Source organism: Schistocerca cancellata, chromosome 4 (genome assembly GCF_023864275.1).
Source record: "Schistocerca cancellata isolate TAMUIC-IGC-003103 chromosome 4, iqSchCanc2.1, whole genome shotgun sequence".
NCBI lineage: Eukaryota > Metazoa > Arthropoda > Insecta > Orthoptera > Acrididae > Schistocerca > Schistocerca cancellata.
This window is the reverse complement of record NC_064629.1, coordinates 822,380,132-822,452,220: the sequence shown is the minus strand read 5'-3', so window position 1 is coordinate 822,452,220 and position 72,089 is coordinate 822,380,132.

Here is a 72,089-nt window from a genome sequence, read left to right as displayed (position 1 = left end):
TTCACGGGCAAGTGCTCTACCATCTGAGCTACTGAAGCACGACACACGCCCGGTCCGCACAGCTTTACTTCTGCCAGTATCTCGTCTCCTACCTTCCAAACTTTACAGAAGCTCTCCTGCAACGTGCAGCGCTATGAAGACGCTTTGCTTCAACTGCGACACGGCATAACGTCGAAACAAATAGGAATGGTGTCACATGGAGGTATCCAGCTGCATGATAACGTCCGTCTCCAGGCTGCCAATTGGACGAAGGGTATGCTTCAGTGAAATGGTTGGGGAACACTGCAACATCTTCCGCACAGCTCGGACCTTTCACCGTGTGATTTTCACATCTTTGGCGACCTGAAAAAAGACATGCGTCGACGTCGGTTTGAGCCGGACGAGAAAGTGCAAGAGTGGTTGCCGTTGTGGATTCGCCAGCGGCAGACCGTGTTCTACAGAACAGGAATTGATCGTCTCGTCTTTCAGTGGAATGAATGTCTTAAGGCGTGTGTGATTATTTTTGAATAGAACCACTCCATGGTCCTGTTGTGGCGGTGTCGGATTTTGATTTGACTGTCTCCATACAGGGTGTTCAAAAAAAAGTGTCGAATACTTTGAGAGATGGTAGTACTAATCGGAAGAATAAAAATAAGTCCAGTAAGCACTGGTCCGGAAATGCATACTTTCTGAGATACGCCAATAAACGGGTGTGTGGTAATGCATACTTTCTGCGATAAACGCGTATTTACAGAATGTGTTCAACGTGACGTCCATTCACGGCAATGCACTCCTCTGCCCTCCGGCGTAAGGAATAATGCACCCTTTGAAGTATACCCGATTGTTGTTTTACCTGCTAGCATGCATTGAAGACGTGACCCAGTAGTGTGCACATTTCGGTGATTGGCGTGGCGTAAACCAATTCCTTCAAGCATTCCCATAATCCAAATTCCAGGGGATTGAGATCTGGGGAACGAGAAGGCTAAGGTGTAAGGACAACCCGATTAATGCAGGGGTCCTAAAACATCTGCCTCAGGTGTTCGCGCACATCGTGACGAAAGTCTGCTGATGCAACATCATGCATGAACCATATTTGTATTCGTTGTTGTAATGCTGCTTCATCCACCAAGGTAGGCAATACATTAATGAGAAAGTCCAAATAATGCGCCCCAGTTAACATTTTTGGTAGCATTTATGGCCCTATTAATCTATAGTCAAGTACGTCTGTACGTTGATTGAGAATCGGTGTTGAGATTCATTGGGAGAGTCCTTAGGAAATGTAGTCCATCAACAAAGGAGGTGGCTTACAAAACACTCGTTCGACCTATACTTGAGTATTGCTCATCAGTGTGGGATCCGTACCAGGTCGGGTTGACGGAGGAGATAGAGAAGATCCAAAGAAGAGCGGCGCGTTTCGTCACAGGGTTATTTGGTAAGCGCGATAGAGTTACGGAGATGTTTAGCAAACTCAAGTGGCAGACTCTGCACGAGAGGCGCTCTGCATCGCGGTGTAGCTTGCTGCCCAGGTTTCGAGGGGGTGCGTTTCTGGATGAGGTATCGAATATATTGCTTCCCCCTACTTATACCTCCCGAGGAGATCACGAATGTAAAATTAGAGAGACTCGAGCGCGCACGGAGGCTTTCCGGCAGTTGTTCTTCCCGCGAACCATACGCGACTGGAACAGGAAATGGAGGTAATGACAGTGGCACGTAAAGTGCCCTCCGCCACACACCGGTGGGTGGCTTGCGGAGTATAAATGTAGATGTAGACGTAGATGCCCTCTTGCTTAAATTGCTTGGGGATTTACGTATGCCCTTAGAAGTTGCTTATAGAAATTCATAAAACCATGTATTGTGAACCCTGCTTCATCGGTAAATAATATCTTGAATGTGAACAGTAGATATGTGGCACACTTCTCCAACAGCCATTGACAGAACCGCCATCTGTCATGATGATCCTCAGACCTTAGTGCCTGAACGTGCTGTAGATGATATGGGTACAGCAATTGTTCATGAAGTATCCTCCCAGATAAGAGAGCGAAACACTCTTCCTGCTGCTGTTAAGGGTTTCTTCCACCGAAAGTAGCACACGCTCCTCCATGCCAGGAGTGCGGACTCTGCGCGGCCTTCCACTGTCAGTCTTCCGAGGTGCCAGAGTGCCTGTGTCCCTCAGGCGCTGGAAAAGTCTGCCGAACAGCTTTATCAGAAGGTACTTTGCGCTGTACACATTTTTCAGCGTAGAGGGCAAGGGCTCGCAGGCTACGTCCATTTGATAAACCATAGCAGAATATAAAATTCGCCATTTCACTTGTCGAGTAGTAGGCTTCCATTGCTAACAGGTAGTTCAAATGGTTCAAATGGCTCTGAACACTATGGGACTCAACTGCTGTGGTCATAAGTCCCCTAGAACTTAGAACTACTTAAACCTAACTAACCTAAGGACAGCACACAACACCCAGCCATCACGAGGCAGAGAAAATCCCTGACCCCGCCGGGAATCGAACCCGGGAACCCGGGCGTGGGAAGCGAGAACGCTACCGCACGACCACGAGATGCGGGCACTAACAGGTAGTGTAAGAGAGAAAATGAAAAGGTACTACACCGTCAACCGGAAAAGTCGGCAATTGCGGAACACTGTCTGAATACAGGACATCGGATGATTTATGAAAAGACGGAAGTTTTATCCCCGGCATCATCTTTCTGGGATTGCGTCATTAAGGAAGCAGTACGTATCCGAACAGCCGATAATCTCCTCAACAAGGATACAGGATTTCATCTGAGCACTGCCTGGAACCCTGCATTGGCTGCTATTAAATCACGACGCGAAAATCAAGATTCTTCGATAACAGGCCCGTCGTAACATTGGTCTAGTACGGCCGTTGGTCAGTAACGTCTGGCCGCACTTTCGGCAAACGCAGCGTACAGCGCACGCACAGGAGAGCATCTCTGCGATTATCTGTGTGTTCAAATGTGGGTGAAGTCTTATGGGACTTAACTGCTAAGGTCATCAGTCCTTAAGCTTACACACTAATTAACCTAAATTATCCTAAGGACAAACACACACACCCATACCCGAGGGAGGACTCGAACCTCCGCCGGGACCAGCCGCGCAGTCCATGACTGCAGCGCCTTAGTGAGATTATCGGCAGAGGGAGTTTAAATAAGGCACCATCTAACTACAAATCACTGAGCACGGGCGATTTCCGCGCCTGCGCATTCTTCGCGCGCGTGTTCTAGAAACGAGGCGTCGACGTGCGTATACCGTCAGTCGTACCCAGGCACGAGCAAGGTTGAACCACCTGAAGATGTCAGACAGTTGCTTCGAGGAAATATTGTCGAATGAGCACAACGTAATCCGGCGGCAAACCCGTGAAGACTATTTACAACACAACCGCCGGATAAACTTCAAGAGTTACATCAGGTACTACACCATTTGCACCTTCAAACAGCGCTATAACAGTAAACACATAAGTGAATCCGAGTTTGAATTCATATTCATGAGTACGCAGCGTTGACAGTACTGTACAATAAGGCACACATACAAGAGGAAAATTAACGTAACCTACAACAGGACTCGAACCACACAACTGTCTGCTGACCACCTAAAGGTAGGTAGAGTACTGTGAGTAAGACGTTCAAATGGCTCCAAGTACCATGGGTCTTAACATCTGAGGTCATCAGTCCCCTAGACTTAGAACTACTTAAACCTAACTAACCTAAGGACATCACAAACATCCATGCCCGAGGCAGGACTCGAACCTGCGGCCTTAGCAGCAGCGCGGATCCGGACTGTAGCGCCTAGAACCGCTCGGCCACAATGGTGGCCCTGAGTAAGAAATCATAATACCCTGCCTACACATTTGACGGAGTGCCAGTGCAACAAATGTGCTAATATCCGCAACCAAGCGTCGCGCAGCCCTTCCTACAATCGTGTATTTATCTTTTATCTCGGAAAGTATGCGTTTCCGGACCCATGTTTATTGAACTTACTATTCTTTTTTCGATGAGTACTACCACCTGTCAAAGTATTCGACACTTTTTTTGAGCACGCCGCACAATTTCATCATCAATGTAAATACGAAATTTTGATACGTTCCAAATCATTTCACAAAGTCTCAACAACGTGAAGAAAGCTGCTTTAATGTTTTATCGTATAGTATATATACATATTTGAAAGTGCGCCTTTGGTACATTGTATTACGGGTCACTTCATTATGAACGAAACTGATATTGAAAGTTAAAAAAATCTCTTAACTGTATTTGAAGAGGTAGTTTACACATACCTTAACGTAAGCCATCACTTATTGCAGTGACGTGTATGCACCGAGGATGACACATTGGCAGTCACACTTCAACGCAGAATGACAAGGAGTGGTGTGTGAATCGAAATTAAGATATACCATCGCCCACATAGACATAACGACGTCCAGGGCTGTCCATTTCTGGTTGTATAGTGAACCGTGAGGATTTTCGGCTTCTCGCCAAGTCAAAATAAGAGTGCTGCCACTTACCGCCATAAACCGTGGCATATAGAAGAAGATAATCGCCTTTCACTGATCTACAGTGCAGCGTACAGACCGTACCCGCTTCATACGTTTCACCCTAGGACCACGAGCGAAGTATTTAGGTGGCTTCTCGCCTCTCATATATACACTCCTAGGGAAAAAAGGCTCACAACTAAAGAATTATCCGAATGGGCCGAAAATCGATAGATGTGATGCACATTACTAACAAGTAATTACGATTTCAAAAAAAATTTGATGATCTTTTCAAGAGAAAGAGCTTCACAAACTTCAGCATGTCGATGACTCATTGGTCCTCCTCTAGCCCTTACGGAAGTAATTATTCGGTTCGGCGTTGATTAACAGAGTTTTTGGATGTCTCTTGTGGAATATCGCGTCAAATTATGTCCAATTTCATCAAAATCCCGAAATGGTTGGAAGGCCCTGTCCATAATGCTCCAAACGTTCTGTTTTTGGGAGAGATCCGGCGATATTGATGGCCAAGGTAGTGTTTGGCAAGCACGTAGACAAGGAATAGAAACTCTCAACGTATGCGGGCGGGTATTGTCTAACTGTACTGTGAGCCCAGGATGGCTCGCCATGAAGGGCAACAGAATGGCAAGTAGTTTATCGTCGAAGTAACCCTGTGCTGTAAGAGTGCGGCAAATGACAACGAAAGGAGTCCTGCTACGAAAACAAATGGCACCTCAAACAATAACTCCTGGTTGTCAAACGGTATGGCGGGCGACAGTTAGGTAGGAATCCTATCACTCTCTAGGGAGTCTCCAGACATGTCTTCGCTGGTCATGAGGGCTTAGTTAGAAGCGAGAGTGATCACTGAATACAATTTATCTTCAGTTAATGAGATTCCAAGCAGAAGACGTGTCTTGATATGCGCCAGACAACGATAGGATACTAAACTAACTGTTCGACCGCTATACGACCCGACTACTAGGAGTGATGGAAATGTCGTGTGGAAAGGGCCTCCCGTCGGGTAGACCGTTCGCCTGGTGCAGGTCTTTCGATTTGACGCCACTTCGGCGACCTGCGCGTCGATGGGGATGAAATGATGATGATCAGGATAACACAACACCCAGTCCCTGAGCGGAGAAAATCTCCGACCCAGTCGGGAATCGAACCCGGGCCCTTAGGATTGACAGTCTGTCACGCTTGACCATTCAGCTACCGGGGTGGACACTAGGAGTGATGATTTGGGGCGACTCTTATTTTATAGCAGGACCCCTTTCGTTGTCATTCTCAGCACATTTACAGCACAGCCCTACGTAGACGATATTCTACGCCCCGATTTGTTGTCCTTCAGGGGAAGCCATTTCAGCAAGATAATGCCCGCACACGTGCCACAGCGAGAGTTTTTGCTGCTTGTCTTCGTGCTTCCCAAACACTACCATGGCCACCAAGCTCGCCGGATCTCCCACCAATTGAGAACATGTGTAGCATAAAGGGCAGGGCCCTCCAAACATCTGAAGATTTTGACGATCTGACGCGGCAGTTGGATAGAATTTTTCATGATAACCTCAGGAGACATTCAACAAATCCGTCAGTTAATGCCAAGCCGAATAATTGCTTCCGTAAGAGCCAGAGGAGGACAAACACGTCATCGACTTGCTGAATTTGTGAAGCTCTTTCTCTTGAATAAATCATCCAATTTTATTTATTTTTTGTTTTGTTTTGAGATGGTAATTATTTATTTTTCTGTACATGTACATCACGTTTACCGATTTCCGTCCCATTCGGACAGTTCCTTCGTATTGGTGTTGCAGGCTAGACTACAGTGAGAAAAATTTATCAAGAAAAAAATTTGATACATTACACCGTTTCTCAGTTAATTAGCACTGAAGTCAGCCAAACAGGTGATCCCCCAGAGACTGTGTCACCAAACATGTACTTCCTTTGGTTTCATAAAATCGAACAAGAGAGCTATAAAAAAAATTCGCAATCACCGAATTCGAGCCAAAGGCTGAGGAGTCTCCTTCACTATCATCTACGCTATAAGAACAACTGACACTAATTGTATCTGATGGGCCACGTGCATTTGGGCGGAAACGATCTGATCTGCTAACTTAAATGCTAATTACCTTTGAAACGGCGAATGTATCGAATTTTCTATTTCTCAGCACAAACTACCCAGACAGACCCTCATAAGCTTCCAGACTGTTTCTCACAACCATGTATATATAACACAATTAAAGGATCACATTTGAAACCCCGTAATTGAGCCAAATTTAAAACTTCTGGGTCGCAGTGGGAGACAAAAGGTGCCAAAACCTTTATCTGTAATGGCGCAGAAGCGTGACACCCTGTGACATTCCCCCCGGGGCTCTGCTACGCGTCAAACACACATGTGAATGAAACGGCGTAGGTTCCCTGTAAGACACCGCGCGATCGGCAAAACTCTCGGTTTCACCCACACACCTCTTCTGAGCACTTTAAAATTACATCTGTACAGAGACAGTCTATCACTGATTATTAGGCGCCGGCGTACAGGCATCTCTTTCGACTCCATTTAGGATTCGTATGCGACCAGCAGGCGCTAGTTCGGGCACGCAGCACCTCTCAGCTCAGTGGTGGCCAAATGGCTGCCTGTCACACCAGTGGCTAGTTATCAGTGACTGGTTGTCTCTGTACTGCACAGAGGGTGCTGGCAAACTAAGGGGTTGGAGTGGGGGGTAGAGGATGTGGCGGGGGTGGGGGTCTTATTGGGACACTTTGCCGTATTACCGATGCATATGTCAATGTTGCTGCCCCTCCTCCCACCCTGGTCTTCACACTACTGAAGAGGTGAAAAAGCATAGAAATCCTCCGCTACTTTCCAAGCCCGATCAAATTTCGTTAAATGTTTTTGGACATTCCTAGTGGTTCCGCCCTGTAGAACAGAGCAAACATTGCGGTTGCGCTACACTCTAAGGGGGTGCGATCACGTTCAGTGATGTCCTCAGAGTAGGGTTGAATCGTTCACGGGTGTGTCAGATGTGTCAAATGTTGCTCATTGCACTGCGAAGTCTTATTCGAGCGCGGTATGTGGCGGAATCAATGACCCAAGGGAAGAGTTGGTTTCATTGGCACAATTTATTAGGTCCCCCCTTGCCCCCCGCTCCTTTTCAGCGCTGGGTGTCACAGTTTCGACCCCCATCGCAGAGGCATATAGAAAACGGGTGAAATGTGGGTAAGATGGGGTGTGACAACCTTACCATCTTGTGACACATTCACGGTGGTGTTGGGTAGAATGTTGGGAAATTTTGGTGCCACTGTGTCATCATCAACCCACATTACACCTCACATGAACTCCTGACCTGTGTCCTTTTTTCTGGCGTGTGTCGTCACCTCGTTGTTTGAAACGTCGCAGATCCTGCGGGTGAAAGCGCAGGGCGCCATTCCTTTGCACCAATGTAGAGGATGGTTGTAGGACCTTTGAGCCAAGTTTCGAACTTCAGGGCCGCAATGGGAGACAGTTAAGGGGTTTCGAAAAAATGACCCTTTAATTTTGTTGTGCGGCGTATATCTACAGGGTGTCAAAATGGTTCAAATGGCTCTGAGCACTATGGGACTTAACATCTGAGGTCATCAGTCCCCTAGAACTTAGAACTACTTAAACCTAACTAACCTAAGGACATCACACACATTCATGCCCGAAGCAGGATTCTAACCTGCGACCGTAGTGGTAGCGCGGTTCCAGACTGAAGCGCCTAGAACGGCTCGGCCACAGCGGGTGGTACAGGCTGTCAAACACAGTCTTAAAAGCTTGTAAGAGTGTTGCAGGATAGGATGTGCTGAGATACAATTGTCAAGAAAAAAAATTCGATACTTTGGGACGTTTCGGAGTCAGTTTGCGTTTAAGTAAGCAAATCACGCAGTTGCGCTCGTAAATGCAAGCAACCTGCCAGATAAAATTAGTGTCAGTTGTTCTTATAGCATAGGCGACCACGCACGAGACTCCCCTGTCTTTCGCTCGGATTCGATACTTACTACCGTCCCATGTCCAATTTTTGTCAAGCTCTACTGCTCGGTTTTATGAAACCAAACGAAGAACACGTGCCGGCTGGTGTGGTCGAGCGGTTCTAGGCGCTTCAGTGTAGAACCGCGCGACCGCCCGGGTTTCCGGGTTCGATTCCCGGCGGGGTAAGGGATTTTCTCTGTCTTGTGATGACTGGGTGTTGTGTGATGTCCTAAGGTTAGTTAGGTTTAAGCAGTTCTAAGTTCTAGGGGACTGATGACCTCTGATGTTAAGTCCCATAGTGCTCAGAGCAATTTGAACCATTTTTTTGAAGAACACGTTTAGAGACACAGTCTCTTAGGCAACATCCTAATTGACTGACTTCACTGCTAATTAAGTTGGAAAAGGGCAACGTATACAATTTTTTCTTAACAAATATTTCTCAGCGCAACCTACCCTTCAGCACCATTACAAGCTTATCCAACCGTGACCACTCTCAGTAAACCACACTGATCCATTCTACACGAAGCTGTATATCACTCTTCTGGTGTCTGCAGAAAGGACCGTCCGTAAACAAGATGAAATCGCAATGTTATTTCTCAGAGTGTATCATATTAAATATCGGTCGTCGGTGCATACTGTACAGGCTGAACCTTCAAGATGTCACACATGCGGTTGTTTCTGCAATCCTACAACCACAGGATAAACTTTTAACCACCTGGTCACCTCTGAGCTCTTACACTAATATCTTTCAATGACCTTCCACCCTGATCGTCTAGCAGCTGATGTCTCCATAACCAAATTGGTTACACCCTCGCTGACAGAATACCAACTGCGTCTACACTCAGATTTATTCTGTGCACGAATAACGCAAGAACATAGCGTCGTTGGTAGTAACACATTTTGTGACAGTTATTTTAGTTTCGAGCTGATTTTGTTTCTATGGAAAACATTTTACTTTCTCCTTTTATTCATATTCATATATGCAAAAGGGCACTCTGCAACTCTCTGCTCACGTTCGCGTTTCAGATATGACATTATCTGTTAACGTAATCACCTAGCCACACACAAAAAATTCTGCCGCCATTACTCTTTGTCTATCGCTGTAACTCGTGGCCGTTGTTTTAGCTAGTCTTTTACCCCATATTTAATCTTTTTCGCGGGAAAAATGAAAGAAATGCAATGGCGTACACAGAGCACAACTCACAGATCATACGGATGTTAATGAGAACTCTTATATGAGATATGCATATGAGAAACCTATGTTAAAAGTTGAGCCTCCAGACGTCGCAAATATAGCTGAAGAACGAGCTCTTCCTCTGCCGTGCGTATGCGGTATGAAGAGGCGCGTGGGCAGCAAACCGTTGTCCGGCCGTTTTACAGGTCTTCCAGAGCGTGTAAACGATGTTACTCAGTCATATAGCTGCTCAGATGGCATCACGAAGCTCAGTGCAACCCATACAATTCCTCCTACCAATGAAAAATCCTCGAAAACGAACCCGGTTCCTCCGTATGGCAGCCATCTATGCCGACCACTTACCAACGGAGGAAAGGCTACAGTACACTCATGAGCAGTGGAATAAGAAATACCAACCAGGTAGTGTGTCACACCTCCTTTGTTACTGGTGAAACCAGCGACGCATCGTGACACATACTCCACTACAAAGGCGATACTGTAATGCTTGTATTATTCTGAATGTCCAAATGAACTTTGCATCGTAATTCAGAATAACACAAATTCTGCAGCACTGTATTTATTCGCCGACAGCGGGCAAGCGAGTTTCAAGTAAAATGTCTTACCTGTGCGTGAATATTCAGGGTTATTACAAATGATTGAAGCGATTTCACAGCTCTACAATAACTTTATTATTTGAGATATTTTCACAATGGTTTGCACACACATACAAAAACTCAGAAAGTTTTTTTAGGCATTCACAAATGTTTGATATGTGCCCCTTTAGTCATTCGGCAGACATCAAGCCGATAATCAAGTTCCTCCCACACTCGGCGCAGCATGTCCCCATCAATGAGTTCGAAAGCATCGTTGATGCGAGCTCGCAGTTCTGGCACGTTTTTTGGCAGAGGAGGTTTAAACACTGAATCTTTCACATAACCCCACAGAAAGAAATCGCATGGGGTTAAGTCCGGAGAGCGTGGAGGCCATGACATGAATTGTTGATCATGATCTCCACCACGACCGATTCATCGGTTTTCCAATCTCCTGTTTAAGAAATGCTTCTGCCTTAGCCTTTTCCGTAAGATTTTCCAAACCATCGGCTGTGGTACGTTTAGCTCCCTGCTTGCTTTATTCGTCGACTTCCGCGGGCTCCGCGTGAAACTTCCCCGCACGCGTTCAACCGTTTCTTCGCTCACTGCAGGCCGACCCGTTGATTTCCCCTTACAGAGGCATCCAGAAGCTTTAAACTGCGCATACCATCGCCGAATGGAGTTAGCAGTTGGTGGATCTTTGTTGAACTTCGTCCTGAAGCGTCGTTGCACTGTTATGACTGACTGATGTGAGTGCATTTCAAGCACGACATACGCTTTCTCGGCTCCTGTCGCCATTTTGTCTCACTGCGCTCTCGAGCGCTTTGGCGGCAGAAACCTGAAGTGCGGCTTCAGCCGAACAAAACTTTATGAGTTTTTCTACGTATCTGTAGTGTGTCGTGACCATATGTCAATGAATGGAGCTACAGTGAATTTATGAAATCGCTTCAATCATTTGTAATAGCCCTGTACATAATGGATGTGTGAGTACAGGTTGTAGACGCATGGCTAACGACATACAATGTGATGATGATGATGTTTGGTTTGTGGGGCGCTCAACTGCGTGGTTATCAGCGCCCGTACGATTACCCAATCTTTGCTCAGTCCAATTTCGCCACTTTCCTGGATGATGATGAAATGATGAGGACAACACAAACACCCAGTCATCTCGAGGCAGGTGAAAATCCCTGACCCCGCCGGGAATCGAACCCGGGACCCCGTGCTCGGGAAGCGAGAACGCTACCGCGAGACCACGAGCGGCGGACAACATACAATGTGGATGTATGGGTCTGGCCGTGGGTGGTGCGCGGATAGCCAGAAGGTAAGGCGACCGACCGCCCGCAACAGGCGGGAAATCTGGGTTGGAGTACCAGTGCGGCACAAAGTTTCATTGTCGTTATTCGATCCTGCGGATTTACACTACTGGCCATTAAAATTGCTACACCACGAAGATGAAGTGCCACAGACGCGAAATTTAACCGACAGGAAGAAGATGCTGTGATATGCAAATGATTAGCTTTTCAGAGCATTCACACAAGGTTGGCGCCGGTGGCGACAACTACAACGTGCTGAGATAAGGAAAGTTTCCAACCGATTCCTCATACACAAACAGCAGTTGACCAGCGTTGCCTGGTGAAACGTTGTTGTGATGCCTTGTGTAAGGAGGAGAACTGCGTACGATCACGTTTCCGACTTTGAAAAAGGTCGGATTGTAGCCTATAGCAATTGCTGTTTATCGTATCGCGACATTGCTGCTCGCGTTGGTCGAGATCCAATGATTGTTAGCAGAAGGAATCGGTGGGTTCAGGAGGGTAATACGGAACGCCGTGCTGGATCCCAACGGCCTCGCATCACTAGAAGTTGAGATGGCAGGCATCTTATCCGTATGGCTGTAACCGATCGTGCAGCCCTTGTTCTCATTGACGGCACTTTGAACAGTGGACGTTACATTTCAGATGTGTTGCGACCCCTGGCTCTACCCTTCATTCGATCCCTGCGAAACCCTACATTTCAGCAGGATAATGCACGACTGCATGTTGCAGGTCCTATATGGGCCTTTCTGAATTCAGAAAATGTTCGACTACTGCCCTGGCCAGCACATTCTCCATATCTCTCACCTACTGAAAATGTCTGGTCAATGGTGGCCGAGCAACTGGCTCGTCACAATACGCCAGTCACTACTCTTGATGAAATCGTTTTGACACATTTCAGGATCGAGGGGGTGATGTAGACGGTCATGATCGGAGGTTCATACTTAATTCACTGATGAGAGACAGTGGCAGACCTAACTTGAACATCATTTCAACCTACGTAAATATCATGAGAGTACCTCAAAAATCGCCTGAAATGTGCTCAGTTTTCTTAAGTGAAATGCCTCGCCTTATGTAGTTTCAGAGATGCTCGCACCTTTCCCGTAAGTATGTACCAACGCTTCCCACAAGTCATCAGTCTAAACGAGTTTTTCCATGCTTAAAAAATGTTCAAATGTGTGTGAAATCTTATGGGACTTAACTGCTAAGGTCATCAGTCCCTAAGCTTACACACTATTTAACCTAAAATATCCTAAGGACAAAGACACACACCCATGCCCGAGGGAGGACTCTAACCTCCGCCGGGACTTTCTATGCTTAGAGCATCCCATGGTGGAAGGGAACCTCTGATATCCGGTAAGCAGAAATAGACGTGTGACGTTGTTGCTACTGCAACCAGTACTGAGTATGCGGTTCTAGATGACAGAGCTGCTAACCATTTATTGATATTCGCCAATCATTTAGTGTTTTACTTATTGCGCTGTCGGTCACTAACCACTTTTGAAATTCAAGATAGTTTACATCTACCTATCTCGTTTCTCTTAATTATCCTTATACAGTCACACAGGTGGTGAACTTTTTCCTCGGATCGACTTAGCCACGGTACAGCCCCGATACTGTGGCACGTGGGAAACCCTCTGCCTGAATGACTTCCTAATAATCCATGTGTTCTGACCCATGACTTAGCTGCAAAGAAATACACTTATATTGCGATAAGGCGTCTCAGCCTCAAGGGGAGGCGATACCGAGCGTTGATAAAGGAATACACATTGCAGAATTAAGTAAGTATAACTTAACTCAGCGCTCAGGCTGTGAGAAACGCGCATCTCTGGCCGGCAGCTATGCCATCCTCTGCATATGGCATGATTCGGATACGGTATGGAGTAGGGTTTCCACGTGTCAGGCTTTAGCTGTACATGTCCGGTGTTTCACACTCGTGTCAACCCATATTTATACAAGTCCAGTCTATAAGGCTTTTGTTAGGATTTTTAGCGACGAAGTAGAAAACGCACGACCACGGCCCTTTCCAGGCCAATGACCTAAGCGCGAGGAGTAAGTATCATATTACAATAAATAACGAGGTACACACTAGAGACATTTAGATATACTAACAAATGCTACTCTAGAAAAAAAAAACATAGATTTGGATGACGGTAAATTCTTCGATTACTGACCAAATTCGTGGTAATAAAAGACGACTCTCCGATTAAGAAACTTTTTAGTAATAAAAAATGGTCAGCTTATTTCACATCACGTCACAATGAAGAATCTTATCCGGAATTATTGAAATTGGCAGTATATTACTTTACAATTCCAGACCGTAACGCCAACGTTGAAATTTTCTGTTTCATAAACGCCTAGTTGACAAAGGAACGCAATAAATTGCAGATTGACACACTCACGAAGACGATGTAGTTGTTAGGTAATTTAAAATTATCGTGTCAAGAGCTCCACTAAATGATTTCTAAAAAAAATAACGTTCTTGATAGTTTGCGTTCAAATGAATTGTATTAACATTTAACTATAGATTACTGTTTCTTCTTCATAAATCCAACTGAAACGACCAAAGTTATATCAAATCGTTTCGATTTTCTTCCCAGAAGAAAATATAACAATTTATTTTGTTTAATGAGTACCCTTTAGTTTATTTTGACGCAAGATTATATTAGGAAAAAGACTGAGCAATTAAGAAAAGTCAACACTTACTTGGTATCGTTGCCAAATTATTAGGCTGATTACGTTTTTTTAGTTTAAGCACATTTAAGGTTGATCCCCAAAGAAACTGATGGTAATTGTTTATTAATAAATGACAGAAAATTCTGAACTGACTCTATTTCTATTTAAAATAGGCAGTCCGGGTTTTAGGGCAAAATGTTCGGTTAAATATAATTTTGAGTCGAGGTTTTCTATTTTTGCACCTGGCAGCCCTGTATGAAGCGGCGTGGAGTCACTCTGCCGCCCTTTGTCGCCTTTCGAGAGCCACTACTTCTCATTCGAGCAGCTCCTCTGTTCACATCACGAAGCTGACTGGACTCTGTTCCAGTCCTCGCACCAGGGAAAGATATCTGCTAGTACTGGAAACTAAACCCACAACCCTCGCACGCGCTGAGCACACAGCTTCGAAAACGGACTAGAAATGAAAATTGTAGAGCAACCACAAACCGCATATAAATTTCTTTATTTTTACATGTTTCACTCGAGCATCTTCAAAAATTACGTAACCGAGGGCATACAAACATTTCACGTATGACGGCGACACTATCCACATCCCGTTAGCTGCATCGTGTGGCCCACTGCTTCGTAAATTCTGAATATGCTCGCGGTGGGCGAGTGAAACATGTAAAAATAAAGAACGTTACATGTGACTTGTGGATGCTCTACAGTTTTAATATAGAACTAAATAGGAGAAGTATTTAAATCTGGGAGTCTTTCTTTTTTGTCTTCGTTTATTTTTTATACTAGTTCACACACACACACACACACACACACACACACACACACACACACACACTTAATTTCACAAAGTTACCTTCTGCATTTTAAGAATACGTTTTACCGTATTCTGTGTATCTATTACTACCTTTAAAAAGTACCACAGGCATCAAAAATTACAGCATTCAGGCGGACATAGTTTATGTTTAAAAAAACTGGAAATCTGATACTTACAGACTTTTGTTACCCTATAAAATACATGTACCTGTTTATTCATTAGTCATTCTGCATAAAATTGGTAAACAACGCAAATTATTTAATACGCCGTTTGTGAGCACTGTTGCTGTATTCACTCACGGAAAATTAACCACATTCACTAAACGAAATGGCGCAGTGGTTCGGATGGTATAATCTTCCTACAGAGAAGCGACGTTCGAATTCGTGTTCAAGCAATCTCAAGTCAAATTCTGATGTTTGCGTGAATCAGATAAAATGAATGCCAGGCTGGTTCTAACTGCAAGGCGATTCTCCTCCGTTCTCCAAGCTCCGTCCTGTTCAAACCAGAGATGGTGGTCTGTCTGTAATGACCTCGATGTCGACGGACATACGACGAATCTTATTTCGATCCTCTTTTGCAAACTCACGATGATTCATTTCGGTATTTTGGGAGAAATGTCATTTTCAGATGTCTTCTGTGTTAAGTAACTACGTTCACCAAACTGTTTACACTGTCCAGCAACCAATATTTTTCCTGAGAACTTTTGAGTACGGCATTATAGAAGACACATCCCTCATATTACTTTGGTACTTTTATTATTTTCCAACATCATACTTTTATTTCTTTGTGACGGAAAGTCTGTATAATGTCACAAACAGCCACACATGGCAGACCATGTAACAGCGGGTTGATATAAAACTCTGGGGTATCAAATGTGTTCTCTTTACTGTTTTAATATTGTGAATATTTGATTATCGATACCGGTGTCTTCATCTAACTCAAATTTTCGCTGAAGACTCGCGAGCTATGTAAGCCCATTGCCAGGTAAACATATTAACGCCATCTACGGAGAAGTAAACCAGCGGTTGGTACCAAACGGAAAGGCTGGCCATTGGTTCTGGACGTCCACGCTGCAGAGTCAAGGTGAACGAAAAGAGAGTTAGGAGTTTACCGAAAGTTGCAACCATTCCATTAGCTAGTTAGGTGTTCCCCAAGGCGACTAACCGGATTCGTTCTTCCATCTCGTAGCTTTTCGCTGTGCTTTTAGCCTTTGGTCGAATAAAAACTAGGCGAAAAGCCTTGTTACTAGAGTCTCGCAAATTATGTGAGCTCTACTACTTAAGACGTTTTACATTTATTACCAATGATATTTACCTCTGCAAGGAATGATGAAATCTTATTAGTAAGTACGATGAGCTGTATTAAGAGCTCCTTATCATCACGATAAACATGAGAAGATACGTTTGTACAATTCTTTCAATCAGACATTTACGAAAAAGATCCGCAATTACATAACACTACCAGTAAGTGGATACAGGATCGGATGCCGAGCGGATATTTGTTTAATATCACTATTAAAGTAGTCAGTTATACATTTCACGTTTTCTGCGTTTTCTGTGAGAGAAAAACCCTTAAAGTGTATATTCATGTAAATATTCACTTCCATTTGCGTATCATTGCTTCACGAGCAGATAAGCGTTGATTCATGTGTTCTGTGGTTATATCAACTAGGCAGATGAAAACTTAATCGTAGAAACCGAAAGAGGTGGAGCAATGGTAAGATACTGGACTGGTATGTGGGAGGAAGGCGGTTCAAATCCCAATCCGATCACTCAAACTATCCATTAGTCGCTTAAGGTGAATTTTGGGAGAATTCCTTGAAAGGAGATGGCCGATTTTCTTCCCTACCTGTCCACAACGCGAGATTTTCCTCTGTCTCTAATACTACGCAACAATGAATTTACTACTGAGTGAAAATAACGCGAGTGCTGTGTAATTCTGATTCAGAAATGTTGTAGGACGTCTGGATTTAAAGTTATAGCTGAAAGTCCGATGATATTAAAAGCCTTTGTATGTGTTAATATGTAGCTGCATCAACGAGTCGTGTATGTGTGTGTGTATTCTCAAAGTTACTCTGCTTTATGCGTCTGTGGAAAGATACAGGGTGACAATTATTGAACTATATGAAAAACTATCGTAAATTAGTTACAAACAACGGCGTGCACACAATTTATTCAACATATAAACGTCACTACAGATATTCGTATTTGGACTATGACTTGTTCGATATGCCTGGCGTCATTGGCAATGATGCGGCGCAGACGAATAGCGAAATTCTGCATGATAAGCTGAAGTGTCGAAACATCCATGCTGTCGATGACCTTCTGAATGGCTGTTTTCAGCTGAGCAATAGTTTTGGGGCTATTGCTTTACACCTTGTCTTTAATGTAGCCCACAAAGAGGAGTCGCATGTGTTCAGATTCGGAGAACATGGCGACCAATCGAGGACCATGCCAGTGGCCTCTGGGTACCACAGAGCCAGAATGTGGTCCCCAAAGTGCTCCTCCAGGACATCGAACACTCTCCTGTTTCGATGGGATCGAGATCCGTCTTGCATGAAACACATCTTGTCGAAACCAGTGTCACTTTGTATAATGGGGATTAAATCATCTTCCAAAATCTTAGCGTACCCTTCGGTAGCCACCGTGCAATCAAAGAATATCGCACCGATTATTCCGTGACTGGAGATTGCACACCAGTCACCGTTGAGGGCGAAGAGACTTCTCGATAGCCAAATGCGGATTCTCAGGCCTCCAAATGCGCCAATTTTGGGTATTGGCAAACGCGTCCAAATGAAAGTGGACTTCCGTCGCTAAACCAAACCATAATAATTCCCATCATGCCCCGCGGCCAACCGTGCAGTTCGAACGTCCTAACGCAAACTGTCCAAAAGTTATGACGATTTTATTTCACATAGCTCAATAATTCTCACACTGCGAGAGCGCACTAGTAAAAACAAACAGGCAGACATGGAGATGTTCTATTTCAACATGTTTTATAAAATTAGTTCCCATGAAGTTTTTCCTGTTTGTCCATCAGTCTCATTCGGAGGTGTCTAGAGAACAGTACGTGCCAGTGTTCTGTGTTTTATTAATCAACAGTTGCAGTAATATGCATATAAGTGATTTCGTATAAGACGCTTCAGTAATTCGGTATATGATGATTCGGTACATCTACATCTACATCTATGTGGTTACTCTGCTATTCACAATAAAGTTCAGTGAACCATCTTCATGCTATGTCTCTACCGTTACACTCTCGGACAGCGCGCGGGGAAAACGAAAGATGATGGTTCAAATGGCTCTGAACACTATGGGACTTAACTTCTAAGGTCATCAGTCCCCTATAACTTAGAACTACTTAAACCTAACTAACCTAAGGACATCACACACATCCATGCCCGAGGCAGGATTCGAACCTGCGACCGTAGCGGTCGTGCTGTTCCAGACTGTAGCGCCTGGAACCGCTCGGCCACCCCGGTCGGCGAAAGATGTATATGCGTAGCTATGTGAATTGTCCGGACTGCTTTTGCTGCATTTGTGGCAAGTATACGACGTCCGACCAGCGCAAGAACATGACCAGAAAGATACATATAGCTTACTTCAGATGTGAAGTCGGAGATCAAAATAAGCTCCTGGGCTCTTCATCTCTGTTGCACCGTCTGTTACTCCGGCCTAAACCCAGTGGTTAAACGGTAAGCGAAATCGAATGTCTTTTGCTGTTCCCATGATTTGGCGGGACCAGAAATATCACCACTCAGATAGCTATTTCTGCTTGACCAACATATCCGGGTACAGCAAGAAGAACAAGCCGAAAATCGTGTCTCCGGATTTTAGTCTGCTCTAAAGCCTGTGGCGCGTGGTACAGATTATCCAATACCAATTCCTCCTTCATCAGATGCAATGAACAACGAAGAAAGTTATACCGAAAGTGACGCTGGTGTTATGGAATACACAAATGACGCCGAAAATTACATTAAAAAGCCACATTTGATCAGACAAGCCGAAATCGACGACCTGGTTCGCAATTTGTCCCTGTCGAAAGAAAAGTCTGAACTGTTAGGTTCCAGACTGAAGGTGTGGAACTTATTCGAGGGAGGTGCTACAGTTACGCATTTTCGAGATCGCCACGTGAAATTCGCGGCATACTATGCTGGTGAACGCGGTTTTTGTTTCTGTCATGACTTGACAGGACTCATAAAGGAACCATATAACAAATACGTAGCAGAAGAGTGGAGACGTTTTATTGACTGTAGCTTAGGCAGTCTCAAAGCCGCATTATAACAAAATGGCAACCTGAAACCATCTACTCCTGTTGCTTATGCTGTGGGAATGAAGGAAATCTACGAAACAATAAACACTCTCTTGTTGCTGAGTAAGTACTCTGAGCATAACTGGAATATTTGCGGTGATTTGAAGACTGTAGCCCTTCTGTTAGGAATGTGGACTATGTATACAAAGCACATGTGCTTTCTTTGCCTGTGGTACAGTCGCGATGACAAGAATCACTACATAGTGAAAAATCGGCCACTCCGAAATTTACCCGTAGTCGGGCAGCAGAATGTTCAAAATGTACCCCTTGTGGATCGTAAGGAGATTTACATACCTCCACTCCATATCAAACTGGGTCTTATGAAACAGTTTGTTGCAGCGACCGATAAAACAAATCAGTGGGTTCAGTACCTAAAAAGCAAGTTTCTAAAGATGAAATCTGACCCAAAACTGAAAGCAGCAGTCCTCGTTGGACCAGATTCGAGATGAAAAATTCAGATTGTAACTCACGGAACGAGAACTGGCAGCTTGGGACGTATTTATGCATGTTGTGCGTAACTTTATTGGGAACCACAGAGAAGATAATTATGCAGAAACTGTGGACAACCTGCTAAGAGCCTTCCAGCACCTCCGCCGCCGAATGTCATTAAAGATGCATTTCTTGCATTCGCATCTCACCTTCTTTCTGTAAGATATGGAAGTTTTAACTGACGAGCACGGTGAAAGATTCCACCAGGAGATGTACACCATGGAAGCAAGGTACACTATCAAGGCCGCTTCAAACCGTACATGATGGGGGACTACCGTTACTTTTTGCAGAGAGCAGCAGAAGATATTCACAGGCGGCAAGCAAGAAGCTCTACACACTTTTAAACCAAGCAACTGTCAATTTTAGTGTAACTAAGGGTCCCTGATTCATTTCAGAGGTAAATAAATATTTACAATTCACTTCTTCATTATGATATTTAGTCATAACGTGTAGGCTTTCACGGCCGGCGTCTTCATTAATTAAAATATAGTATTTTGTATTTTCATCCCAAAGTACGCACACTAATTTCCGTAAAATTTCTCACATTCGCAATTCAACGTAGTTAATAGCGTTATCCTTGATAACCTTTACTAGTACTTAACTTTTTTCTTGACGTGCCAGATCAAATCCGACTGCAGATCCGTATTCAGCGCACATGAATTACTATAAGGAACGTATTTTCGACCAAGTAGCAGAGAGGAAGTTTTATTTTGTTGCGTAGTATAATGAGCTACTATATTGTTACCGGACGGTTTCATCAATACGCGAGAACTACAGAAATTCTCCATGAGCTCAAACAGGAACCCCAGAAGTGACGAAGACGTTTTTTTCGCAAAACAATATTGAGAAAATGTAAAGAACAGGCACTTAGACGATCCCACTACGACCAGCATACATCTCACCTAAAAACCACGAAGACACGTTTAGAGAAATCGGGGCTCGTTTGGAAAAGTACAGAGAGTATCTTTTTCGATCGCTCTACTTGCAAGTGGACCACCAAAGGAATAACCGACAGTGGTACAAAGTATCCACCACCATGCATCGCATAGTTGTTTGTGGAGTATGTATCTAGATGTAGTGTAGACCTGTCATCGATGAGATGTTAAACTGTAATATTCCTTTGTAGTCGTAGAAGACCTTACCGTTTAATTTCGTTAATGTTGTAAAGCACAATTTAGTAAGTTTGCTAGGTATCAGTGCGTAATTTTTGAGAGCTTGTGTTTTGCTTACTCACGGAACCAGTAGTAGTCTACAATAATTTGACTCCTGTCTGTAGTAATATGTAGTTTTTAAACCTCAGATATAATGCACCAGAAGACTGACGAGTCGGGATGACAAGCGATTATCGTCTGTTCAAAGGGCGTACAAGTTTCCACCAGTTATTTACAAGCACAGTAATAGTTATATTCGTATACTAAACACTTTAAGATGTGACGCATTCAGTGATAAAATACAGCGGCCTAAATGATTTCTACAAGTTATATGTGAACCAGTTGGCAGTTGTAAGAACCAGATGTCTTGAAACGGACGCCGTAATAGAATAAGGGGTGAAACGAGAATGCAGCCTATTTCGTAAGTTATTCTATCTGTACATTGACCAAATATTTAAGGAAATTTAGAGGAAATTCAGAAAAGGATTCGAGGTTCAGGGATTAGATTAGGAAATAAGACACTAAAAGTAGTAGACCAGAAAAGTAATTACAGTGACCAAAGGACAGATAACGTAAAACGCAGACTAATACTAGCAAGAAAATATTTCTTGAAAATGAATGTATTTTAATGTAGAATAAAAATTCGAGTGTTAGGAAGTTTCCCAAAGGTGAAACTGCCTGGCAGATCAAAACTGTGTGCCGGACCGAGACTCGAACTCGGGACCTTTGCCTTACACGAGGCATCACAAAAACGTTTCACCAGGCAACGCCGCTCAACTGTTATTTGTGTATGAGAAATCGGTTGGAAACTTTCCTCATGTCAGCACGTTGTAGGTGTCGCCACCGGCGCCAACCTTGTGTGAATGCTCTGAAAAGCTAATCATTTGCATATCCCAGCATCTTCTTCCTGTCGGTTAAATTTCACGTCTGTAGCACGTCATCTTCGTTGTGTAGCAATTTTAATGGCCAGTAGTGTAGATGTAGAAGTAAATTAGACAGTTTTGGTTCATCAATTCACAACATATCTGAAATTATATCATAAGCAGTCCAGCAGTGTTAGGGGTTAGTAACGGTGATACACAGGAAACGTTGGTTGATTTAAGGGAGGGACCAAACAGCGAGGTCATCGGCCCCATCGGATGAGGGAGGGATGGGGCTAGAAATCGGCCGTGCCCTTTCAAAGGAACCATAGTGGCATTTTCCTAAAGCAATTTATTGAAATCACGAAAAATCTGAATCAGGCTGGCCGGACGCGGATTTGAACCACCGTCCTCCCGAATACGGGTCCAGTGTGCTAACCACTGCGCTGCCGGCTCGCTTAGTACTATGTGTAGGTTTACCGATGAAGAGTCAGCCGATATGCACCTCATGTGTGGGTGAAATGAATGCCATGCAAGAACTGTACAAATACATTATGCTGAGCTTTACGTGCAGCGACAGCAACCACATCACAGTACTTTTGCATGTGTGCATAGGCGCTTGCAAATCATTGGATACTGCCGTGTCACAATGGAAGGAACTTGTTGTGTGCGGTGTGCTAGAACATTCAATATGGAAGAAAATGTGCTACACGCGACTGGTGAGAATCTTGCCTCTAATAGTCGGTGCGGTGCAAGAGATCAGCATAAGTCCAACAACTGTTTTGAGAGTCGTACATTAACAACAATTACACCCATTTGATGCGTAGAAGGTGCAATCATTGCAGCCAGTGGAATTACCGTTTCTAGTGGCGATTGCAAATTGGTTCCTACAGCAATTTACAGGAAGCGGCAGCTTTCCTGGTTTCGTGCTGTTTCCCAGTGAGGCCAATCTTGACAAGAGGTGGTATGATCAGCACCAGATACAGCCATGAATCTGATGACAAAAATCCACAAGCACTGGTGTGTCGATCCCATCAACAGACGTTTACTGTCAATGTTAAGGATGTTGTCAACGATTTTGTGATTGGACTTTACCTGCTTCCCGATGTACTGAAGGGAGTCGTGTACCAAATGTTCCTTCAAGATGTCGTCCCATACTTCCTGAAAGATAGTGCCACTGTGAATTCGTCAGCGGACGTGGTTTCAACAAAACCAGACCCCGGCACAACTTGCACTCGATGTTAGGAACAGCACTGAAGTGTAGATTGGACGACAATGGATTTGTCGTGCTGGTTCTGTTCCATGTCCATTTCGGTCAACAGACATGGCACCAAAGGAATTATTCTTCTGGAAGCATGTGATCGCACGCACCTTAGGGCAGCTAGGGAAGTAGCACACCAAACTCCTGGAATTCTTGAGCGCGTAAAGCAGAGTCGCTATACACTCTTCCGTGACCACGTTGGCCGATATTTTGAACAATACCACTAAGAGAAGACATCTGAACTTTTTACCTTCTGTGCTGTACACAGACGTAACTGACGGTACACACTCTAATAATAGAGTACCTGTTTCAAAAATGGCTTCAAATGGCTCTGAGCACTATGGGACTTAACATCTGAGGTCATCAGTCCCCTTCAACTTAGAACTACTTAAACCTAACTAACCTAAGGACATCACACACATCCATGCCCGAGGCAGGAATCGAACCTGCGACCGTAGCGGTCGCGCGGTGCCAGACTGTAGCGCCTAGAACCGCTCGGCCACTTCGGCCCATAGTACCTGTTTCATCAGAAGGTTGTCGGATTACTCTGTGTTATGTGTTGGAAGTGTTGGATATTGCATATTACAAGCCCCTTCACTGTTGTAAAGGTACTTTCACAGAAGCAACGACGACTGCCATGACAAACCAAATAACCTATAATTACATTATTACTCTGTAACAAAGAGACGGTCACCGTGGCTGCCTTGTACCGAAGTACTCAGAAGGTATCCCTGAACACCATCTGAAAGTTCTTCCGTGTAGCGCTGATTCATCCTGTTTCCTAAAAGAAGCTTGTCTCTGCTATCCGTAATTGCAGATCACTCAATTTGTTTGTACAGCCAGGCTCGAGTAGTAAATGTAGCGGTGCACGATTCTAGACACAGTACGTCGGTCCGATAATTGCCTTGTTGTAAACGTAATCAGCAGACAAACCTGGAGCCCTCAGTGAACAGGGAGCGGTCCAGAGATCAAGGTGTGTTGTTAAAACATTTCACGGAAACGAACGCGAAAATAGCAGTGGCTAACAACTCAGAATGGCACTGCTATATAAACACACAAAGGGTGCTGATAATCTCGTCGATGAGCGTAGTAAACAAAAACAACGTCACCAACACGAAAAGGAAACACAAAAGAGAAACGGAAAGAAAAAGATTCACTTAAACTGGAAAACATTCGATTATTTATTTTGAAGGTGAAAAGAGACAAAACTCTGATCGTGGAGTCAATACATGTACTTAGGAGATCTACAGAGATTTCGCCTCATTATCGGGGGGAGTGGAGTTGAAATCTCTCTCTGACCAGCCCGATTTAGGTTTGCCATGGTTTACCTTAATTGTTACGGGCGAATGGCAGTATGATTCACCAGATGTCACCGCTGCCTTGGCTCAATACGACCTCAGGCTCTGGCTTTAATGACTGCGTCGTCGACAAGACGATACACCATTATCTTCCTTCGTTAATATGAATATTTCGCGAAAAAAGATTGTTTTATATTCATTGATACATTATAGGATAGTGGCTGAGCATTTCAAAATGGAAAGAAATGACGAAAAAGGAGCATGCACCAACGGCTTGGAATAAAGCAGGAACTTTACGCAACAAATACGACGTAACAGGTTGCTGAAAACAGTATAACCAAATAATATCTGGAGATTTAAATGCATATGTTGATAATTTACTAGAAACTAATGAAATGAAAATAAGTGAAAATGGAATTTAAGAACCATCCGCAGCCATAAAATTACGAGTCAATTATTTTTAGACGTGAACTTATGTACCAGTTTCTTAGATTATTTCAGAGATTACAATCCATAATTTACTGTAACTTGACGAATAAGAAATTTTGTCCCTTTTTTCGGATAAATATCACATACTGTATCTAAAATGGACACTGGTCACAAACTTTTGACAAATCTAATCAAGACTGGTTAGCCGGCGGAAGTGGCCGTGCGGTTCTAGGCGCTGCAGTCTGGACCGCTACGGTCGCAGGTTCGAATCCTGCCTCGGGCATGGATGTGTGTGATGTCATTAGGTTAGTTAGGTTTAACTAGTTCTAAGTTCTAGGGGACTAATGACCTCAGAAGTTGAGTCCCATAGTGCTCAGAGCCATTTGAACCAAGACTGGTTATGGAAGTATCACACAAAGAAATACACACACACAACGAATGGAAAAATGGTTAAGTGTGTTCACGAAAATATAACGGTAAACAATCCCTTATTTTATTAATTCAACCTCTCATTTATACTTGGATACAGGAAACAATACTGAAAAACAGAGAAAAGAGAAATGATAACTAAAATTAAAATGGGAGATAAAAATGTACCTAAAATTGTAGAGGAATCTCAGTTCTGATGTCAAAATGTAAAATGAACACAACACAAAAAAAAGTTGCAAACTAACAGCAGTAGGTAAGAGAAACTCATATTTTCGAAAATCGTTGGTATGGATAGATGCCGTATTCATAGTGTAATACGTAGGGACATCAGAAAGTAGCTCTCCATTGTCGTCCCACTTTAAGATCACAGTGCAGCAAGAGTGAGGTATTGCCAGAAGAGAGTATGTGTTCTGGGTTTCCTGCAAACTCAGTTCTGCTGCGGAGCGGTTTAAGAGGTGCATCACAACGTGCGAATGATATGGCACGCCAACTGGAAGCGTACTCCAGAGTTGATGTACGTGGGACAATCCTATTCTTAAGGGGAAAGCGTCTAAACTGCTCACAGACTCACCGAGAAATTTTAGTGGTATGTGAACCAACAGCAATGTCGTGTCCACCTGCAGTGAAATTTTGCCAGCAGTTTGATCGAGACTGCACATATGTGGCTGATGCTGATTCGTAGACTGTTGTTTACAAAGGCTTGGTGACTATGATGGAAAATGGTGTCATATAATTGTGTCACTTTGAAATGTAGTGCAGAATTCAATGAAAATTACTTGCCCCAACATTACAATGTGTAAATTTTTTTCTGAAGTCACTTCCCCAGTTAATACAAAGACAAAATAAAATAAGCATGTTTTTATCTTAGGAAAGAAGGGAACTGTCTGGATTTGAACCGAGAAGGCACATAGTGAATCATGGCTGGATGCTTAACTGATAAGGAACCTTCTTCGTGGAAGGCAAGTATCTGGCACAGAGATTTAATACGTCACGAATGTTTACTTTGGAGCTGTGTATATTACCTATTTACGTTTTAAATAAAGCCATATTGTTAAAACAGTTTTGTAAATAGGTTTGGCTGATATGTCAAAGTGTAGCAACGTACCAACTCTCATACCACAGACAGTACATAGAAGACAAAATGCTCAACCAAAAGTGAATCCATTAAACTGAGGATACATGGAAAAACAAATCATATCTCATTAAATGTACTCGCAATTGCGAATGAGGATAACCATCAGCTGTAGAATGGAAAGACGACAACGAAAATTTGTGCTGGACCGGGATTCGATCCAGGATTTCCCGCTTATCGCGAACTGTCGCCTTACCTTTTGGCGATTCGTGCACTATTTATGGCCACACCCCAACTTCCATATGTCTTCAACCATGCGTTTACGACCTGCACTCATACATCGATTATGCATATTCCCATACAGGTCAGACTTTGTACTTGAAAGTCGCTTGGCCGGTATCGACGGATAAATACGATATTTCAGTGCCTGTGTTATTGTGATTACGATTCAAAGTTCATTTTGGCGTGCACTGAAATATCGTAATCATTACTCATGTTCCCATAGTTCAGCAATGATGACAACAATGACAACCCTGCAGCTGGATACGAAAAATGAATCCCATATACACGTAGTGCAGAAAATTCTAGGCGCTATGATGTGTTATATTGGATACAAAAGAGCACAGCAGATTCGTATCTTGCGTAGTGATGTACTACACCCTCTCCTAGGGTATAATGCTCTCACAATACGAACGTTACTGTCATCAGACTGTATCACTTTAACTAACGAACTTGTCGAGCTGCTGCCAGTCAATGAAACATTAATACCATCATCTTAAAAAAATGGCTCTGAGCACTATGAGACTCAACTGCTGTGGTCATCAGTCCCCTAGAACTTAGAACTACTTAAACCTAACTAACCTAAGGACATCACACACACTCATGCCCGAGGCAGGATTCGAACCTGCGACCGCAGCAGCAGCGCGGCTCCGACTTGGAGCGCCTAGAAACGCACGGCCACCGTGGCCGGCCCATCATCTTAATTATTGTTTATTGTTCCATATAACAAGCTAGACTTCTACGTCGGATCGATTATTCAACCTGAATCACTGCCTTCGTGGGAGGTACTGTAAGAATATGATCTGTGAAGGGGTTGGTGAGTCGATCCCAGGTAGCTCAGGAAAACAAAGTCATCGCGAAAGGCAAGTTTCCTGGTTTCATTCGCGTTCGGGAACAAAGTTTTTATATTTAAGGAAATGTCTTCTATTATTGCGTTCATTGACTTTTGAGGTTCATTCTTACTATATCCAAATAATTAGCACAACAGATAGTCGCCAGTGAAATTTTTCGTCATGGTATTTTGGCATTTCGCACGAGGTTTCTGTCCCATTGTTAGTAAAGTATAGTGTAGTTGAAACAGACACGTAATTTTCACCTTCTGTGGCCGCGCTGGATAAGCCGAGCGGTCTAAGGCGCTGCAGTCATGGACTGTGCGGCTGGTCCAGGCGGAGGTTCGAGTCCTCCCTCGGGCATGGGTGTGTGTGTGTGTGTGTTTGTCCTTAGGGTAATTTAGGTTAAGTAGTGCGCAAGCCTAGGGACTGATGACCTTAGCAGTTGAGTCCCATAAGATTTCACACACATTTAAAAAAAATCATCTTCTGTGGAACGTTCTAATCACACTTCAATTATTAGGACATTTTATCTTTTCCCATTATGTTGGACCAGATCTAAGTCCTAAAATTTGGTATTCAGATATTCCGCTTATAACTAAAATTTAGAACCGGCCCCTCTATCATCTTTGTACCTTTCACTGGCGTCGACAGCAGCCTCTTACCCAGAAAATACCTTAGCCTAACTTCTGTGGTGTGTGGCACACTGTGCCTCCCTCATCCAATGGTAACAGCTGTTGTACTGAGCGACAACCTCCCCATAAAATGTTCACTCACATTCTGGGGATAGGTAAAATAATGTGAACACCTGTACTTACTTGGGAATGGTTTATTAATAAGGGTTGGACCCCCATTTTCCCCGAATACAGCCGCGATTCTTCTTGGAATACTGGCATATAATGATTTTATAGTCTCCAGTGGAATGTTATGCCATCACACTTCCACCTCCATGCCTAACGGTCGGAATCAAGCAATCAGGATTGTAAGCTTCTTTTGGCGTTCTCTAGACGTAAACCCGGCCCGATGTTCGAAATAACGAAAACGTTGACTCTTCGGACCACATGACGTGTTTCCGCTGATCAGCCGTCCAGCATTTATGCTCCTGACACCATGTTTTACGCTTCTTTGTGTTTGTTGTCGTCATTAATTGTTTCGGTATAGTAGCTCGTTCCTGAATATTCGTTTTATGGGGTTCTCGGCGGACAGTGTCGATAGATGCGGGGTCTCGAAAATGGTTATTGTGATCTGCAGTCACTTTAGCAGCCGCAGATTTGTGTTGTTTTGACACAATTCGTGCTAGTGTACTACGATCTCTGCCGTTTAGTTTTGATTTGCGCCAAATATTACGTTTACACGATGATGTCTCTTCACGTTTTGTGTAGGCTGTCATGGCTGTTGAAGCAGTTGCTCTAGAAATATTGAACAAGATAGTTGTCTTGGCTACTAACGCTCCAGCTCATCGGGCGCCCACAATCTGCCGTCTCGTTGGAACTCTGTTAGGTTTTTCATTGCACTTAGACCTCGGCCGTTGATGCAAATACGAAGTGTGAACTACTCCTAAACAACCTGCACTGATGTCTAGTCCATAGTGAACACGCAAGTCCATCGCGACACGTGCCTTACCTGCGTTGTTGACGGTCAAACACAATCATCCCATTACTACCACTGTTCACATTAATTTGCATATCACTGTGTGTTACTTCTATACAACGATAACAGTGATGACTATCACGATGAACGTAACTTTCCCCGTAACAGTTTACGCGAGTTTCCAGTCAAGTATGTATGTGCTGCTTCTCCCTATAATTTTTCGAACAACACGATCACAGATGGTGACACCTGTTTAGATCCATCCTAGTCTGAATCCCCATTTCTCACAGCTTTAGAAACTTAAAATAATGGTATTACTAGTAAACCCCTATTCTTTAAAGAAACGAGCTCTCATGTATAAAACAGCTTCAAACGTCTGATTACTTTACAAATGAGTTAACATGTTAAGTATTTACGTTAAATATGCAATCAAGAGAAAGTTTGGAAAAGGTCGGAAATTATGTTAAAAGTCTGTTGCAAGTCGCTAAGTGTTCTCATTACGAAACACTGGATCAATATAATCGCGATAATTTGCGTTCCATTTTAAGCAAAAACTAGTTATTTAAGCATCTCAGCTATGGGTCTTACAGTGATGCGTGAGGGGCGTTCAATACATAATGCAACACATTTTTCTGAAAGCATGTTGGTTTTATTCAGATTTCCAATACATCATATTACTACCAATATTTTGAGTACAAAATCCTGTTTTTCGACATAATCTCCGTTCAAAGCGACTGCCTTACGTCACATTACTGGGAGGGCTTACGCCCGCATGATGCCACTCTATTGGTCGACGTCAGAGCCAAACCTTGCTGCATCAATAATCTCCCCATCATCCACGTACTGCTTCCTGCGGAGTACATCCCTCATTGGGCCAAAGAGATGGAAATCTGAAGGGGTGTATTTGCTGAGGATCTCAACGGTCAAACACCTTTGCGTATCCCAATTTTGGACGAGTGTATCAGCACTCCCCACAGAGTCGTCTACTTGTGCAGCGAGATGTTTCATTGTGATCCGTTGATCACCTGCAGTGAGAGTGTCCACACGTTCGAAAGCTGCAGGAGTCACAGCTGCGTGCGGCTGGCCGGTACGCGGCGTATCGGACAGGTTCGCGCGATCTTGTTGTAATAATGACAAACGCCTCGCCAAACGACTCACCGTGCTTTTTTCCACTGCCAGGACTCCGTAGATATTTTGCAAGCGCTTATAAATATCTGCATTGTTTTAGCCAAAGGGAACTCAGTGATAGCCCTCTACATGGAGCGCACCTCTGTTACAGAGGCCAGTTTGAAGGCAACGTATAGCTCCGCCACCTACAGTAACTTCATGAAACTATAGGGGCTAAACAGGAATATTACACTACTTTCCATAATGAATTCCGCATTTCTTCAACCGAAGTTGGGCGAGAGAAAAAGAATGTGGTGCGCCGACCAGAGTGGCCGAGCGATTCTAGGCGCTACAGTCTGGAACCGTGAGACCACTACGGTCGCAGGTTCGAATCCTGCCTCGGGCATGGATGTGTGTGATGTCCTTAGGTTAGGTGGGTTTAAGTAGTTCTAAGTTCTAGGGGACTGATGACCACAGCTGTTAAGTCCCATAGTGCTCAGAGCCATTTGAACCAAGAATGTCGTGCATTACTTATTGACCGTCCCTCGTAATTTCGGAGGTACAATCAGCGTTACATGTGGATACTATTCGCAAACTAGGTTGCGAACAGAGTGAGTAGTAAGGAAGTAATAAATTAAACCGCATGAACAACAGAAGTGTAGGAAGCGATAATTTTATTTTTCCTTTCATCATTGTATGATGTGTTTCAACGGGAAAATTGTCGTAAAAGTTTAATTTCACTTGCAATGTTTGTTGGAAGCAGCTAAGTGCTCTCATTCTCAAATACTGGATGAATTAAGTCTGCGTATTTTCGTGCCATCAGCTATGTTGCCTCGAGACGCACAAACAATTTCTAACAATAATAGTTGTCTTATTGTGTTAAATATTAACATAATATTACATCTCTTAGTTAACAGATTATGACAGCATTTTAGTTTTTTGACCCTTGGAAACCTTTGCATAGGCAACTTGCTACTGATGATGGTTCCCGGGTCCCGAGAAACTCGCATAGTAATAAAAATAAGTGCTGCACGTGTCTCTGGTCTTTATATGTTGATATGTTAGTAAGTACATATTACTTTGAATATACACCTATTAGCGAAAACATTATGAGCACTGCCCACAGCAACGTTAGATGCCACCTGGTGGTGTTGCGGACACGTGATGCGGTAACTAAAGTACACTCCTGGAAATGGAAAAAAGAACACATTGACACCGGTGTGTCAGACCCACCATACTTGCTCCGGACACTGCGAGAGGGCTGTACAAGCAATGATCACACGCACGGCACAGCGGACACACCAGGAACCGCGGTGTTGGCCGTCGAATGGCGCTAGCTGCGCAGCATTTGTGCACCGCCGCCGTCAGTGTCAGCCAGTTTGCCGTGGCATACGGAGCTCCATCGCAGTCTTTAACACTGGTAGCATGCCGCGACAGCGTGGACGTGAACCGTATGTGCAGTTGACGGACTTTGACCGAGGGCGTATAGTGGGCATGCGGGAGGCCGGGTGGACGTACCGCCGAATTGCTCAACACGTGGGGCGTGAGGTCTCCACAGTACATCGATGTTGTCGCCAGTGGTCGGCGGAAGGTGCACGTGCCCGTCGACCTGGGACCGGACCGCAGCGACGCACGGATGCACGCCAAGACCGTAGGATCCTACGCAGTGCCGTAGGGGACCGCACCGCCACTTCCCAGCAAATTAGGGACACTGTTGCTCCTGGGGTATCGCCGAGGACCATTCGCAACCGTCTCCATGAAGCTGGGCTACGGTCCCGCACACCGTTAGGCCGTCTTCCGCTCACGCCCCAACATCGTGCAGCCCGCCTCCAGTGGTGTCGCGACAGGCGTGAATGGAGGGACGAATGGAGACGTGTCGTCTTCAGCGATGAGAGTCGCTTCTGCCTTGGTGCCAATGATGGTCGTATGCGTGTTTGGCGCCGTGCAGGTGAGCGCCACAATCAGGACTGCATACGACCGAGGCACACAGGGCCAACACCCGGCATCATGGTGTGGGGAGCGATCTCCTACACTGGCCGTACACCACTGGTGATCGTCGAGGGGACACTGAATAGTGCACGGTACATCCAAACCGTCATCGAACCCATCGTTCTACCATTCCTAGACCGGCAAGGGAACTTGCTGTTCCAACAGGACAATGCACGTCCGCATGTATCCCGTGCCACCCAACGTGCTCTAGAAGGTGTAAGTCAACTACCCTGGCCAGCAAGATCTCCGGATCTGTCCCCCATTGAGCATGTTTGGGACTGGATGAAGCGTCGTCTCACGCGGTCTGCACGTCCAGCACGAACGCTGGTCCAACTGAGGCGCCAGGTGGAAATGGCATGGCAAGCCGTTCCACAGGACTACATCCAGCATCTCTACGATCGTCTCCATGGGAGAATAGCAGCCTGCATTGCTGCGAAAGGTGGATATACATTGTACTAGTGCCGACATTGTGCATGCTCTGTTGGCTGTGTCTATGTGCCTGTGGTTCTGTCAGTGTGATCATGTGATGTATCTGACCCCAGGAATGTGTCAATAAAGTTTCCCCTTCCTGGGACAATGAATTCACGGTGTTCTTATTTCAATTTCCAGGAGTGTATGTAAGCGGAGAAGACAGGGACGGGGTATCACCCAGGCGAAGCTATGGCTAAAATGGGGAAATCCATTGAGATAAGCGACTTCGACAAAGGGCAGAGTGTTGCTATCTACGGAAAGAGGTAGAAGGACAGTGAAACAACCTGTAGGCGCTAAAAGGTTGGACTCCACGATTCTTCACAAGACGTGGGATTTGGAGGATTGTCTGCTCTGTAAAGTACGATGGATGGTGGTCTGTGGCATGTCTACCGAAAGAGTACAGTGGTGGTGTACGCACAAATTTTTGAAGGACACCATTCATCGTACATTGTTGATCACGGAACTCCGCGGCAGAGCCCCTACGTGTTCACATATTGGTACAACGACATCGTCAATTACGATTGCAGTGGAACGGGACCATTGGGATTCGTCCGTAGATCAATGGAGAGGTGTCTGTTCTCCGGGTGAATCACATTTCTGCTACGCTAGGTGGATGGTGGTCTTCACAAACGCCGTCAACGATTTGAACGGCAGTTCGAAACGTGCAGCGTGCTCCGGACACAAGATGTTGGGAGCAGTATTATGCTATGGGAAACATTTTTCTGCTCTTGCATGTGACCTGCAGTAGTAATCGAAGACCCGCTGACAGCTGCGAACCACCTGCATCCCTTCATGTCTTCCCCGATGGCGATGTCATCTTTCATCAGTATAACTGTCTGTGTCTCGCAGCCAGAACCGTGCTACAGTGGTTTGAGAACCATAATAGTGAACTCACGTTGATGTCTCGGCGACCAAATTCGCCTGATGTAAACGACCTGGGTCGCTATCGGGCGCTGTCACCGCGTACGCAAATCAGCGGCCCATTATTTACACAAATTACATGATCTGTGCGTAGACATCTAACGCGACATGCCTCCACAAACCTACCAACAAACTTTCAGCTCCCTGATACGCAAAACCAGTGATGTATTTCGTTACAAAGACGGACAAGCAAGCTATTAAGCAAGTGGTCATAATGTTTTGGCTCATCATCGTATGTCCACGGTATTATCTTTCATTCTGCAGGAATTATCGTCGTTCTCGAATGATGTTTCCTGGTTTCACTAAGTAGAATGTGCTTTCAATTTTACTAGCGGCGTACCCAACAATCGGTGAAATAGCTGCAAATGAATCGTGTAAGTGTGAGTTAGCTCTGAGGACAATGCAAGACCCGAACAAATGGCTCTGAGCACTGTGGGACTTAACATCTGAGGTCAGCAGTCCAAGACCCGAACATTTTCTTTCTGGACAAAGGCGCACCAAGAAAAATGTCATATTAATGGCTCTGTTGAGTGATGTTACATGCAACGTTTTGCCTTTGTCGTAATGCTAACCTAAGGTGAGAAAAAGTATAAAACCTCAAAGCCCATTTTTCTCGACAATTACGTGGAAGGGACGTAGGTTAAAAGTTTATTTCGGACCGATGTCTGGCTATGAATTACGTCTCAATGACCTCACTCTATAAACCACTATGTAAGCGTCTGAACTTTAAAGCCAGTATAACAGTGCGCAATGCAGTGGTCAGGAAATGTACGCGCCTCTTCTCTTTTCACTGTCTGATAAATTACAGACCTGGAAAATTCTTTCCTCGCTAAAGATAGCAACTGGCTATTCCGGGTCGCCCATTATCTCGTCTCATCGATTGACTGACCTCAGACACTCAGACGTAGGGGCAGGTCATCTATCAGAAAGACATTTCTTTTCTGTTTGTTGTAAGTGAAGTGTTGGTTCACCAATGATGATCTGTTTACGATATCTGGTGACGAAGATCACTAGTTTGTATCTACGATATTACAAATGAGAAATAAAATATTACAACATTATGTATGTTTTTGTACAGGAAATGTAACGTTATTGTTCTCGTCACTTATTCATAACATTAATAGACATCTGACGAAGGGACATCTGACGAAGGGATATCGGACATTCAGTGTATCGAAAGTGGCGTGAAAACAACAGGCTAATCAACTCTCACGTTGTGAATTCCTGAGAGACGAACTATCACCTATCTTGAAGAGCAAAATTTCGATGAATTATAGAGACACAAATAAATGAAAATATCGCGTTTTTATTCCAAGGACCTGCAGGAACAGGGAGAAGAATGTATGCGTGAAAGATAGAAAGCTTGTACACCGGTATGAAATGTAACGAACTGATGTCACTTTTGAGGAAAGCGGACAGCTGATTACAGTTTATTGGGGGAGTTTGAGAATAGTACAACGCAATTACAATGGCAAATGTGTAAAGAAAATTTGTGTGAAGTATTTGGGATCCTCATCACGTTTTGTTAAAGAGAAAGCGAAGCAGTTCAGAAGAACCTTGCTCGATTTGTTATAAGTCGGTTCGATCATAACGAAAATGTTCAGCAAATTCCCCGTGAGCTTATAAGAGACACTCTGGATTAGTTGGTTGTTTGTGGGGTTAAACGATTATACAGCGTGGTCGTCAATACCTTGGTCAAGAGATAATACGTCTGAAGTTAGTGATGGCAGCCAGAAATTTGATCTAATTACGAAAGTAGGTTGGAGACATAAAATCGATTGATGGCAGAGCTGAGAAATAATGTAAAGAGAATCAAACGTACACTGCCTGACAAAAACAAGCAAATAACCAAGAAGAGTAGAAGGAAGCAAAGTTAAATTTCAAGGATTGAGAGGGTATATGATGTTATTTCAGGGAACAGAAAATTGAGTAAAATTTATAAAAAGCTTGGCGGTATGAACCGTCTTATTAGCTTGATGTTGCAGGTCATCTGGCCTGAATGGGTGCACTGATTCGATTATGGAGGGTACCATGCTGCCGATGCATCTTCTCTTGAGGCAGTCTGGCCCACAACTAATGTAACTGGTCCTCGACATCGAGGATATTGGCACTGGGAAAGAGCTGACGTCCCAGCTTATCCCACACAAGTTCTATAGGAACAGATATGGGGATCTTGCTGGCCAAAGTAGTACCTCAGCATCATGCAGTTCATAGGGACCCATACCATGTGTGGATGAACATTGTCCTCTTGAAAAATGGCACCACGATACTGTCTCGTAAGAGGTAACACGTAAGATCTTAGGACGTCCATGTTTTTGCTGTGTTAGAGCTCCCTCAATCGGTACTAACAGTTATCTTGCCATACTTATAGCTTCTTACACCATGATGCGAGAAAAAACACCACTGTGCCTCTCCAAAACATTGGAAGAATGGGACCTGTTCCCAGTGACAGTATGATTTCCGTTCGCAACACTTCGGAAAAGACACACAACACTGAACACTCACTGTAAACACTGCACTAGAATGTCGGAACAAAGATGACACACCATAGCCAAGGGCAGATGGGGGTGGGGGGGGGGGGACCTGGAGAGATGAGGAGGAAACCAAGGAGGGAGGAGAGGAAAAACGAAAGGGGGGAACCGAAGGAGGTAGAGGACCTATAAGGGGGGGAGGGGCAGGGCAGACGCTAGAGAGAATGGGAGAAGGCAGAGGAGGGAAATGGTAAAGGACTCGGGGGAGAGAAAGGGGGCAGAGGGAGGGTAGGTGGGGAAAAAAGAGGATGGAAGGGGGGGAGAGGGAGCCCAGGAAAAGGACGGAGGAAAGGAGGGGGGGTGAGGATCAGAGTTGATAGTAGGGATAAATGGAGGGAGAGAGTCCATCATCCGGGAGGGGGAGTTGATGGAAGCCACCTTGGGAAAGGAGATGAAGGGTGCAGAGATGGAGGGTAGGGGGTACACAACAGTGAAGACATGGCAGGGGGCGGGGATGGGAGAGGAGAGGAGAAACCAGGGGGTGAAGGGGATCAAGGCGGCGGGAGGTGTAGAGTATGCGGATATGTTCGAGGGATATGAGCAGATGGAGGAAAGGAATGAGGTCATAGAGGATCCGCGTGGGGGACGGGAGGCGTATACGGAAGGTGAGGCAGAGTGCATGACGCTCAAGGATCTGGAGGGACTTATAGAATTTGGGGGGGGGGGGTTAGCTGAGCGAGGAGCAGGCGCTTATATACAGGTTACGGTACGTCGCTATTGGCTGGTGGGACCAGGTGCTCCACCGTGGCGCCCTCACGTTCTGCGTGGGCCAGGAACGCGCGCAGCCGTGGCTTACGGCGCGACGGCTGTAGAGACCTCTAGTGGTAATCGAGGTCCATGCCGTCTGGCGCGGATTCGAAACCCGTGGCGCTCGGTACCAGAAGTAGTATATGCTCCCAGTTACGACACGTCTCCAGACGCAACCGTTTTTGTTGTGGTGTTAACGGCAGCCTATGCATGACACAGTAATTCCCTATTTCGCTGCTGCTAGTGTCCGCCCAATGAGACAGCGAGTCCTTTACTCGTTCTCGGATGGTAGGCGCAGATATGAAGGGATTACGACGTGCTTGGTGCTCAATACAGTGATCCTCCTGTATGGTGGTTAGACGTGGTGGATTGGTAACTTGACGATGAGTGGTCCTTGGGACATTTAGATGTTCATGTTAACGTACCTCGCTGCTAACATTTTGTAATGAATTCAGCAGCCTATGTGACAGAACATTTATGATATGAAGCAGTAGACACTAGCCATCATCCAGATTACCTACAAATCAATTACTGACGGATCTTTTATTAAACTACTGTAAATATCTGGACAGTATATTTTCTGTAATATATTTCTAGGCATCCTCTAGAACACATGCGTACTTGACAAACAATCGTCAGTTAATGTGGGTTGAGAACCTATAAAGCCACAGACCGTAACAGTAGAGCAGCATTTGGTACTTCGCAGGCCTCCCTCATACCTTTATATAGACTTCACCTGTCTGTCCGTCGACTTATGACATGTAATTTTTGTTGACTGAAGGCTAAAGTTAAGTTCCTACTACTGATGACGTATATTATGCTTCTTGGATAATTTACTTTAAGAACTTTTCACTTCTAAGAAATAATCTTTTTCAGATGAAATACTTCATGTGGTTTGCTTTTTATTTTTTGGTTCTGAAATTTCTCTGCAGCGTTTCAAGTAAGTTGTTGTATGTACTAAAAGTGAAATGAATATAATGTGTATTCTCTCATACAGATTAAATTCGGTTGTTCTTCGAGGGTCTTCTGAACTACTCAGTAAAGTCACAAAATTCGCCCCGTTCCTCCGCACCGAACCGTAAGTACGTCAACGGTAAAAGTGTCACGCAAAGGCGAAATCAGGGAAAAATCGACGTGCCGGAACAACAATCTTTTATTGCTGAGCGATTTGAGAGACAAGATCGCTATGCGTGGCACAGTTCGTAGTTCATGCAAACAATTCTGTGTCATTAGCACAAGGAATATGCCGTATTCTACTTACTCGTTCATCTACATCAGTTTTGTTCACACGCGTTATTTCGCTAGTTGTAATTGACTTGAATGAGTCATTACCCCATTATCAAGAGAGCAATCTCAACTTCCACGAGCGTATTTGATCGCTCAGTGCAAGAAGCATAGTTACGAACAGCTCCAGGAGCGAGAAATACCCAATATGAAATACTGATTCCACAGTAGAGTGTCTGAGAGGAGAGTCCGCCACACACAGAAAAGTGAAATGCGCCACGAGTCTAACGTGGATCTTCACCTTCTCTGATCTATGATCCATCATCTGAGCCATCTAAAATATCTTGGCCCTATTCGAATCTTCAGTTTAATATGATCCCTCTTGTATCTCTCCATATTTCACAAATTTTCTCCATATAATCTTGCTGTCTAGCACCCCTCACAAGTAACAACACACGCTGTAGAACGATCGAGCCACACCATAAATATAGGTTCGAATTCTTGTCAACTTTCAAGAGTCGCGAAAGCCAGAACGTATTGCGGGAATAATATCATTTATACCATTTAAACATACAACTCTTTTCTATTAGCTAGTGGATTTTCTTTACCATGGCCTGAGTAGTTTTATGGTCATGATGTCATGTCAAGACACTGACATTGGGCTTGTCATCGAAGCTCTTGCAGCACAGGGAACACAGCGGTGAAACTTGATTTTTGTGGATACCACCACATTTCCCCGTCGATAAATATCGACGTATTTGTGAGATGACTATGCCGTCATAATTGAAAAATCCGTGGCCCTCCAGGTCTTGAATCCCAATTTCCTATTTTTCGAGAGAAGTTGCCTTAAATGTTACGTGTACAGGCCGAATCAAAATTCGCGCACTCGGACACCACAATGCGATTCCTTGGAACCTAACAGTACAAAAATGTCTGCAACAGAATTTCGTCCTGCGCATATTTTAGTTATAAAGTAGTCGTCAAAGAAATGAAATTGGGCAACACTGCACGGTTTTTCCTCAACGTTTCAAGGTAGTAAGACCTGCCGATGTCCGTCTCGAAACGCATCAAACAGTGAAACTACAGAGGCTGCAGCCAAGTACTCATATTACAGGGTTATTACAAATTATTGAAGCGATTTCATAAATTCACTGTAGCTCCATTCATTGACATATCGTCACGACACACTACTGATACGTAGAAAAACTCATAAAATTTTGTTCGGCTGAAGCCGCACTTCAGGTTTCTGCCGCCAGAGCGCTCGAGAGCACAGTGAGACAAAATGGCGACAGGAGCCGAGAAAGCGTATGTCGTGCTTGAAACGCACTCACATCAGTCAGTCATAACAGTGCAACGACACTTCAGGACGAAGTTCAACAAAGATCCACCAACTGCTAACTCCATTCGTCGATGGTATGCGCAGTTTTAAGCTTCTGGATGCCTCTGTAAGGGGTAATCAACGGGTCGGCCTGCAGTGAGCGAAGAAACGGATGAACGCGTGCGGGCAAGTTTCACGCGTAGCCCGCGGAATAAAGCAAGCAGGGAGCTAAACGTACCACAGCCGACGGTTTGGAAAATCTTACGGAAAAGGCTAAAGCAGAAGCCTTACCGTTTACAATTGCTACAAGCCCTGACACCCGATGACAAAGTCAAACGCTTTGAATTTTCGGCGCGGTTGCAACAGCTCATGGAAGAGGATGCGTTCAGTGTGAAACTTGTTTTCAGTGATGAAGTGATGGGGTTATGTGAAAGATTCATTGTTTAAACCTCCTCTACCAAGAAACGTGCCAGAACTGCGAGCTCGCATCAACGATGCTTTCGAACTCATTGATGGGGACATGCTGCACCAAGTGTGGAAGGAACTTGATTATCGGCTTGATGTCTGCCGAGTCACTAAAGAGGCACATATCGAACATTTGTGAATGCCTAAAAAAAACTTTTTGAGTTTTTGTATGTGTGTGCAAAGCATTGTGAAAATATCTCAAATAATAAAGTTATTGTAGAGCTGTGAAATCGCTTCAATCATTTGTAATAACCCTGTATAATGCAGCGTGCATTATGTGACATACCTTGCGGCCGGATTACTCTTGAGTTTGCTGTGGCCGACTTCAATTTAGGACCTATTTTAGTACATATACGTCTGAATTTATTCCTTTCACAGCTCAGAAACTCTCTGCATTTTGTTTTTCTTGAGGTCATGCGGGAGAACACGTCTAAACCAAAATATTCGTTTACTAAGCTCATGAAACGTGACACGGTTTAAGGACATGTAACAGTTATCACCGACGAACAATACCGTTGAAACGTTTCTTTTGTGTCAGTGAAGTATGTCAGATGCGGACACAATTAACCGACCATAAACAGCCCCACGCTTTTGGCATACAGACCATTAAGTATCTACGCCGATCGTCTGACGTAGAAGTAATAAATTATACACATAAACCATCCTCCACAATCAGTCTATTAGTGGAAACCGTATCAAAATCCCTACAGTGATTCTTGAGATTAGCCACCACATACAACCAGGAAAACGCGATGCAGGACTTTAATTTACAGTATGTTTAGAATATGCATCTACATTTCGCCCAAAATCTAATATTCACGTACGACATAAAAGGGGATGATTATATAATTTCGAAGGAGAGCTACAAGGCCATTCTCGTCATGCGATCGAGCGCTAACAGAAGATCAAAGCTGGGAGACAGCCACTGTGAAACGGATATTGGTTGGGTTATGCACTTCAGATAAAAGGTAAATAAGTATACGCAGGTGTCGTGTGAAGCTGTCAGGATATTATAAAAAGAAATTTAAACATCTTCGGATCACAAATGTCCCGATCACGCTATCTGCAATTGATAGCAGTCTAGAGCTCTCATTTGCAGTATACCGTTTACAGTTCTAATTCAATTCTAGCGTGTTCCACCCGTATGGTTTTTAGCAAACTCCACAAAAGCCTTAGTTGGAGGACATCCACTCTACATCAATATCTAGAGCTATACTCTGCAAACCACTGTGACGTGCATGACAAAGGTTACACACAGTGTACTATATACTGGGATTTCTTCCCGATCCATTCGTGATTTAATTAGAGTAATTCAGTCGTCACTGTACCTACAGGAGTAATACATACGGCACTGTGTATATTCCTAGATTTTTCACTTAATCCTGGTTCTTTAAACTCTATAATAAATTCGTGTTTCCATCTACATACAATTGGCCGTCAAATCACGTTTTCCAGCATTTCCGCAGCGCTCTTTCGTGATTCAAATACACACGTGTCAACTCATTCTGCCTCTCTATGTATACTTCCATTTTCCGCTGTTGTCTGTCTCCGTATCCCATTGGTCAGCGTGTCTTACTGCTATGTGGAGGTTCCTTGTTCAATTCCCGCTACTGCAAGAGATTTTCATCTACATCTACATTTATACTCCGCAAGCCACCCAACGCTGTGTGGCGGAGGGCACTTTACGTGCCACTGTCCTCAGTGTGAGGACTGAAACAGAGTACGCTAAGCCTTGTCATGCCAGCTGAGGAGTCACTTGTGTGAGAAGTAAGTGGCTCAAATACCTGGATAGTTGATAACGGCCGAGAGAGCGGCGTGATGAGTCCACACCCCTCCATACCGCATACCACGGCCAGTTGGTACTGAATGGCCCACCACTGGAGCTCGTTAAAAAGGAAAAAATAGCCAAGTGTGAGTGGACTTCATTACTCACATAGATACTTCATCCATCCCGGGAATAAATAATCTCGACGATTTTCGCCAGTTATCGATATCGATACTGGAAAGATATTGGTCCTGGAAATTCCCAAGACTTACGAGAACACTTCAATTTTAAGTTTAAATTTTTTATGTAAATGCGCATTAGCGTTTGTAATTCCTGAGGAAAAGGGTTCTTAGCAAACACATTTGGATAACAAATGATAAAAAATATTTTTTCGTATTATGTAATTACAGATTGTTAATTTTCGTATTTTTTCCATACTAGTACTGTGAAACGGTACTTCTTGCCAAATTTCATGTTTGTAAGTTAACATTAAGTACCATACAAGTTTTAATGAGTCACTTTGCAAATATCAAAATATGTGACGCAAATGGGCGTAGAAGCTTCAGTTCCTAACACCACCAAGGGACCACAGGCCTTGGTATGTGACGTAAGTTTTAACTTTTAGAGTTTACCCGTTCCTCAGAAAGAGGGGTTTAACAGTCTAGAAGACAGACACACAGACAGACGGACAGACGAACGCACAACAATATATTCCTACAAGGGTTCAGTTTTTATCGTCTGATGCACGGAATGCTAAAAATTTCCGGGAGACTAAGTACACGTTCGGCGACGGTATGCAATGCCGTAGTCAAGTGCAGAATTTCTGTCGCTCGCAGCATTTACCTGATTCCACAGATTACTGCTGAGTTGAGAGAGGATATAAAAGCAGACATATTGCGTCACAAGGTGCGATGAGACAACACGTGGGAAATAGCACCAACTGACAACACTTACATTCTAGTTAGCCGGCCGCGGTGGTCTAGTGGTTCTAGGCGCACAGTCCGGAACCGCGGGACTGCTATGGTCGCAGGTTCGAATCCTGCCTCGTGCATGGATGTGTGTGAGGTCTTTAGGTTAGTTAGGTTTAAGTAGTTCTAAGTTCTAGGGGACTGATGACCACAGAAGTTAAGTCCCATAGTGCTCAGAGCCATTTGAACCATTTTTTTGCATCCATTCTAGTTTCCAACTGTAGAGAAAGCTACAGGGAATTATCCACTTGTCTGCGCGCCAAACCGATTTTTTCATTTATTTACTGTAACTAAATTTATCTTCAGATATAGTACAATATAGCATGGGAAACGCTCTCAGTACTGTGCTATTATGACAGACAGATAGACGTACAATAAGGAATTCCTATGAAGGTCCCATTTTTTAAGATCGACATATGGAACCCTAAAAGCGTACATCCTCTATTAGTCTTATTTGATATTGTTCCAAACTACTCAGCAAAATTTAAAGATATCGTTTTACAATACTCTCTTTTACCGTTCAGATTTTGTATTTATGCAACAAAGTAGTCTGTACTTAACGTTTCAACATAATGATGAAGATTCACCACATTTGTTTTTCTTTTTAATTTCTGTAAATATCCATCTTGCTATTTCTATTCGACTCTCCCTAACAAAATTTGGATTCACGTCGTCAGTTATCCAAGAAGCAAGGTATTCATATTTTTCTGCCAACTGCCGTGAGTTTCATAACAGATTTTAGTCTTTCTTTACTGTACGCTAGCCGGCCGGTGTTGCCGAGCGGTTCTAGGCGCTTCAGTCTGGAACCACGCGATCGCGACGGTCGCAGGTTCGAATCCTGCCTCGGGCATGGATGTGTGTGATGTCCTTAGGTTAGTTACGTTTAAGTAGTTCTAAGTTCTAGGGGACTGATGACCTCAGATGTTAAGTTCCATAGTGTTCAGAGCCATTTTTTTACTGTACGCTAATTCTTTTATTTGGCATATATTGAGATCGAAACCAGTCTCTTCCACTGCACTCAGGTTCTCCAAGAAGATATACAAATTTTCAGTACTGTCAGCGAGTATCAGCCAGCTGTCTGCATATCTCAATACGATAATTCATTCTCCTTAACTTTGACAACCTTATTAATGTGCACACCAGTATTCTGTCGCAAAAAATGCTTTTAACTGTGTTACACGTCTACAGGTGTCCCCAGGAGGAATGGTCAATATTCAGGGATACGACAGGAACGATTATTCGAAGTAAAAAGTCTAGTAAAATCGGCCCTAAAGTGCATACCTCAAAAGGTATGAGCATTTGTTCATCCTCATTGCTATGAAAAACATCTCTTGTGCTGAAAAAGTTTTCGTAGCTCTTAAGGTATGCATTTTAGAATCCACGTTTACTAGACGTTTTTGCTTCACATAAGCATTTTTGTCATATCCCTAAATATTGCCCATTCTTCCTGGGATCCCCTGTATGTGTATCTCCAAATCCAGTATTTATTATTAGTATGACAGACTCATCACTTTGTACAATGCCTGATCTATCAAAATTGTCGAAAAACACTTTTTAGATATCCCAACAGCCCTGAATAAGGACTGTTAAACACAAAAGGGCCTCACAGATTTTAATCCTTTTTCAGGACTGAAGTGAGAAGGTTCTAGGCTTTACTGATATTTTCTAGATTTCTTCATATCATAGTCATTTACATAGACATGAATTAACGAGTAGGACTTCAAAAAGTGGCTAATTACGCCATTCGAATGTTTTTTGCCCTATTTATTGCTGGTATGTCGTCACTGTAGAGGCCTTCGATATATTTTAATGATGATTTTACCAAAGTAGCTTTACGTAAGAAGAATCATTCTTTTTCCGGGTGTTGTGATATGGATTGAAAAAAGTCATGTTTTTGACAGAGATTGTCAAAAGCTTTGTGCTTACCTTTCATCCACTTCCTCCTTGTGTTTGTAATTTCCCGCCGGCCGCGGTGGTCTCGCGGTTCTAGGCGCTCAGTCCGGAACCGCACGACTGTTACGGTCACAGGTTCGAATCCTGCCTCGGGCATGGATGTGTGTGATGTCCTTAGGTTAGTTAGGTTTAAATAGTTCTAAGTTCTAGGGGACTAATAACCACAGATGTTAAGTCCCATAGTGCTCAGAGCCATTTGAACCATTTTTTGTAATTTCCCACGTAATTAATCTTTGAATTTGACATTACTATGATTTGTTATTTTTACCATTTCGTCGTTCTTCCGTTTGGTGTAGTATTAAGTTCATCATCCAGTGATTTTTCTCTTTGTTCTTCTTCCTTACTCTTTTGCCTGGCAGAAGGTGCATCCAGATTACTTCCCAAAAACAAGCATTATTACTGTTAGTGATTTCTGCCTGGAGATAATTCAATTGGAACTCAAGAAGCATACCATCCACTTCGTACGCCACATTTATTTTTTATCCCTTCTCACCAGTTTTCTTGAATCTCATGAGTACTGTATTTTTTTTCACATAGCGTTCATTTATAGTAGTTGTCCAGAGGCTAATGGCTTATAGTCACATTTTAAAAATGGTCTGGATATGCAACGACTTTTTTAATAACTTTAATGTATATTTTGTTTATATTAACTGAAAATAGTTTATTCACAAGTACAGCGTAATGCCTATTGTCTCTATGGTAAGCGTAAATTCACAGTCATCTGTTGGAGAGTTTATACTATGTAATCCAGACGATTATTTTAGGAAAAACGTTCGACTCCTTCCCCCAGTTTCCTATCAAATCCCCTCAGTCCTAACATCAAAAATCTGGCTTCAGGTTCTTAGTATCATTTGTGCACAATGCGTTCAGGATCTACTGCAAAGATTCTGAAACTTCTTTACTTCGGTATCAATTTTTTGTCAGTCGTGAAAGCGAATAAATAAAAAATAAATAAAAATTCCGAAAAGGAATTTTTAAAAGAATTTAAACCCGTAAACAGCTACAGAATATTCAGCTAGTTGTCCGCTACAGAATTCTCCTTATGACACCATATGCGATAGAGGTAAGAAAACACATTAAAAACATCGTTTGTAAGATTTTTGTCATAAACATTAAGTGGTACACCAACTAATGAAGATTTCTTTCTTTTAACGCCTCTATACTTCATTATATCGACCATTGCGTTGGTAACTTACAACTGTCGGAGGATCCTTACGAGCTGCTGTAGATTTTCAGTAAATGTTGCAATCGAAAAATATCATTTTTAACTTTAGTGAAAGGCCAGAACACAGCTACATTTTCAATCATTTCATATCAGTTGCTTTGCAGTCAGCCTGTATAAATTTTCTTCTCGCCCTCCGAGATATTGGCAGAATATTTCCGTGGTGGCTTTACCCTCACAGTAGCTGGGACTTTCTCCCGCCCCAGTCATATGTGGCTTACCATGCAATCCCCGCTTTGAACATGTTTTGCGCCAGCACCTCTTATCGGATCAAGAGAGACATTTCTCATACTATGAGTAACTTAGAGCACGTCACGTCTGAAAGGGCGATTCTCAATAATGGAGAGAACATGCTGTGCCTTATAACAGAGTGAGGTGATCGTTGCTGGAGAAGAAATCTGTTTCTTGAAAACTTCTCTTTCTACTGTTTGTGGTACGATTATAATGTGATGTAAACATGATGCTCACAGGTCTGCAGTTGCATTTGATCGCACACATTGCAGCACATGTAACTGTTTAATAATCTCTTGCTACAGCTGTATTCATATCGTTTGATTAGGAATGAAGTGAAATGCTTAATACGACGTTGCTCGTAAATCTCATCTGCTTTACTTTCGTAATAAATAGAAAAACAGAAAATAGCAATAAATCAATACATTCTCTGCCGAATTAAATAGGACATACTGAAGTGCAGAGTATAATTAAGACAAAGGTAAGGCCGTAATATGGAAAGGAGTGTTGGGTTGTATGCGAGAATCCCTCCTTGCCTTACCGGATAATATTTTAATGGAGATCGTTTGCCGCTGTCTTCCTGCGGAATATTATATAGTGTCAAGTGTGTACTGTATCTGTTTACGATGGATGACTGTGATAAGTGGTTGGGCAGCCTAGTGCAGTCTTTGTCTTATTAAGGATAAAGTGAATGAAGATGGTGGTTACCTGCGTCCACTCATAGCCACCTCCTTGGGAAATATTCCTAGTGGGACGTCGACCTCAACGTCAGATCGAATGGAAGGATCACAACCCCTCATTCCACTTGACGCTGTGAAGAAGTTTGGAATTTAATCCAAGACATCGGGGGAAAATCTTGTGGCCAGGAACTTGACACCACCACTTCTGCTTCCCTTGCCAGTCAAATACTGGGGGTGAAAATTGTTTTCTTCGCAGGGATTCGAACCGGTCATCTCCGAGTCGCGGAGCAACGTAAAAGCGTGGATTTCTGGTTTCGTGGTACAGAAAATAATCACACGGTAAAAACCTAATAGATATCCACGTTTAAAGCAAAACATAAAATTATTAGAACCTACATTGTGTTTCCGATTAACAACTCGAATGACTTGATGTGATAAGCCACTAGGCAGTTCATTCCCCGGTCGGATATTCGAGTTTAATGTTTTCCAAGATTTTTCCCTAAATCTCTTAAGGCGATGCCTGCATGGTTTCTTTGGCAAGGACACGGTAGATTTCGTTAGCCAATCCGAGCATGTGCTTAGGCTCTGATGGCACCATCGCCGCTGGGGCATTGAATCCAAATCTTCCTTTTTCTCCAAACGTATCAACGGGATGAGTCAGTTTAATGTAGCACAAATAAGGTCAACATTAACTGTGATTATACAGAGCACACAGCAGTGAAATGCTAGCAGTTGGAAAATATTCACTCACTGCATGAAACCTGACTATTCGTATTGTCGTCGTCTTACAGAATGAAATTACCTTCTATAACGCACACATAATGGCACATACGATATTACATCAGAAGGGCGAAGCACTTAGGAAAACATAATAATGTTTGTGTCAATTTAAAGATACACCACTCTACATATTCGCTAGCCTGGCGTAACTTCTTTTGTGATGGACAATGATGGTTTCCGACTTATCAGCTAACCAAAACACGACGCCAAAGGAAGGGAAGTTAGGGTCGAACGTCCAGTTGACAAAGAGGACATTACGTATGGAGCGAAAGCTAGGATTGGACAATTCTTTTCATATGTATAACGACGTTGATACCGTCGCCGTTGAGAGCCTGTAAGCTACAAACGCACACGCGCGCGCGCGCGCGCGCACGCGCACACACACACACACACACACACACACACACACACACACACACACACACACACAGTACTCGAAAACTCCTTTTCAAGGAGTTATTCCGGCATCCTGAAGCTGTTTAGGGAATCATGGCAAACATAAATATGGATGACTAGGGAGACATCCGAATCGTGTTCGTCCGTAATTCAAATGCATTATTAAGACACTACGCTACGTCGCTCGTTTTCACTTTGAAAGCTAAAATGGCACTCATCCGTGAAGAGAACGGTCATCCATTGATCTGCAGTACAGTTGGCGTGCTCAGTGAAAACGCGTTCTCCTGTATGATGCACCAGTGGACAGTACACACGTGACTGGCTGCCTACCGATAGTCTAGAAGCGGAACAGTTTACCACTGCCACCTCTAATCTGACAAAGACATTCTAACAGTTCTTCCGGTAGATGATGCTTCGAGGGTTTGACGAGGTCTCTAACGAGAGCACAAGCACTGGCTGGGGAAACTATGGGAAGGAAAACTACCAAGCCCTTTTAAAATATTAATTTCTGGCACACGCTTTAAAAAATTCACAAAAACGTGAAAAACCTAAACTCCGATGGCTGTGCTGGGTCCTGAACCCACGTCTCCCTGCATGTGAGTCCAGAGTCAACTCTTTCTGTGCTATTCTGTCGAGTGAACTACCCAGCTCTTTTCGTTTATTCTCGGAGCAACACTAGTTTCAATAATGAACTTCTTTCGCGCGTCAGATTTTATCCCAACGTATTGCTTTTTGTAAATCTCTTCCCTAATTTATGGAGATCAGCCTAATCTGGCGAATGAACTATTTCAATGTTCAGCTAGAGCAGCAGTATTCGGCAGAACGCGATATTAAACCCAAATTAGGGTGAACCATCTTCAGACTTTTAAGAGACCAGCAAATTGGCTCCATGAGGTACGTATGATTTAAGTTTGATAATGCATCTCCCATATTGTCCATGGCATTAATGTGAAATACTCTGGAAGACAAGAGTAAACGCGACGAATGAAAACTGCTCTGAGTAATTATGCCAGATTATTTTCCAAGAAGTATTTCCGTCTTTGTGAGACTTTCTTCGTACGTTATTCGCCGAGTTAATTTTCTTTTTCGTACATACTCATTCACTGCAAGCTTGATTTCTATCACACACAAGAAAAAAGAACAACCATTACAATTTTAATTCTCTTGATTATTAGAACAACTGAATTTCGTTAAGGATTCTAGTAGTATAACATTCATAACAAGGTGAAAACTGAATACCGCGAATGTTCACCAAATTCAACAGCGTTATCTTCACTGCGATGAATGTATCCTGATAGGATCTGCAGCAAAAGTTAGTGTGTATCAAGTTTTTCCTATCGTGCACAGTCTAGAAAAAACACGCAACGTGGCAAGAATATCTGAGAACGACAAATATAACCCTCTGAGCTGGAATAACCTCTGCCGTATTATGCAAATAACGCCTGGTCCTACCTGTCGAAAAGCTTCTTTGTAACATTCTGTGATATAAGAATAGCGGCGGCGACGGCAGCATTGTGTATCTTCCTAGAAGCCTGCAAAATTGTAGATATTAATAAATGTGAAAACCATATTACAAGTGTAAGAGGATATTAAAGTTTTCAGACATGTTACAGAACCACTATGATATGTACAGGAAAACTTAACATAATTTTTTTTACAATTACGCGTATAATTTCTTTTCTGTTTTGAAAATAATGAATTTTTGACGTGGGGCTATCTAGACGGTTTCTGTTCTGATTAATCCCATTGCCTGATTATAAGGGAATCGTACTGAATCTATTGTACAACAGTTATATGAGAGTAGTAAATTAGTCAAATACAACATTGGTACTAAGCTAAGAGCCAGTGAGAAAAAGTTCCACTATTTTATACTCATCGTTCATTTAATGTGTTGTTATTGATAACAGAACAAAAAAGGCCCGTTTTCATGAAGTTTGTATTCTGGGACATGCTTCGCCCACGCACTTTCAAACATGTCGTGAAATGTAATGTCCACAAACTACCTCTTACTAATTAAAACTTCATTTATGTATTATTATCAGTATACATAGTTCATAAAAAATGTCAGCAAGCACCTATTTGGGACTAACACTGTCAGCATAATTCCACATGTGTGTCAAAGATGTACGTGGTGCAGCCATGTTATACTCTTTGAAACCTTTCTCTTTTTAGAAAATTGAAATTTTTTGGGGACCGGAGAGTCAGCATCACTGAAAGTGAAAATGAGCGCTCGATGCGCGATGTGCGTCGCGCCTAAGATTTACTGTTTTTTATTCTAAGTCTTTTATATATGCAGAACTGTTTTTACGAACATAAAAATTATAATCGTTACTTACCACAACAACTAACCAATTTTCGACCTTATCCGCAAAAATATGATATAATTTATCATTCTCATCCCCACTAGAATCTCTCTTATCATGACTAGAACTGCAGCGGCTTCTTTCCATTTCTTTCTCTCGTTCCGTATCCCAATCTTCTGAATAAATGTAATTATGGAAGAGTTAAGGAACTGAATTAAACAAATATTTATAACTTTATTATGTGAAAATATACATATAATGGTTGATTCGGTTGGATGAAAACCTCGTTTATTCAGGTCCGTGTACGACCCCGTGGAATCAATGCCATTAATACAAGTTATAAACTTTCGTGATACATTGTTTAAAAGTGATTCAAGTGTAGTTATTGTCATATTAGCATTTCTCAATATATAGAAGCTACATTCAACTCTTTAATTTTGTTTGTTGAGTTCTTTGCGAAAGGGAGGACAATTTGGGGTGCCAATATTCTTGGCTGTAATTTTGAAACTATCGTCGGTAATTTTAAAATTGTGTCTTTTAGAAAAAGTTGCTTATCCTGAATCGATAAAGGAACAGAGACCTTTGAAGCCGTTCAGATGACATTTAAGTTTTTCTAGAGTCTCAGAAATTTCACGTCCCACAGGTAAATGGCTTAAATTTTTGAATGCCAATTGATATTTGGAATGAAGTGAGGTCAGTGTATCTTTGTGCTTTTCCCACGCCCATTTCCATCGCCATTGCGGTGCTACTTTTCAAGTTGCCTTCGTCACTTAACATGATTTTAAAAGTATCTCTGTCGGAACAACGAATCGAAATATTACCGATTATTAATATTACAAGCCTGATAAACAATCTTAGTATCCGCTTCTTCGTGTGAACTGTATTCAAAATTACCTTGTACTGGTTTCGCAATTCGCCTTTGAGGTTCGTGTATTTATACCATTTGCCGTAACACATTTTCACTTATTTCGTACCAAGGAGTCGTATTTTTTCGTCACGCTCCTAATCGTTAATTAAAATTTAACAAATTCGTCTTGTATGTGATGTTCCTCAATTCAAGAAAGCCGGAAAATGATTTTTATTGGATTCGCTAACGTGGTAGCCTCGTAATTAGCCATGATGCGAAGACATTGCACCATCTATATCTTTTACGGAAGGCGTTTTGTGGCAATCAAAATTTATAGTGATATCGTTCGTTGAATGTGACGTACGATGTGTAAAACGTGTAGTGAAATGTTGGTGAAAGTTTGTTGCTCATTTTTCACGCAATATAAAATGAAAACAACCGTCGATTAAAATAATATCAAAGTGTGGCGGTAATGTTTTGTGAATGTCTATTTATAGGCATTTCCAAGAGCAAATTTCTGTTTACACATCCTCTCATCTAAGTGACGCATATACGAAGGCACAGGTGTCAAATGGTTCAAATGGCTCTGAGCACTATGGGACTCAACATCTTAGGTCGTAAGTCCCCTAGAACGTAGAACTACTTAAACCTAACCAACCTAAGGACATCACACACACCCATGCCCTAGGCAGGATTCGAACCTGCGACCGTAGCAGTCCCGCGGTTCCGGACTGCAGCGCCAGAACCGCACGGCCACAACGGCCGGCGCACAGGTGTCAATAGGTACCATAATATTTTCAGTAAAACAATAAAATTATATTAATAATAAACGTTTATTTATCATAAAAATTATACATAATCAAACTTGAAAGAAGTATTGCAGATATTAAAAACGTACAATAAAAGACAGTAAAACTTAGCCGTGATGTGTATTGCGCTCGTGTTTTCACATTCAGCGTTGCTGACTGACATAGTCTCAAAAAAGTTTTAGGGTGTAGAAAAATTTTCGCTACCAATATCTGGTAGCGGAAATTTTTCTGCACCCTATAAATGAACAGTCGCGGAGTTCAACAACATCCACTATGGATAAAATTCATTCAAAAAAATTTTATTTTCTAATTTCTTATTGCAATATGATGAGAAGCGAAGGAAAAGACAAAGGTTACAAAGAGTATAAAATGCATCATATACACATTTTTGACACCTCTGGAACGTGGCTGATGGCGTTAGTCACAACTAGATGCTTGCTCACTTTTTCTACCACAGTTTATACTGCTAATAATGCATAAAAAAGTGTCAGTTAATGAATGTGCTTCGCACGTCCCAGAATTCAAATTTTATAATAATGGACGCTTTGTTGAGCCGTCAATATATTAAAACACTAAGTAGTATAAAATACTATTTTTAATTTTTAAATGAACACAGTCATTTGACTGTATTGTTGTTTATTTAATTACTAGCCAGGTTTCGGCATTTTATGCTATTTTCAAGTGACTGAGTTTATGTCATTAACATGTATATTACTTGAAAATGGCATACAAGCCGAAATCTGGTTCGCAATTACATAAACAACAATACAGTCAAATGGCGGTGTGTTCATTTAAAACTTGTTTTATGACTGTTGCTCAGCAACGTAAAAATGTTTGGTATAAAACAGTTGTACTTTTTGGCATGGGCTCCCGGAATCTTCTACTGGCCGGTGTGGAGACGCGAAATTCTGTAACTCTCCCTCTCTCTCTCTCTCTCTCTCTCTCTCTCTCTCTCTCTCTATCTATCTATCTATCTATGTATCTATCTTTCTATCTATCTCTCGCTTTCATGTGGCGGCTCGCCCCCGCGGTGTACAAGTGTTGTTAGTGGACGCAAAGGAGATGACTTGTGAGTCGGTTATTATGAAACGATGAGGAGGACAACACAATACCCAATCCCCGAGCAGAGAAAATTCACAACCCAGCCGTGAAACGAAGCCAGGCCCCTTCGGCTGGCATCCAGGCATGCTGATGCCGCTGCTACGGAGGCGTGCATTGGGGATGTCAGAAGCAGTGGTACGCGAAGAGATTATGTGTATCACCACAAAATTATGTTGTTAGGCTACTTTAGTTGAAACTTCAGACACTGCCAACGTGATAGCTGTTGTTGAAATTTTGACCGAGTTATTAAAAAACGGTGTTGAAATATTCAGTTGTAACTTGCTTTAAAGAAGCATTCCATAGGTAAGTAAACGTGACGTTGAATATTTATTGTCGACCGTTACCGGAATCGAATAACATTACTTCACATTACGAGTTATGGGAATCCTTGTTCTTTCTCTCTTTCTTTCAAGGAGTAGGCGATCCATCTGTTCCGGTTACAAAGGGAGCTGTTAACGACGTTTACATGATCTTCCAGTGTCTCATATGGGGTTCGGTTTACACGATAAAGCATCGCCGGCCGTTGTGGCCGAGCGGTTCTAGGCACTTCAGTCCGGAACCGCGCTGCTGCTACGGTCGCAGGTTCGAATCCTGCCTCGGACATGGATGTGTGAAGTCCTTAGGTTAGTTAGATTTTAAGTAGTTCTAAGTCTAGGGGATTGATGACCTTAGATGTTAAGTCCAATAGTGTTCAGAGCCATTTGAACCATTTTTGATAAAGCATCTTTGGTATTCACTGATAACTGCGCCATTGTGCGCCTCTAAGCTCCATTCTTCCCAGTATCAGTGTATGGTGTGTTGTAGCAACTAGATTACTTCAGGAAGAAGTCGAGTGCGTACTAAAACAAACATAAAATTATTCTACTTTATTAAAATGTGAAGTTGGTGAATCAAAATTATTTTACTTCATTAAAATGTGAACGTGGTAAATACTTGACTCTGGAAACAATGTCCACAATGATGACACGTTTCTGATTCTGTAACTGATACAACATTTAGCACTTCGTCATTGCATAATTGTAGTTTCAAATCCGAGGATATAAAATACTTAATAACTGTTCTACTCGCAGGCAGCGGGACCTGTACTACGACGACACATTGCAAGTGGTCGCTGACTACATAGAGACTAGACGATCACATAGGGACTGGGATGAGCAGCAATGTGCTAGGACATAAATAACTTTCCGGCAGCGGTGCTGTAAGAAAACACTTGGGAGCTTGTCTATGTCCGCATCTCCGATTCCTTGCCATTTTTGGTAGCGACTGTCTTTACTTCTGGTGCAGTCATGAGTTACCAACTTTTGCATGAGAGCTCGTTCTGTAGACGACACGACACATTCTATTCTGGTATGAGAGGCATCATGTTTTTTTCCTTTGATTCCATCTTCTGTTTTAAAAATACTCCATTCTCTCGTCATATCCTTATTTCTAAATCTATTCAGTCTCAGGAAGTCATTTCAGGAATCTCGTTTCTGATATTCACACCTTATTTAGCATTCGTCACCCACGTCCCTGACAGTACAGCAAAACTGGCGGAGCCAAAATGAGCAGTTGCAGCGATGGAAATTAACACGAAGTGACTTTACCGCAGAGTGTACAAGGCAAAGGCTGGCAGTGTACGCAAAAACGAGTCTGGTGACCCAATTTGCAAGAAAGTATTTGAAATGTTTCGCCGAAAGAGGAAAAAGTTTGGGCAAGGCGCGTGCGGCGGGCGCATGCCGTGCAGGTTGCATACCGGCGCAGCGCGCTCGCGTCCGTTCACGGAATCGATAATCGACCGCGGTGCTCGGGTTAGACAGCGAGTTGAGCTTGCCCCGAATGCGCGGGCCACGGATACGCTCCTGCAAAACGAGCCTCCCTCGGCCCCCGACCTTGACACCATAAACTGGGACACTGCCTCCCGCTTTTCGACATTCCTCCCTTTCGAACCGTACGCTGAATTCCGCTACCCGTGGCACCTAAAACTGGGACACAATTTTATACCAGATGCTTTGACACATTTGCATATCGGATATCTCACTCTTAACGTGAACTGTACAGCTGTAGTTGCAGCGTACGTGAGTACACAAAAACTATGTCATCTCTTCTGTGTTTTATTTTACTTTCAATTTTTTTTTACGCCGAGAGAATGCAGTGTTGAAGACAGTGTTCTCACAATGTAAAATAAAGGAAATGAAGCATTCTTCCTAATAGCTGTCTTCAAGTTTCACGTCTTTACGCTATAATCGCGTCTTCAATTTTTCGCTGAATAGAGGTTCCAACTTTCATTTTTACCTATATGAAGCCATTCTCATTTTGTTAGAGCACTGTTCGTCTGGTGACTGTTATTACTAGCAGGTACACTGTCTCATGAAAAGCACCCACACATCTATTAGTGTACATTGATGTGGTGTGTGTCCACCCTTCGCTATTATGATGGCTTGGATTCTGCTGGGGAGGTGTCTGAATGTCTGTGAACGAATGACAGCCCATTTTTGGTCTCGTATTCGGGAGGACAACTGTTCAAACCTGCGCCTGGCCATCTTGATTTTGGTTTTCCGCGATTTCCCTAAATCGGTCCAGGCAAATACCGGGATGGTTCCCTTGAAAGGGCACGGCCGATTTCCTTCACCATTCTTTCCTAATCCGATGGGACCGAGGACCTCGATGTTTGGTCCCCTCCCCCACATCAACCAATCAATCAACAAGCCCATTCTTCTTCAAGAGCCAAAACTAGAGAAGATAGTGATGTTGGACGCTTGGAAACTAGGGTTCAGAGTGGAGCCGACGTTCCAGCTCTTCCCAATAATGTTCCCTTGGGTACAGATCGGGACTTTAGATAGCTCACTCCATTTCAGGAAAGTTACTATCCGAAAACCCTTGTCTCACAAATGCAACTGTACGATAGGGTGCAGTGTCAGGCTGGTGTAAACAATCGTCGTCTCCGAACTCCTCCTCTACTGTGCACAGTACACAATTCTGTAAAATATGTTCGTATATTTCCACATTTAGCAATCCGTTAAACACTGTAAGTAGACCACACCTGCCGGCCGGTGTGGCCGTGCGGTTAAAGGCGCTTCAGTCTGGAACCGCGTGACCGCTACGGTCGCAGGTTCGAATCCTGCCTCGGACATGGATGTGTGTGATGTCCTTAGGTTTGTTAGGTTTAATTAGTTCTAAATTCTAGGCGACTGATGACCTCAGAAGTTAAGTCGCATAGTGCTCAGAGCCATTTGAACCATTTTTTTAGACCATACCTAACCACGAGAAGCACACCCACAGCGTAACAACGAATCTTCCGTACCTCATTGTTCTCACTACACATGATGCTAGGTAATATTGTCCACAATTTTGCCAAAATCAAACCCTTCCATCGAAATGCCACACTATGCAGCTTGAGACATTACTGCAAGTAAACTGTTTACAGCATCTAACGTCCAGTAGCATCGCTCTTTAGACCACCTCAAAGTGTCGCTTAGCGCTTGATACACAAACTTCATTCTTTTTAACTCATTACGCACAGGTATTGTGCAACCTAGACTGCTGGGAGCACTTTGGAACTCAGGAGTGATTCCTCGTGCTGATTCCATGCGATTTCTTACAACCACTTCCGTAACTCAAAAATGGTTCAGATGGCTCTGAGTACTATGGTACTCGACATCTGAGGTCATCAGTCCCCTATAACTTAGAATTACTTAAACTTAACTAACCCAAGGACATCACACACATCCATGCCCGAGGTAGGATTCGAACCTGCGACTGTAGACTGAAGTGCCTAGAACCGCTCGGCCCTGCGTAACTTTCGACTGTCCCTGTCGTCAGTACGTGAGGTCCGCGTGGGCTTGAATTGGATGTGGTTGTTACTTCACGTTTTAACTTCACCGTCACTTCAACAGCAGTGTACTTGGGCAGTTTTAGATGGGTTAATACAGGGTGACAATTACTGAACTACACGAAATAAAATCGTCATAACTTCTGAACAGTTTGCGTTAGGCCGCGGGGCATGATGGGAATTAGTATGCGCACGCGCGTGCGGTGTAGCGACGAAGCCCACTTTCATTTGGATAGGTTCGTCAATAAGCAAAACTGGCGCTTTTGGGGCACTCAGAATCCACATCGGGTGACTGTGTGATGTTCAATGTCCAGTCACGGAATAATCGGTGCGATATACCTTGATCGCATGGTGACTACTGAACGGTACGTGAACGTTTTAAAGGATGATTTCATCTCCATTATCCAGAGTTACCCTGATTTCGACAAGATGTGGTCCATGCAAGACGAGGAGGAGCACCTTATGGACCGCATTCTGTCTCTGGGGTACTTAGAGGGCACTGGCTTGGTCCTCGATTGGCTGCCATATTATACGGATGTGAACGCATGCGACTCTTTTTTGTGGGGCTATGTTAAAGATCAGGTGTACAGTAATAACCCCAAAACCATTTATGAGCTGAAAACACTATTCAGGAAGTCATAGACAGCATTGATGTTCCGCCACTTGAGCAAGTCCTGCAGAATTTAGCTTTTCGTCTGCGTCACATCATCGCCAATGATGGCACGCATATCGAACATGTCATAACCTAGATCAGAATATCTGTAGTGACGTTTGCATCTTGGGCAACGGCCTTGCCGCAGTAGATACACAGGTTTCCATGAGATCACCGAAGTTAAGCGCTATCGGGCGTGGTCGGCACTTGGATGGGTGAACGTCCAGACCGCCATGCGCTGTTGCCATTTTTCGGGGTGCACTCAGCCACGTGATGCAAATTCAGGAGCTACTCGACCGAATAGTAGCCGCTTCGGTCAAGAATACGATCATAACGACCGGGAGAGCGGTGTGTTGACCCCACGCCCCTCCTATCCGCAACCATCATGAGGATGACACGGCGGTCGGATGGTCCCGATAGGCCACTCGTGCCCTGAAGACGGAGTTGAGTGACGTTTGCATGTTAAATAAAGTGCATGTACGCCGTAGTTTGTAACTAATTTACTTATTACCTTGTAGTTCAATAATAGGTACCCTGCATGTCTGTGATGGATTCATTACTCAGGTGACATCCAACAACAAGGAAGGAAGGAATATTAACGCTTAATGTCCAGTCGACGTTATGGATGATAGAGACGGAGCACGTGCAGGATATGTTCAAGGATGAGGTAGGAAATCGGCCGTGTCCTTTCGAAGGAACCATCCAATTATTTCCCCAGAATGATATAGAGAAATCAAAGAAATGTTAAATCAGGACTGGAAGATACGGATTTGTGCCATCGTCCTCCGGAATTCGAATCCTCCCTGGTAACTACTGCGCCACCTCGCTCGGTTCCGACGACAAGCACAAGTGCGAAGTCATTGAGCTCTTTTGACCTATTCATACTGCTGATACTGCTTCTCTATTGACACCAATGCCTCCTTTTATACAGGCGAGTCCGTTTGTTGTGACATCTAGTGTTCAGTTACGCACTCCTAAGGGAGTCCGGAAGCGGCCAGAATGGTCATACCGACTGCTGCGTGTCTCAGTCGACACATGCGGGTGGGGGTAGGTTGCAGCGTGCGGGCAGCAGGCAGCGGCGACTCGCCGTGTGTGACGCACGACGGCGTGGCTGGCGTGTCGCGTGTCCGTGCGGCCCCACGTCAGCAGACAGCACGCAGCGCTGGCACCGGCTGCGCCCGAGGCGAGGCGGCCGCTGTCACTGCCCTGCCTCCACTGCAGAAGCGGCCGCACGGCTCTGCACCTCCTCTTCTGCCTACTGCACCAACCTATGCTGATGAAATACACTACTGGCCATTCAAATTGCTACACCACGAAGATGACGTGCTACACACGCGAAATTTAACCGACAGGAAGAAGATGCTGTGACATGCAAGTGATTAGCTTTTTAGAGCATTCACACAAGGTTGGCGCCGGTGGCGACACCTACAACGTGCTGACATGAGGAAAGTTTCCAACAGATTTCTCATGCACAAACAACACTTCACCGGCGTTGCCTGGTGAAACGTTGTTGTGATGCCTCGTGTAACGAGGAGAAATGCGTACCATCACGTTTCCGACTTTGATAAAGGTCGGATTGTAGCCTATCGCGATTGCGGTTTATCGTATCGCGACATTGCAGCTCGCGTTGGCTCAAAAAACATGGCTCTGAGCACTATGCGACTCAACTGCTGAGGTCATCAGTCGCCTAGAACTTAGAACTAATTAAACCTAACTAACCTAAGGACATCACACACATCCATGCCCGAGGCAGGATTCGAACCTGCGACCGTAGCGGTCGCTCGGCTCCAGACTGTAGCGCCCAGAACCGCACGGCCACTCCGGCCGGCTGCTCGCGTTGGACGAGATCCAATGACTGTTAGCAGAATATGGAATCGGTGGGTTCAGGAGGGTACTACGGAACGCCGTGCTGGATCCCAACGGCCTCGTATCACTAGCAGTCGAGATGACAGGCATCTTATCCGCATGGCTGTAACGGATCGTGCAGCCACGTCTCGATCCCTGACTCAACAGATGGGGACGTTTGCAAGACAACAACCATCTGCACGAAGAGTTCGACGACGTTTGCAGCAGCACGGACTATCAGCTCGGAGACCGTGGCTGCGGTTACCCTTCACGCTGCATCACAGACAGGAGCGCCTGCGATGGAGAACTCCACGGCGAACCTGGTTGCACGAATGGCAGAACGTCATTTTTTCGCATGAATCCAGGTTCTGTTTACAGCATCATGATGGTCGCATCCGTGTTTGGCGACATCGCGGTGAACGCACATTGGAAGAGTGTATTCGTCATCGCCATACTGGCGTATCAGCCGGCGTGATGGTATGGGGTGCCATTGGTTACATGTCTCGGTCATCTCTTGCTCGCACTGACGGCACTTTGAACAGTGGACGTTACATTTCAGATGTGTTACGACCCGTGGCTCTAACCTTCATTCGATCCCTGCGAAATCCTACATTTCAGCAGGATAATGCACGACCACGTGTTGCAGGTCCTGTACGGGCCTTTCTGAATAGAGAAAATGTTCGACTGCTGCCCTGGCCAGCACATTCTCCAGATCTCTCACCAACTGAAAACGTCTAGTCAATGGTGGCCCAGCAACTGGCTCGTCACAATACGTCAGTCACTACTCCGGATGAACTGTGCTATCGTGTTGAAGCTGCATGGGCAGGTGTACCTGTACACGCTATCCAAGCTCTGTTTGACTCAATGCCCAAGCGTATCAAGGCCATTATTACGGCCAGAGGTGGTTGTTCTGGGTACTGATTTCTCCGAATCTATACACCCAAATTGCTTGAAAATGTAATAACATGTCAGTTCTAGTATAATATATTTGTCCAATGAATACCCGTTTATTCATCTGCATTTCTTATTGGTGTAGCAATTTTAATGGGCAGTAATGTACATTGAATCGACAGACTCAAAAACAGCTCTGAAATTTACATACAAAAGCCATGGTATAACGATATGCACAAATACAGATGGCTGTAGTATCGCGTACACGAGATATAAACGAGCAGTGCATCGACGAAGCTGTCATTTGAACGCAGCTGATTCGTCTGAAAAGGTTTCCGAAGCCATTATGGCCACAGGACCAGAATTAACAGAGTGAACCCAGAATCGTAGTTGAAGCTAGACGCATAGGACATTCCATTTCTGGAATCGTTAGGGAATTCAATATTCCACGATCCACAGCGTCGCGAGTGTGCCGAAAATACCCCATTCAGGGATTACATATCAGCTCGGATAGCGGTTTCACTTAACGACCGAGTGCAGCAGTGTTTGAGTAGAGTTGTCAGTGCTAATAGACAAGCAACACTGTGTGAAATAACTGCGGAAATCAATGTGCGCCGTACGACGAACGTATCCGTTACGAACACTGAGAAATTCGGCGTTAATGGGCTATGGCCGCTGACAATCGACGCGAGTTCCTTTGCTAACAGCACATCGCCCTCAGCGCCTGTCTTAGGCTCTTGATTGTATAGGACGGACCCAAGACGACTGAAAAACCGTGGCCTTCTCAAATGAGCCCCGATTTCAGTTGATTAAGGCTGATGGTAGAGTTCTTGTGCGACGGAATCCCACGAAGTCATGTAGCCAAGATGTCAATAAGGCATTGTGCAATCTCTTGGTGGCTCGATAACGGTGTGTTTACATGGAATGGACTGGAAATTGGTTCAAATAGCTCTGAGCACTATAGGACTTAACATCTGAGGTCATCAGTGGCCTATAACTTAGAACTACTTAAACCTAACTAACCTAAGGACATCACACACATCCATGACCGAGGCGAGATTCGAACCTGCGACCGTAGCGATCGTGCGGTTCCAGACTGAAGCACCTAGAACCGCTCTGTCACACCTGCCGGCGGAATGGAGTGGATCCTCTGGGTGTTCGGCTACTTGGAGACCAATTTCAGCCATTCGTGGACGTTATTTTCCCAAACAAGAATGGAGAAATGGCTCAAATGGCTTTGAGCACTATGGGACTTAACAGCTGAGGTCATCAGTCCCCTAGAATTTAGAACTACTTAAACCTAACCACCCTAAGGACATCACACACATCCATGCCCGAGGCAGCATTCGAACCTGCGACTGTAGCGGTCGCGCGATTCCAGACTGAAGCGCCTAGAACCGCTCGGCCACAACGGCCGGCCAAGAATGGAGATTTTATGGATGACAGAGCCCCACGTCACCAGGCCACAATTGTTCGCGATTGGTTTGATCATTCTGGATAGTTCGCGCGAATGATTTGGCCATCCAGATCACCCGACATGAATCTCATGGAAAATTTATGGGACATAATTGAGGGGTCAATTCGCACACAAAATTCTGCACCGGCTACACTTTCGCAATTATGGACGACTATAGAGTATTCATGGCTCAATGTTTCTGCAGGGGTCTGCAAACGACTTGCTGAGTCCATGCCATGTCGAACTGCTGCAACACTCCGGGCAAAAGGAGGTCCTACACGATATAACGAGATGTCCCATGACTTTTGTTACCTCAGTGTACGTTGACTAATCCGTGACGGTGTGTGGCGTCAGATATTTCGGGTACCACTATAGTTTCTTCTTCTTCCTTCTTTATTCTGGCCTTTAACCTGTGTTTACACGGGGTCCACCTCTCACCCCCTTTCCGGGACCGAGTTTTCATGCCCTTACTGTCTAGTGTTACCTCGTGTGAAAATGTGCGAAGGTTTCCTAGACGCTTACGAATGGTAGATTCAGACTAGACGTGACTACCAACGCGGTATTGACCAATTCAGATATGGGAAACCACACAAAAGCCACATCCACACTGGCTGGCACATCGGCCCTCGTCGGGAACCCATCGGGAGGATTCGATGCTGCACATCCCCGAATGCCGGAAGCAGTGTGCTGCCGCGCATGGCTATCCATGTGGATCTAAAATTTCTTCAATAAATAAGAATATTTAAGTGAAAACATTCTTACGTGCCTTCTGATCGGTACATTTAGTTAGCGCAATGGCACAACACTAATCGAAATTAATAAAAACCGGATAAGTGCGAGTACGCCTCGCACTCTGAGCGTTCCGTACAAACTTAATTATTTATTTAGATAAAATTTTCGTGTGGCTCGATAGCCTGATGCAAGTATTTCTATTCCACACCACTACTACTTGCGTCTCCCTATCGTACCCCAGCTACCCAACCGGAGAAAGGGGACCTACACTTTACGCGGAATTTGAACCACTTGTTGTTTCTGGCGACTTCTTACATTGTTGAGATGGGAACGCTGTGTTAAAAAGAAGAGTGAAAAATCCGTGGTCTGGGCGAGATTCGTCCCTGTTTCGAGCCACACGCTTTACTTGCTTTTTAGGACGTAAGATTTTTTTCGTAACCCCATTCTTTTTTACAAGTCTAACTTCATAATCACGTTTGGGTATGGGCCACGGCGGCAGATAGAGCAGGGGTCGCCACATGAGGCCTGACCACTGTGTCGCATTGCTCAGGGATGTGGAAAAGGAATCGAAGGAGGGAGATAAAAATGTTTGTATTTTAATTGCAAAGTAAAGACCATACTCACTAGACAACGAAAATCCTAAAACATCTGAGCCTGCAGATTGCCTAAGTTGTCCCCTGGTATGATGAGAAGTAGTGTCTCCTTTGTACACATGTTGGGATCAATCTTGAATAGTGGACCGTCGTCACGTATTTCTTCTCGCACCTGCCACATCCCACCTAGCTGGAGGGTCCATGGACAACGAACCTAGATACTTGACTAAACAGGACCGGTATTTCGTCCGGCATTGTAAGTCAGTGTATCTGTTCAGCAGGACGGAGCAAAAGTCTAACACTTCGTTGACAGTGTCGTGACAGAAGTATTATAGCGCCATTCCTTTGCTCCAATTGACTGCATTTGTCCTGCGGCTGGGAAGTAGATGGCACTGTGGTGAAACGGAGCGTAAGAAACAATCGACGCTGACATTCGATGTTTGAGTAGCCAACATGCAGCCGCCGTACCACATGTCAATCGATGAGGGTCAGAATCAATTATGGCGCAACGAGGACACAAAAGCTAGTGGACCAGATAAATGGAGTGCAATCGTTGGCGATTAAGGAATTTATCATTCTCTACGACGTACCACGAAGCCCGCACTTCCTTCGGGAGAAAGCATAGATGGATCTTACGCCATACTCTCTTTAATCATACTGCAGGATGGCGTCGTTCAACCACTTTAGCTCGGTCTTGTCTTTGTAACTCGCGATAATAGTCTTTCGTCGAGGGAGATCGTGTAGAAGGTAGGTCATCCAGCAAACAACTAAAGTCAACGACGGACGTTCTAACGTGGTTGAGTGCCGGCGAAATATAACCGGAGGAACTGGAGGATTTAATAATTTTGCCACTTTGTCGATCGCGGTACCTGTTTGGTTTACTGCCACCTTCATGTGAGGCCAGTGTCAAAACCTCGTAATGAATTTTAAAAATAAGTTCAGCACTCACGAAATGTCCAAATGCAGCTTTTAGCTTCGTAGCAGTTATAACAGATATCGATAGAAAACTGGTGTTGGTTTAATTTTGGAGCTAAGCAGACAATAACATACTGTGCCCGCTGGATAGTGTCCATTTTGCGTAGCGTGTGGAGTCGCACCAGTCCACGTATCTGTTGTAACAGCCTACGATGTGTGACCGCCACAATGCGTTTAATATGGCCATGAAACAGCACCACTAAACATTTTAGTGTGCGTACTTCAGTAATGGTCAATGCCGTTCCCGGGGCCAGCCCCCTGACCGCATCCGTGTACTTCGTCTTCCGCAGATTTATGGTACTGCCCACCACTATACCGTACTGTTGAAGTTATCACACGCGCCGTCTGTATGTCATCCCCAGATCTGCCCAGGAATATAACATAATCGGCATATGCGCAACATCGGAACCTCGTGATCCGTTAACAGACCACTTTCAAGCGTCGGCGAAGATCATGCAGGGCTGGCTCGAGGGCTACTGCAAACAAAATGGCGGAAAAGGGCATCCTTACTAGAGTGCTGCAACGCTCCATGTTTGACCGGTCACGGCTCGCCTGTTGACGGGGGGACCGAGCAGCTCGTGTCCGGCCCCACACGACTCGGCTCGGTCACGTACTCGCCCCATGTCTGTTGTCCGGATTCCGGACACGCGGATAACCGAGCATGACCGGTCACCGCTGACGTCTCACCTCGCCTTGCCACGGCTCGCTGCTCTGTACTGTACATAGCCAACGCCTCTCTCTCTCTCTCTCTCTCTCTCTCTCTCTCTCTCTCTTTTAATACAAAAGTAACGTTTCCAAGAACGGGTACGTTACACAGCTAAATTCATAGAGCACTTTCTTGTATAATATTTACTCCCGTCTTCCTAACGTCCAGGAATTTTGTTGTAAATAAAACATTGATCACAAGAGACCAATCTGTGTTAATGTAATGAAATGTAAGCGTCAAATAGTGCACTTGCTTATGCGAATCAGTCCACAAATCAACTGTCGCAGCACATGTTTTATTAATAACTTCCGCAATAACAGAAGGCATTATACTGTTTCGTATTGCATCAGCTTGTTCTCTGACATGTCTGCTTATAGTAGCGGGATGTGGCATGGCACTGCCACGTTAACTTTTCCATAATGCGCACCTAGATGTATTAATTCTTGGCCTAGTTCTTTGAAACCTTCACCACAAACAGCATTAAAAGGTCTCATATCTTTAGCACACATTGCAACACACTTTGCTGTAATACTATTTTTTATTACTGCCGGTATTCCTGAAGGAGCTGTATCTTTGTGAGGTTTCTTGCAACTGTGTTTCTTTAAAAGAGTGGTTCGCGATTGGAAACACAATAATGTGGAGCAGTTTATGCACGATACGTACCCAGTAGACGCACTGTTTTCGTCTACAACCACCAAAAATATGCTCCGTACTTGGCTTTTTAGACCTTCCCGTCTCTTCAACGTGTAAACATTGATTTCAATCTTACGTCTTACTGCACTGGTTTCCTCGCACTGCATGATTGCAGAGAGAGAGATTGAGAGAGAGAGAGAGAGAGAGAGAGAGAGAGAGACCACAAATGAGAAGCCCGTGCTGGCTGCGGTCTCACACGGATAATGACACGTGTAATGTGTTTGAAGTTGCGTGCTACGTATTCGGTCACGGCTTCTATGCTCGGTCACTAGAACTAGTGCGGGCAGCCTATCCAGTTAGGGTGTGCTCGCCCCATCTCGTATTTTGTGCTCGCTTACTCGGTCATGCAGGACTCTAATCCTTACCTTACGGAACTGTCGATAGAAGTGGGTTCTGATCGATTACCGTTCACCGTTACCCTCGAATGTGCACCGTGAATCAGTCGCAGAACTAGATCTACAAACACGTAGTGGAGGCCCATGCAGTCCGTGATCGCACGCAGAAAACCACGATCAAACCGATCGAATGCATGACGAAATGCATTACAGTAAGTGTGCTCCAGAGGTTGCAATCAGGCATCAGTGCGATCACGTCCCCATACGATTCAACACTGTGTGAACTTTGCTCTTTCCACCAACGGATGTTTGATCAGCATGTATTGCATTCTTGATTGTAGAGTGCAGACGGGCACGGAGGATGTGTGTAAAAAGCTAACAGTCAGCCGTTTAACAAAGGCAGGGTTCGATAGTCCAAAGGGCGCCGCCAGGCTTAAACAGAGGGATCATGATGCGTCATCAAGGTGGGCGTCATAAGTTCTTTGTACATTCGGGCCCATATTGTGGCCATGAGACCGGAGAAGGAGCGGTAAAACCAATAGGGAGCTCATCAGACCCAGACGATTTGTTCAGCCCGCCGCTCTTCAAGGCCATATCCAGCTCTTCTCGGTTAACGTCTGCTAGAAGTGTGCCATCTTCCTGCACAGCCTCGGTTGCTGCCATGTCGTGCAGCACGTCTGCTAGTCCTACGTCGCTCCTTGATCCATCAGTATAGAAGATGCAGTAATATTATGTGAACGTTCGGGAAATACGCGCCTGTGTCACATCTTGCCTTCTCTCCGCCCTTTCGACTGCCGTGATGAGCGTGCGTTTGCGCTGACATATTTCTCGTACTAAGTAATGCAGGGGTGCTCGTTCGCCTTGTAGACCGTGTTGTTTTCTTGCACAGGCTCCGATTTCTCCCATATGTGCCGCAGGGAATTGGAGCAAGCGGGCTTTGATGCGTTGAAAGGCCTGTTGACGGTCTGGTGATGGCAGTTACATTGCCAGTTCCCCTAATGCTGTGTAATAAAATTTTGAAGTCGTCCGTTGTGAGGCGAACTTATCTCTGCTATAGCCGAAAACGACCCTGCGCAAGGCAGGTTTGGCACAAAAAAATGGAAACGAGCGTTTGGCGTCATTGGCCGGGAGGCCCCTTACGGGGCAGGTCCGGCCGCCTTGGTGCAGGTCTTATTACATTCGACGCCACTTTGGGCGACCTGCTCGCCGGATGGGGATGAGATGATGAAGAAGACAACACAACACCCAGTCCCGGAGCGGAGAAAATTCCCGACCCCGCCGGGAATCGAACCCGGGCCCCTTAGAACGGCAGTCCGTCACACTGACCATTCAGCTATCGGGACAGACGGTTTGGGACAACCAGTCCACCACAGGAATGTGGAACTGTATGCTCGAGGTGTCATTGGCTTCGGTGTCAAGTATCGTCAATCTCACGGCTACAGGTTTCATCGCAGAGATGGGAAATGTTTAGTTTCCATGTGCCCAGTAAGTCTTACCTGTTGTCGAGTCAAGGCGACAGCACAGATATAAGAGTGGTGGCCAGTAAAAGCCGTCGGCCATATATCATCACCAACTGCCGCCGCACCTAGTCCTCGCGACTCGTATACGCTCTCTAGGCAACTGGCCAAGTGACTGGTACGATATGTGTACCTACGATTATCTCCACTGCGTAGAATCCAGGTGTCATACAACTCGAGGTCCCGTACAAGAGCGTGGGCAGGGGACGAAGTGCAATTATTGGACCTCGGGCTGGTGAACGCAGTTAATTTCGCCTCCCACTGTGTAATGCTGTGCATTTTGTTGAAACAATGGGGTCACCTCAGAGCAGAAGACACTCCTTTCTCGGCGCTTCGACGAGTCTCATGGCTCATAAAGTGGGGAGGACGAGACTGCTGAACGACTGATCAACACTATGAACGAGGAACGTAGGAACAGGTGGAAGATGACAATGGAGAAGCTGGACTTTACCCATTCTAGCAGGAAGAGCTGGAGTCTACTATGGAAATTGGGTGGTGCCACAACACCACGAAGATCGGCCGCGGGTGTGGGCCCATCCGAAATAGCGACTGCCATGAAACAGACCTCCAAAATACGCCTGAAGACTGAGGAGAAGAAAAGGATCTCCAGGAACCTAACCAAGGAATTAGCCAATAGTCCAACTAATCTAGATATTGTCAAAGCAGTGGACGTCGAGGAGATTACCCAGGCTCTAACACTAATGAAAACAGGGAAAGCAGCCGGACCCGACGAAATCCTCCCAGAATTTGTGAGGGAGCTGGTACCCATTGGGAGGGAATGGATGACCAAGCTCTTCACGGAATGCATTAAATCAGGTGCACTCCCGAGTTTATGGAAAGAAGCTAAAGTAATAGCGGTACTGAAACCAGGGAAGGATGGACATAATCCAAAGAACTATAGACCGATTTCACTGCTTTCTACCTCTTACAAACTATTTGACAGAATATTACTGGCCAGACTAGCACCATACATTGAGGCGAACCTCCCGGACTATCAAGCAGGGTTCCGTGTGGGAAGGAACTGCTGTGAACAAGTTTTGTCCCTTACAACATACATAGAGAAAGGCTATCAGAACAAGCTGAAAACGGGCCTGGTATTAATAGATCTTACATCAGCCTATGACACTGTCTGGACCGAAGGACTACTGCTCAAGCTTACTCGAATTATCAGATGCAATCAGACGTACACATTACTAAAAAATATGCTGACAGGCAGGAAGATCAAGGTCTATCTCCATGGAAAGAGCAGCAAAAGCATGGTCATAAACAATGGCCTGCCGCAGGGGTCAGCCCTGGCGCCGACCCTTTTTAATTTATACATATCTGATATGCCGAGCACCAGGTCGCGTAAATTTGCGTATGCGGATGATCAGGCCATCGCTTACCAAAGCAAAAATTTCGAAGATCTTGAAAAAACATTAAATGCGGACCTTGAAGCGCTTAACACCTACTACCTTAAGTGGCATTTGCATCCCAACCCCAATAAAAAGACCAGTACCATAATGCACCTTAATAACAGAGCTTCAAGCACGAAACTACAGCTTTCCCTGAATGACCGGCATATCAAACATAAAGATAAGCCCAAATATCTGGGAGTAAAATTAGACCGCACACTAACGTTTAGCTCCCATCTGGAAGACACCAAACAGAAATTAAAATCTCGAAATGCCATTATGTCGTCATTAGGACGTCAGCATTAGCCCTCGTGTATAGCGTGGCTGAATATTGTTCACCAGTCTGGGCGAAAAGTGCGCATGTAAATAAAGTAGACACCCAATTGAAAGAGACGATGAGAATGATCTCATGCACACTTAGGGCTACCCCATGTGACTGGCTCCCAGTCCTTGCCAACATAGAACCTCCTGATATAAGGCGCTCCATGGCGACCTCAAAAATATATAGGAAGATCGTACACAATCCAGAACTCCCTATACACCAAGACTTATCACCCATCAACAGGCTAAAATCTAGGTCCCCCTTTTGGAAGATTGGCAGGGAATTATAGGACTTCGACCCAAAGCTAGCCTGGGGGGAATCATGGCGCAAAGGGACACACAAGAACCAAAAGCTTATCGATGACCCCAGCAAGAAGATAAATGGTTTTGATCTCCCTCGGAAGCTCTGGGTTGCCTTAAATCGCCTTAGAACAAGCGTGGGAGGATGCAAACATCTAATGAATAAGTGGGGACTTGCGGAGAGTCCCGTGTGTGAATGTGGTGAAATCCAGACAATGGACCACCTACTGGTGTGTGAAGTGGTAGGATATAGTGGTGAACTGAACGACATACATTACCTGCCTGACCTAGCCATAGATTGGCTCAAAACTATAAGTAACATTGTGTAGTGTTGTAATTTCCTGGTGGATTGTAATGACACTGTAATATTTGCCTTGTATATGCCGAACGAATAAATAAAAAATGGCTCATAAACGTTCATCAAACGGACCACACCGACTGTAAGCGCGGCAGCACGTGCCGACGGAGGATGTGTCGCTTCCGACGCCTCAATCCCTTCCCTTAAGAGTATGGCCGTGCCACCACTACCGTCGCAGACGGTAAATTATAAGAGTCGTAACCACATAAGTCTATTCTGAGGTCAGGTCACACCTCCCGGAGAAAAACAATACCCATTTCCGACGCCTGTAGCGTATCCCTTAACATTTGGACCTTTATCGGAGTGCGAATACCGTTGATATTCTCGCTACCTATGCGGTGGACTTGTGACTTCATAGTTAAATCGTCGGACTGGGAAAAGTCGTGGCATCGCCATGACCGTGAACTGACCGTCGTCCCGTCACCGGTGCAGCCAACACACAAGTTAAAGGTCACCTTGCGTGCGGGACCTGTCCGCTGGGTCACCGAGAGGCGTCGGATCGTTATCTGTCTCCTGCATCAATATGATGTCATTAGCCCAGTCTCCCAATTAGTACTGTGGTATGGGTTCCGTCGGTTGGCGTGCGCTAATCCCCGCAATCGATGTGATCATCCTGCTGCATGGTAGCATCTATCTCGTCGCCATGCGTTTTATGGCAGCATCTAATCCGGCCGGAATTGACGTGTTTGAGTCGTCCTAGTCCTCCGGCAGCGTACCTCCCTCGTGCAGCCTTCTTCTGTGGAGGGACTCCTCTTCTTACGCCGTTCCAGGGATTTCTCTTTGGGTTGGCGCATCTCCACATTGGACTTGCGTCCACCGTCGGTATTATCCTCTCGAATCCCCGCTTCAAAATAGGAGAAAGGGTCGGCTGTTCTGTCATTTCTTCCTGACCCCGATGTAGTTGTGGGGTAATGGGACGGATGAGCTGCTGGATCAGATACAACTGCTGCACCATAGGATCGGCGGCAGAACTCACGGTCACCTGAGATGAGGGCCGGTCGTGGTCCACACCCACTTTATTCCTCAGCGCCTCCACATATGTGAGAGGGATGGGCGTCATTTGTGGCGTGTCAGTGTCAGTATGGTAGGTGGTACCTGCACGAGACGTCTCTGAAGGGAGTCCGAGCGAACATGTCCTTCTTGTCTGCAACCTGAGCAGGTCTTCGGTTGTCCGTCACATGTGACAATCGAGTGACATCAACTGATAGACAGGTTGACAATTAATGAACTATATGAAATAAAATCGTCATAACTTCTGAACAGTTCGCGTGGTTCGCAGATGGGGATGATGGGAATTAGTATGTGCTATATGGTTTGGTTTAGCGACGAAGCCCACTTTCATTTGGATGTGTTCGTCAATAAGCAAAATTGGCGCAATTGTGGACTCAGAATCCGCATTTCGCCTTCGAGAAGTCTCTTCACTCTCAATGGGTGACTGTGTGATGTGCAATGTCCAGTCATGGAATAATCGGTGCATTATTCCTTGATGGCACGGTGACTACCGAACGGTACGTGAAGGTTTTGGAAGGTGATTTAATCCCCATTATCCAAGGTGACACTGATTTCGAAAATATTTGGTTCATGAAAGACGGATCTCGACCGCATCGAAGCAGTAAAATGTTTGATGTCCTGGAGGAGCAAGCCAAGGTGTACAGCAATAGTCCCAAAACCATTGCTGAGCTGAAGACAGCCATGCAGGAGGTCATCGACAGCATCGATGTTCCGACACTTAAGCAGGTCATGCAAAATTTCGCTTATCATCAGCGCCACCTGTAGTGACATAATGAATAAAGTGCTTGCACGCCGTAGTTCGTAACTAATATATTTTTTTATATAGTTTGATAATTGTCACCCTCTATGATGGTATATGTTTTTGGGGTTCAGTAAGATCTTGACGCACTCCACAGAGCGTGGGATACGTCCCAAAAGTTTTTCATTTTTCCTTCACATGGCTAAGAAGTGTGCCATATGGCATCAAAGCGTCCATGACCAGAGTGGCGAGGATTTCAAAGGGGGATTCGAAAACGCGCACAGTTCGAACTCCTGCGACCACACTCACGTTCCCGTCAGAACGGCAATGTGGTAGGCATCTGTGGATTTGCACAGCAGACTATCAAAATCCGCTTCGTCTACGAGTCTGGGGTAGACCGTGCTGGAGACAATGAACAGATGCATTCCAAGCAGACCTTATGGTTCTAAGTCAACCACGTAATTATCCGGCGAACGGTCCGGACACTTGGATTATGCCGAGCAGCATACATAGCACACGCTCGTTGGGCATTTTCATCACAGTAGCCATACATCAACACGATATCTACCTTTTCCGAAATTGGTAAACGGTCCATTTTAACACGGGTAATGTATCAAGAAGCAAATACCACCCGCATTGGCGGAATGTTACGTGATACCACGTACTTATACGTTTGTGACTATTACAGCGCCATCTATCACAAAGCCAAAAAAGTGGTCGAACTAAAACATTCATATTTCTTTACGTACTACACTAATAAGTTATAAAAAATGGCAGTTGATATCCGTTTGACCTATGGCAGCGCCATCTAGCTGGCCAACCATAGCGCCATCTGGTTTCCCCCTTCAACCTAGAGAAGTTTCGTTCTTTGTAGTTTTTTTCGTTTGACGCATATTTCGTGAGATATTTGGCCCAGTCACGATCAATGGACCA